This window comes from Zea mays, chromosome 9 (assembly GCF_902167145.1).
Source record: "Zea mays cultivar B73 chromosome 9, Zm-B73-REFERENCE-NAM-5.0, whole genome shotgun sequence".
In the NCBI taxonomy this organism is placed as follows: Eukaryota; Viridiplantae; Streptophyta; class Magnoliopsida; order Poales; family Poaceae; genus Zea; species Zea mays.
In genome coordinates this window covers 37,472,135-37,544,223 of record NC_050104.1, presented here as the reverse complement: position 1 = coordinate 37,544,223, position 72,089 = coordinate 37,472,135, and the positions used below count along the sequence as shown (strand labels likewise).

The window sequence follows — 72,089 nt, the reverse complement described above, 5'->3', positions numbered from 1 at the left end:
GTTGAGTGGCCGACAGGGTGGTCCCACCTGTCGGACTAGATCCTATTCCAGGCCGCGTATGGGGTAGTTGGGCCGGCTGGGTGGCTTTAGGCCCAAACGATGATTTCTTTTTTTTTATTTCCTGTTTTCTATTTCCTTTTCTCTATTCTTTTTTTTCAGATTTGCAAATTTTCAAATGCAGTCCTGAGTTGGGTTTTTGAATTCAAATTAAATTCACAATTCAAAATCTATCATGATATGTAATATATTTTATTTGGTTATTTATAATAGGTGTTTCTCAACATATAGTGGATGGAGATGCAATTCATTTATCAGATGAAATTCTTTATTTAATTATCCTAGAATTTAGATTCAAAAGTTTAATTATCCAAATATAAATTTGTAACAACCAAAATCTCCAGCATGAATGCAGAAATATAATTTATGTGTATTTATTCCTTTCTCTTACTTTGCTCATGTATTTATTTTCATTTATGACATCCAATAAGCGAGAAATTAAAAAGGTTTCGAAAATCCCTAAAGCTTAATCTTTAAATTTATTTATTTACTTCATTATTTTATTTTTATTTTCTTCTACCAATCTTTGGCCTTTACATCTTTGACCATGTACTTCTTGATCATCTTCCTTGTCTTGATTATTGTCATCTCCCCCTTGATCATTGTCCTCCTTTTGAGGTGGCTCATCCTCTTGATTTTCATTTTCATCATCTTGAGCTTGATCCTCGTCTTGGGTTCGTGGAGATGCTTGCATGGAATATGATGGTTGATCTTGTGCTTGTGTAGGCTCTTCGGATTCCTTAGGACACACATCCCCAATGGACATGTTCTTTAGTGCGACGCATGGAGCCTCTTCATCATCTAGCTCATCAAGATCAACTTGCTCCACTTGGGAGCCATTAGTCTCATCAAACACAATGTCACAAGAAACTTCAACTAATCCAGTGGACTTGTTGAAGACTCTATATGCCCTTGTGTTTGAATCATATCCTAGTAAAAAGCCTTCTACAGTCTTAGGAGCAAATTTAGATTTTCTACCTCTTTTAACAAGAATAAAACATTTGCTACCAAATACTCTAAAATATGAAACATTGGGCTTTTTACCAGTGAGGAGTTCATATGATGTCTTCTTCAGGATTCGGTGAAGGTAGAGCAGATTGATGGAGTAGCACGCGGTGTTAATCGCCTCAGCCCAAAACTGGTTCGGAGTATTGTACTCATCAAGCATGGTCCTCGCCATGTCAAGTATAGTTCTATTCTTCCTCTCCACTACACCATTTTGTTGAGGTGTGTAGGGAGAAGAGAACTCATGCTCGATGCCTTCCTCCTCAAGAAAGCCTTCAATTTGAGAGTTCTTGAACTCTGTCCCGTTGCCGCATCTTATCTTCTTGATCCTCAATCCGAACTCATTTTGAGCCCGTCTCAAGAATCCCTTTAAAGTCTCTTGGGTTTGAGATTTTTCCTGTAAAAAGAATACCCAAGTGAAGCGAGAATAATCATCCACAATAACTAGACAGTACTTACTCCCGCCAATGCTTATGTAAGCTATCGGGCCGAATAGATCCATGTGGAGTAACTCTAGTGGCCTGTCCGTTGTCATGATGTTCTTGTGTGGATGGTGGGAGCCAACTTGCTTTCCTGCTTGACATGCGCTACAAACCCTGTCTTTCTCAAAATGAACATTGGTTAGTCCCAAAATGTGTTCTCCCTTTAGGAGCTTGTGAAGATTCTTCTTCCCAACATGGGCTAGTCGGCGATGCCAGAGCCAACCCATGTTAGTCTTAGCAATTAAGCAAGTATCGAGTTCAGCTCTATTAAAATCAACTAAGTATAGCTGACCCTCTAATACTCCCTTAAATGCTACTGAATCATCACTTCTTCTAAAGACAGTAACACCTATATCCGTAAAAAGACAGTTGTAGCCCATCTTACATAATTGAGAAACAGAAAGCAAATTGTAATCTAAAGAATCTACAAGAAAAACATTGGAAATGGAGTGATAAGGTGATATAGCAATTTTACCAAGTCCTTTGACAAAACCTTGATTTCCATCCCCGAATGTGATAGCTCTTTGGGGATCTTCATTTTTCTCGTAGGAGGAGAACATCCTTTTCTCCCCTGTCATGTGGTTTGTGCACCCGCTATCAATTATCCAACTTGAGCTCCCGGATGCATAAACCTACAAAACAAGTTTAGGCCTTGTTCTTAGGTACCCAAACGGTCTTGGGTCCTTTCACATTAGAAACAAGCACCTTGGGTACCCAAACACAAGTCTTGGAGACCTTGTGTTTGCCCCCAACATATTTGGTAACTACTTTGCCTGATTTGTTAGTTAAAACATAAGATGCATCAAAAGTTTTAAATGAAACATTAGGTTCATTTGATGTAGTAGGAGATTTCTTTTTAGGCATTTTAATGTGAGTGAAATGCCTAGAGCTAGATGCCTCATTCTTGTACATAAAAGCATGATGGGAAATAGAATGAGTCTTTCTAGCATGAATTCTCCTAATCTTATGCTCAGGATAACCAGCAGGATATAAAATGTAACCCTCGTTATCTTGAGCCATGGGAGCTTTGCCCTTAACAAAATTAGACAATCTTTTAGGGGCATTAAGCTTGACATTGCCTCCCTGTTGGAAGCCAATGCCATCCTTAATGCCTGGGCGTCTCCCATTATAGAGCATGCTTCTAGCAAATTTAAAATTTTCATTTTCAATTTCATGCTCATTGATTTTAGTAGTTAGTTGAGTTATGTGATCATTTTGTTGTTTAATTAAAGCTAGGTGATCATGAATAGCATCAACATAAATATCTCTACATCTAGTACAAATAGAGATATGATCAACACTAGATGTAGAGGGTTTGCAAGTATTTAATTCATCTATCTTAGAATTTAGCATGGAATTTTCATCTCTAAGATAGGAGATAGAATCATTGCAAACATTTAAATCTTTAGCCTTAGAAATTAAACTAGCATTTTCAATTTTGAGGCTAGAAATTGATCCATTCAATTTATCAATCTTAGCAATTAGACTAGCATTTTCATTTCTAAGATTGGTAATTGAATCATTGCAAACATTTGATTTCTAAACCTTAGCAATTAAACTAACATTCTCAGTTCTAAGGTTGGAAATAGTGTCATGCCAAATGCTAAGCTCTTTAGTCAAATTTTCACATTTCTTTATCTCCTGAGCATAAGCATTTTTTACTTTAACATGCTTTTTATTTTCCTTAATAAGGAATTCCTCTTGGCTACACAAGAGTTCATCCTTCTCATGAATAACACCTATTAATTCATTTAATTTTTCCTTTTGTTGCATGTTAAGATTGGCAAAAAGACTAAGCAAGTTATCTTCATCATCACTAGAACTACCCTCATCACTAGATGTAGTATACTTGGGGGTGGTTCTAGTTTGTACCTTCTTTTTCTTGCTGTCCTTTGCCATGAAGCATTTGTGGCCGACGTTGGGGAAGAGAAGTCCCTTGTTGACGGCGATGTTGGTGGCATCCTCGTCGGAGGAGGAGTCGGTGGAGCTCTAATCGGAGTCCCATTCCCGATACACATGGGCATCGCCGCCCTTCTTCTTGTAATATTTCTTCTTTTCCTTCCTCTTTCCCTTCTTGTAGTCGCCCCTGTCACTATCACTAGACACAGGACATTTAGCGATAAAATGACCGGGCTTACCATATTTGTAGCATACTTTCTTGGAGCGGGGTTTGTAATCATTCCCCCTCCTTTGCTTGAGGATTTGGCGGAATCTCTTGATGATGAGCGTCATTTCCTCGGAGGCGTCGAGCTTGGAGGCGTCGATGGGGAACCTACTTGATGTAGACTCTTCTTTCTTTTCTTCCGTCGCTTTGAATGCGACAGGTTGCACCTCGGGCGTGGAGGTGCCGCCTTGCTCGACGATTTGTTTAGAGCCTTTGATCATCAACTCAAAGCTCACAAACTTTCCTATCACTTTCTCAGGAGACATTAGCTTATATCTAGGATCACCACGTATTAATTGAACTTGAGTAGGATTACAAAATATGAGTGATCTAAGAATAACCTTGACCATTTCATGGTCATCCCATTTGGTGCTTTCGAGGTTGCGCACTTGGTTGACCAATATCTTGAGCCGGTTGTACATCGCTTGTGGCTCCTCTCATTGGTTGAGGATGAATCGACCGAGCTCCCCCTCAATCGTCTTCCACTTGGTGATCTTGGTCACCTCATCCCCTTCGTGCGTGGTCTTAAGCACGTCCAAAATCTCCTTGGCGCTCTTCAACCCTTGCACCTTATTATACTCCTCTCGACATAGAGAGGCGATGAGTATAGTAGTGGCTTAGGAGTAGAAGTGCTAGACTTGGGCGACCTTGTTCGAATCATATCCTTCATCCCCTACAGATGGTACCTGCGCTCCAAACTCAACAATGTCCCAAATGCTAGCGTGGAGTGAGGTTAGATGATGCCTCATTTTATCACTGCACATGCAATAATCTTCACCGTAAAAAACCGGTGGTTTGCCTAGTGGGACGGAAAGTAAAGGATTGCATTTGGAAATGCGGGGATAGCGTAGGGGATCTTACTAAACTTCTTGCGCTCATAGCGCTTAGAAGTGACAGACGTCGCGTCGGAGCCGGAGGTGGAGGGCGACGAAGAATCGGTCTCGTAGTAGACCACTTTCTTCATCTTTTTCTTCTTGTCGCCACTCCGATGCGACTTGACGCAGGGAGGTGAGTCCTCCCTTCCTTTGGCGCCGGACTCCCTTGATGGAGCCTTCTCGCGGCTTGTGTGATGGAACCTCCCAAGTAATTAGGCCCACCTACAGTTGTCCTTGTCCAACGGACCTCAGACAACCCTGTAGGTGCCCCTGAATCACTTGACAAGTTCGGTATATGCTTTTCTTACCTTTCCCAAGAGCGTTTCACCCATCACGCAGACATTACAAGCATCGGAGTTACGAGAATGCGGAAGCAATTACATAAACTTATGTTTATTTTAAAGTAAGATCAAGTTGAATATGTACAGACCAGATTATATCCTAGGAGTGTAGAGTAATATTATTACACATACCAAGGGAGGCAAAAACTCCTCCCGATAAGTTTTTACATAAAAGTTCTAAATGGAGGATCCTTTCCTCCCGCACTTCATTCCTTGCGTTCATCCTTTGGTACCACCTTAGAACAGAAGCAACAAAAGTTTGTCGCTTCCTCACCTAAAAACAACGGGGAATAAAACCTTGAGTATGGAATTACTCAGCAAGTCTTACCCGACTAAAGAAAAGACTCTCAAGGGTATGCTGGTTAAGGGAGTCAAGGTAAGGCTTCTCAATAATCAAAGACTCTGTTTTGCAGAAATGCTTACTAAAGTGGATCCTTAAAAATCCAGTTTTATTTGTCAAGTTAAGTAAAATTACCTGTAACTAGAGTTCTTTCTACCCTAGTTCAATCACTTGACCTGCACTAGCCAATTTCTTAACAAAACCTTTCATCTTTACTGGAGTTCTACGTATAGGGCAGTGACCAAGTCTTCATGACCGCGAAGGTACGGCGATCCGAATCGATTATACTCAGCTGAGGATCTCCAATCACACGACATATGTAGCACTTAACCCTTGCATATGTCAACCCGCCACCGGGGTTCTTAAGACCAGATCAGGTTCACGCGAACCGAAAGCACAAATACACCACCGTCCAGCCTCTTGCCACGGAGGGTACACGCTACTCTCGCCACCGCTCCACGCCCATTCTGTGTTATCTAATTATGGCCTTAGTCTGCCCGAGGCAAGGCTTACCCATGACGAGCATGTGACCAGTTAAAGGGTCCTCGGTCATCAAGCCTACATCGACTCGTTCCTTAATCGACTCAGACAGAGACACTACACCGAGACTCCATTATCGTGCAAGTCACCTGCCCGGTCTCAGTTTAATCATTTCAAACCCAAAGTTTGGTACCTGGCAGAGGTACATCTTTTCCGATGTTGAACCCATCAAGGCCTTTGACAGATCCACCATCAAGTTTTATTTTCGAAAACATCCCACCCACTTTTGCCACATCATATTTTGTAAAAACAAAACATTTTGTTTTTCTAAAGCAAGGCTAAGCATCAAAATCTTTTGTAAAACGGGTGATCAAGGAAGGTAATCAAATTCAAGGAAGGTAATGCAGGAATTGTTTTATCAATCAACTCCTATCACCTAATGCATCAAACAAGTGAGAGATTTTAAAAACATCAAGGAAGGTGGCAAATGCACCGGGGCTTGCCTTCGTTGATAGGTGAGTCAGGCTCAGACCCGCAGATACCAAAGTAGAAACAATTTCCGGCCTGAGATTCCGAAGGTGGTGGTGTCTTCTCTTCGGTTACTTCGATCTCTTCTTCGTTTTCTAATCATAACCATATATATACATATATGAGAATGAATGCCATGTAATGCTCATGAGAGTGCAAAGATAATAAGAATTTATTATCTAAGTCTTGAATATAACTTTCCTTCACGGAACTCCGAGAACTTAGGGTTTCCGGAGTCAGTAAAGGATTTCAAAGGGCAGGGGGTAGGGTTTTGGGTTCTAATTATCAAACAAGGTCCAAATCAAACCAAACTCTACCCAAGGCTTCTAACCAATGTGTAGAGCTCATATAAAAAGTTTGGGATTTTTTGGAATTACCATTTATTTTCTAAAATCCAGAACTAATGTTTTAAGCTACTTTAAATACTCCAAAATTCCTTATTTAATCCAAAAATAATGAAACTATTTTTAGTAAATACTATAAAAATAAGAAGCCTAGCAAAATTGGTTTGACAATTTTAGGATTTTTCTACAATTTCCTAGAATTTATTTGGCTCTAGAAGAAAAAGAAAAGGAAAAACCAGCAACAGTACTGGGCCGGTTTCAGCCCAGGCAGCCCAACTACACAGGAAACAGGGTCGCGCGCCCGCGCGCTCTGGCAACTTTGCACAGAGGCCCTCGGATTATCAGCTAAATCGAAGTAGGTTTATTTACTATTGCACTCAGTCGCTGGCACATTGCCGTGATGACCCTAGACTTCTATTTCTTCTCCAAACACCTCCCTGGTCACGGCACGCTCGCCGTTCATCCCTGGCATGGCCCGTACCGGCCATGGCCGGCGACGATTGCTACGGATAACGACCGGGGAGGCATCACTGGCTTAAGGCAACCTAGGAACATCCATTTAATCGACACAAACCCCACTGGAAACTATTTGTCCACGATCAGGGCGGAACCCGTGGTGTCGATCCTGTGTTCCCAATAATCTACGCTCGGATTGGTCAAACGGCCACTACGAGGAGCTTCATGAATACACAGAGCTGCTAAAACAAAGCTTGAATCGGACAGGGCCTTACCAGAGAGGGCTGGCCACGGAGCGCAGAGCTTTACGTTCACCGGAGACAGAGAAAGGGGAAAACGGTGTCGCGGCGGTTCTAGGCGAAATTGGGAGATGGGATCGAGGCTATAGGACCGTAAGAGGCTGTGCTTTCACTGTGCGCAATCGATTTGGGAGAAGGTGGAGAGGGCAGTGCGAATTCCTGGTTGTACTCAAGCTTGCTTGAAGAACATCGAGCACCTCGTGGTGGCTCCCTGTCCTATATATAGGCACGGCGGTCCGGTGATCGATCCACGGCTACGAGGTGGGCTATTAACGCATGGCAACCATGTAAGGAAGAGGCACAGTGAGGCGAATCAAAGCATGTGCGACAGCGCGGCGAGAGCTCACTGAGTCACGGTGACCGCCGGTGAATAACTCCGGCCGAGCTCAGGAGATGGTGCCACGTATGAGTTACCCTTTCCCCGGCGTTATCCATCCAATACCGTGCACGAATCCGGACGGCGGCGACGCGAATCTTCGCGCAGGGAGGTCGCCGGCGGTGAGCACGTAGCGCTGGCAATCTGATCCACAGCAGAGCACTGTACCATGGCGAACTGCATTCAGAGCGCCTGACAGTCAGTATTTAGGCTCGATTTTCTCACAACTCTATATGGTAACATACTCCATGCTCTGCAGCAAAGTTGGAGAGCTATAAATCAGCTACAAGTTTGTCATAGCAGCCATGGGCAGATTCTTGCTGGATCATAGTTGAATTTATGCTCAAAGTCTCAGTGGTTGCACTGTTTGTCTGAAAATTCAGACCCAGTAACCTGACAGTCCAACTTCAGTCTTAATTATCTCTAAATTCTTCTTAACAACTATGCTTACATTCTTAAGCAAAGTTGTTCTCCTATGTTAGGTCTATAATTTTGATGTGGTGACCTAGGGCAAAAACCCTAGAATTTGAAAGATAGAAAGCTCAAAAGTTGAGCCCATAACTCTAAAATTCAGACTTAGGCTATATAGGGCTTAAGAGGTGATTTTTGCAAATAGACCCAAAACTTAGGGTTTAACTTGCAAATTCACATATTTGTGAGCCAAAGGACTTAATATGCTTTTAACATTATAGTTTTTACACTTTAGTCCAAATGTGCACAGGTTTTGCACATAGGCCCCTAGGGTTTGGACTTAGGGTTTTCCAGGGTTCCAATGGGGTTTTTGGTGTCTCAGGGGTATAAATGTGATTCAAGTTCATTCTTGGGAACATTTTATGACTATTCCCCTAAAGCTTTTAGGTTTTCTCAATTTGGGTTATGTTTTACCCCTTTAATCCCTATTTAGGACCAATTCCCCTATTCCAGGGTTCTATTTGCAAAACACTAAAACAATACAACTTGTTTGAAATTTTTACCTAATGAATGCACTCTAGGTGTGTCAAACATATGCAATGCCAATGTTTATGATGTCATGCTCAAGTTTTAGTTACAGTAACACTAGGGGTGTTACATCCTTCCCCCCATAAAAGAATCTCGTCCCGAGATTAAAAGTCCTAGGGTAAGTAATGGTAAAGGAAACGCATCACGTCTTTATTTCCTTATTCTTGGTACAAGGCATGGGTGGTTTGGGAATTTACTCCTTTATTACAGCAGCTATACATGCTTTATAAATTACAAGAGGCTAGAAAGCCTGGGAAATTCTTATCTAAAAAGTCTTGAGTTTCCCATGTAGCCTCATCTTCGGAATGTTGGTTCCACTGTATCTTATAAAACTTGAGAGTTTTTCTCCGGGTAATCCTGTCCTTCTGATCCAAGACTCGAATGGGATGCTTGGAATATGTCAAGTCTGGTTCAAGGACTACATCTGTCACTTCAATGGTTCGATCGGGAACCCGAAGACACTTCTTCAATTGTGACACGTGGAACACATTATGCACAACAGACAAGGTTTCGGGTAATTGGAGTCGGTATGCCACTGGTCCACATTGCTCAAGTATAGGGAAAGGACCAATGTACCGGGGTGCAAGCTTTCCTTTAACGCCGAAACGTGATACCCCCTTCATTGGCGAAACTTTTAGGTAGACATAGTCTCCCTCAAGGAAATATAAGGGCATTCGCCGTTTGTCCGCATAACTCTTTTGACGAGCTTGAGCTTTCTTCAAATTATGAATTATTCTTTGAACTCTTTCTTCGGTCTCTTTCACCATATCAGGCCTGAAGAAGTACCTTTCACCAGGTTCAGACCAATTTAGCGGAGTATGACATCGTCGTCCATATAAAGCTTCAAAGGGTGCCATCTTGATGCTTTCTTGATAGCTATTATTATATGAGAATTCTGCTAACGGCAAACATTCATCCCATTTTTGTGGGAATTCCAGAACACATGCCCGCAGCATATCTTAAAGTATTTGGTTCACTCTCTCAGTCTGTCCACTGGTTTGAGGATGATAGGCTGAACTGTGGAGCAATTTGGTACCCAGGGATTTATGAAGCTCTTCCCAGAATTTGGATACGAATTGAGGTCCACGATCCGACACTATAGTCTTCGGAACACCATGCAAACTGAGAATGCGAGCAATGTACAACTCCGCATAGGTGATGACGGGATATTTTACTTTTACTGGAAGGAAGTGGGCGATCTTTGTAAGTCGATCTATGATAACCCAAATGGAGTCAAAGCCTTTTGCTGTTCTGGGTAATCCCACAACGAAGTCCATGCTAATATCTTCCTATTTCCATGTTAGGATCGGCAAAGATTGTAATGGACCAGCAGTCTTCATGTGTATGGCCTTGACACGTCTGCAAGTGTCACACCTAGCCACATAGCGTGCAATTTCGATCTTCATTTTCGTCCACCAGTAGTGCTGCTTTAGATCATGATACATCTTAGTGCTTCCCGGATGAATAGAATAGCGACTAAGATGTGCTTCATCTAAAATTTGCTGGCGGATCTCTTCATTCTTCGGCACCACTATGCGATTGTTAAACCATACCACACCTTGATCGTCTTCTTTGAAACATTTGGCTGTTCCAGTCCTTATCTTCTCACGTATGTGTTTCATACCCTCATCATCTTTCTGTGCGTCAATTATCCTTTGTAAGATGACTGACTCCAGCTTCAAATGATTTGAAGTCCCATGTTGAATCATTCCCAGGTTTAATTTCTCCATCTCCTGGCATAATGTAATGTCAGAAGTCCTCATTGTTAGACAATGGCAGGAAGCCTTACGACTGAGTGCATCTGCCACTACATTTGCTTTTCCTGGGTGATAATGGATTTCTAATTCATAATCCTTGATTAGCTCGAGCCATCGCCTTTGTCTCATATTAAATTCTGACTGGGTGAAGATATACTTCAAGATTTTATGGTCTGTATAAATATGACAGACATTACCCAGCAAATAATGACGCCAGATCTTTAGGGCATGAACCACCGCAGCTAGCTCCAGATCATGAGTAGGATAATGTTCCTCATGCTGGCGCAACTGCCTTGAAGCATATGCAATTACTCGGCCTTCTTGCATTTTTGTAAATCATGTTTTGATACTTCACCAGAAGTACCTATATAGGTGTGGATAGCAAGGAAGGCAATGCATCAAAAGGTTCCAAGCAACTCCTATAAACCGAATGCACATTTCACTAGACTTAAAGTGTGCAGAAATTATTTGAAAACACAAGGAAGGGGTTGCATGTATAATTACAGAATCAACCTTAGTTGATTCACACCTTCTATATGTTGCACTCTTACTATCTGGTCTTTAAGATAAACTCTTCAGAATACTTAGGTAAGAAGGGAAGAGATTTTCTAGGTAAGTCTTTAGAAAATCCTTTTGAAGATGCCTCATAATATCTGCAGAGAAGGGCTTCGCTCTGATACCAGCTGTGACGGAACCTCCCAAGTAATTAGGCCCACCTACAGTTGTCCTTGTCCAACGGACCTCAGACAACCCTATAGGTGCCCCTGAATCACTTGACAAGTTCGGTATCTGCTTTTCTTACCTTTCCCAAGAGCGTTTCACCCGTCACGCAGACATTACAAGCATCGGAGTTACCAGAATGCGGAAGCAATTACATAAACTTATCTTTATTTTAAAGTAAGATCAAGTTGAATATGTACAGACCAGATTATATCCTAGGAGTGTAGAGTAATATTATTACACATACCAAGGGAGGCAAAAACTCCTCCCGATAAGTTTTTACATAAAAGTTCTAAATGGAGGATCCTTTCCTCCCGCACTTCATTCCTTGCGTTCATCCTTTGGTACCACCTTAGAACAGAAGCAACAAAAGTTTGTCGCTTCCTCACCTAAAAACAACAGGGAATAAAACCCTGAGTATGGAATTACTCAACAAGTCTTACCCTACTAAAGAAAAGACTCTCAAGGGTATGCTGGTTAAGGGAGTCAAGGTAAGGCTTCTCAATAATAAAAGACTCTGTTTTGCATAAATGCTTACTAAAGTGGATCCTTAAAAAACTAGTTTTATTTGTCAAGTTAAGTAAAATTACCTGTAACTAGAGTTCTTTCTACCCTAGTTCAATCACTTGACCTGCACTAGCCAATTTCTTAACAAAACCTTTCATCTTTACTGGAGTTCTACGTATAGGGCAGTGACCAAGTCTTCATGACCGCGAAGGTACGGCGATCCGAATCGATTATACTCAGCTGAGGATCTCCAATCACACGACATATGTAGCACTTAACCCTTGCATATGTCAACCCGCCACCGGGGTTCTTAAGACCAGATCAGGTTCACACGAACCGAGAGAACAGATACACCACCGTCCAGCCTTTTGCCACGGAGGGTACACGCTACTCTCGCCACCGCTCCACGCCCATTCCGTGTTATCTTATTCTGGCCTTAGTCTGCCCGAGGCAAGGCTTACCCATGACGAGGCATGTGACTAGTTAAAGGGTCCTCGGTCATCAAGCCTACATCGACACGGTCCTTAATCGACTCAGACGGAGACACTACACCGAGACTCCTTTCTCGTGCAAGTCACCCACCCGGTCTCAGTTTAATCATTTCAAACCCAAAGTTTGGTACCTGGCAGAGGTACATCTTTTTCGATGTTGAACCCATCAAGGCCTTTGATAGATCCACCATCAAGTTTTATTTTCGAAAACATCCCACCCACTTTTGCCACATCATATTTTGTAAAAACAAAACATTTTGTTTTTCTAAACCAAGGCTAAGCATCAAAATCTTTTGTAAAACGGGTGATCAAGGAAGGTAATCAAAATCAAGGAAGGTAATGCAGGAATTGTTTTATCAATCAATTCCTATCACCTAATGCATCAAACAAGTGAGAAAGATTTTAAAAACATCAAGGAAGGTGGCAAATGCACCGGGGCTTGCCTTCGTTGATAGGTTAGTTAGGCTCAGACCCGCAGATATCAAAGTAGAAACAATTTCTGGCCTGAGATTCCGAAGGTGGTGGTGTCTTCTCTTCGGTTACTTCGATCTCTTCTTCGTTTTCTAATCATAACCATATATATACATATATGAGAATGAATGCCATGTAATGCTCATGAGAGTGCAAAGATAATAAGAATTTATTATCTAAGTCTTGAATACAACTTTCCTTCACGGAACTCCGAGAACTTAGGGTTTCCGGAGTCAGTAAAGGATTTCAAAGGGCAGGGGGTAGGGTTTTGGGTTCTAATTATCAAAAAATGTCCAAATCAAACCAAACTCTACCCAAGGCTTCTAACTAATGTGTAAAGCTCATATAAAAAGTTTGGGCATTTTTGGAATTACCATTTATTTTCTAAAAATCCAGAACTAATGTTTTAAGCTACTTTAAATACTCCAAAATTCCTTATTTAATCTAAAAATAATGAAACTATTTTTAGTAAATACTATGAAAAATAAGAAGCCTAGGAAAATTGGTTTGACAATTTTAGGATTTTTCTACAATTTCCTAGAATTTATTTCGCTCTAGAAGAAAAAGAAAAGGAAAAACCAGCAACAGTACTGGGCCGATTTCAGCCCAGGCAGCCCAACTACACAGGAAACAGGGTCGCGCGCCCGCGCGCTCTGGCAACTTTGCATAGAGGCCCTCGGTTTATCAGCTAAATCGAAGTAGGTTTATTTACTATTGCACTCAGTCGCTGACACATTGCTGAGATGACCCTAGACTTCTATTTCTTCTCCAAACACCTCCCTGGTCACGGCACGCTCGCCGTTCAAGCCTGGCATGGCCCGTACCGGCCACGGCCGGTGACGACTGCTACGGATAACGACCGGGGAGGCATCTCTGGCTTAAGGCGACCTAGGAACATCCATTTAATCGACACAAACCCCACTGGAAACTATCTGTCCACGATCAGGGCGGAACCCGTGGTGTCGATCCTGTGTTCCCAATAATCTACGCTCGGATTGGTCAAACGGCCACTACGAGGAGCTTCATGAATACACAGAGCTGCTAAAACAAAGCTTGAATCGGACAGGGCCTTACCAGAGAGGGCTGGCCACGGAGCGCAAAGCTTTACGTTCGCCGGAGACAGAGAAAGGGGAAAACGGTGTCGCGACGGCTCTGGGCGAAATTGGGAGATGGGATCGGGGCTATAGGACCGTAAGAGGCTGTGCTTTCACCGTGCGCAATCGATTTAGGAGAAGGTGGAGAGGGCAGTGCGAATTCCTGGTTGTACTCAAGCTTACTTGAAGAACAGCGAGCACCTCGTCGTGGCTCCCTGTCCTATATATAGGCACGGCGGTCCGGTGATCGATCCACGGCTACGAGGTGGGCTATTAACGCATGGCAACCACGTAAGGAAGAGGCACAGTGAGGCGAATCAAAGCATGTGCGACAGCGAGGCGAGAGCTCACTGAGTCACGGTGGCCGCCGGTGAATAACTCCGGTCGAGCTCAGGAGATGGTGCCACGTATGAGTTACCCTTTCCCCGGCGTTATCCATCCAATACCGTGCACAAATCCGAACGGCGGCGACGCGAATCTTCGCGCAGGGAGGTCGCCGGCGGTGAGCACGCAGCGCTGGCAATCTGATCCACAGCAGAGCACTGTACCATGGCGAACTGCATTCAGAGCGCCTGACAGTCAGCATTTAGGCTCGATTTTCTCACAACTCTATATGGTAACATACTCCATGCTCTGCAGCAAAGATGGAGAGCTATAAATCAGCTACAAGTTTGTCATAGCAGCCATGGGCAGATTCTTGCTGGATCATAGTTGAATTTATGCTCAAAGTCTCAGTGGTTGCACTGTTTGTCTGAAAATTCAGACCCAGTAACCTGACAGTCCAACTTCAGTCTTAATTATCTCTAAACTCTTCTTAACAACTATGCTTACATTCTTAAGCAAAGTTGTTCTCCTATGTTAGGTCTATAATTTTGATGTGTTGACCTAGGGCAAAAACCCTAGAATTTGAAAGATAGAAAGCTCAAAAGTTGAGCCCATAACTCTAAAATTCAGACTTAGGCTATATAGGGCTTAAGAGGTGATTTTTGCAAATAGACCCAAAACTTAGGGTTTAACTTGCAAATTCACATATTGTGAGCCAAAGGACTTAATATGCTTTAACATTATAGTTTTTACACTTTAGTCCAAATGTGCACAGTTTTTGCACATAGGCCCCTAGGGTTTGGACTTAGGGTTTTCCAGGGTTCCAATGGGGGTTTTTGGTGTCTCAGGGGTATAAATGTGATTCAAGTTCATTCTTGGGAACATTTTATGACTATTCCCCTAAAGCTTTTAGGTTTTCTCAATTTGGGTTATGTTTTACCCCTTTTATTCCTATTTAGGACTAATTCCCCTATTCCAGGGTTCTATTTGCAAAACACTAAAACAATACAATTTGTTTGAAATTTTTACCTAGTGAATGCACTCCAGGTGTGTCAAACATATGCAATGCCAATGTTTATGATGTCATGCTCAAGTTTTAGTTACAGTAACACCAGGGGTGTTACAGCTTGTGGCCGTTTCCATCTCCCTCTTGGCGGATCCTCCCGACATCACTTCGAGTGGTTAAAATCTAAATGAAGTACCGGACTTTGATACCAATTGAAAGTCACCTAGAGGGGGTGGATAGGCGAAATCTGAAATTTACAAACTTAAGCGCACACTACAAGCCGGGGTTAGCGTTAGAATTAAATCTGAGTCCGAACGAGAGGGAAAACAAATCAACCAAGAGACAAAGCAGATGAACACGGTGATTTGTTTTACCGAGGTTCAGTTCCAAAAAACCTAGTCCCCGTTGAGGTGGTCACAAAGACTGAGTCTCTTTCAACCCTTTCCTTCTCTCAATCGGTCACTTAGACCGAGTGAGTTTTCTCCTTAATCAAACGGGTCACTTAGACCCCACAAGGACCACCACACACTTGGTGTCTCTTGCTTTGATTACAAGTCACTTGAGAATAAGAATGGGGAAAGAAGAAAGCACGATTGCAAAAGCCAAGCGACAAGAGCGACAAATAACACACATATCACTCTCTCTCTCAAGTCACTAATCACTAATGATCACTTGTCTCAATTGTGGAACTTGGAGAGATTGGAAGCTTTGATTGTGTCTTTGAATAGATTGCTAGCTCTTGTATTGAATGTGAAGGATTGGAGTGCTTGGTTGTAGTGAATGGAGGTGGTTGGGGTTGTATTTATAGCTCCCAACCACTTCCTAGCCGTTGCTCCCTTTCTGTCGACCGCGGACGGTCCGCGCCCCTGGTCCGGACGGTCCGCCCCTGCACATCAACGGCTAAAATCGCAACGATCAGTAGTAACGGCTATATCAACAGCTATAAAGCATTTAATTCGTCGTCAGATGTCAGATAAAGCAGTCGCGGACGGTCCGGTCGTGCACCCCGGACGGTCCGCGCGGACGCTTAAAACTCATTTTACTGAACCCGGCACCTTCGGGTTTTTCTAGTTCTTCACGACCAGACGTTCCGCGCCTGAGGCCGAACGGTCCGCGCTTGGTCTCGGACGGTGCTCGCTTCTCCATCGAACGGTCCGTAGTGTAGACTTGTGTTTTTGCAGTGTTCCTGTCCGAGGGTCACTTTGGTGTCGCGGACGGTCCGCCGCAAGGGCCCAGACGGTCCATGCTTAGGTGTTTTCCAAAAATCTTCTCCTGTCCGGAATAATCTACGGTATTCCGGACAGTCGATTTAGAATAGTTGTAGATGAACTTATGCACCTGTGAAATGATCAGCTGGGCAAACTGGTTAGTCCACAAGGTTTGTGATGGTCGTCAAACACCAAAATCGATTATAGGAAATATTGAGACTATTTCCCTTTCATTAAGCAGTGTTTGTTTCTTCTTGTTTGTTTGTATGATGTTTAGAGATTGATCCAATAGGAGAATAAAGATCTATTCCGTGGAAGAATCTCAAGTTTTCGTGAAGCAATGCAAGTGGACTTCTTCCCCTGCATATTCTGTTTGAACCTAATCAACACATGATAACTAAGATTTATATTTATTCTATGCATAATTTGATGGGTTATCTATTCAAATACACCTAACCTTTCTAACCCTACTCCTTGATCAAACATGGGTGTTGTACTCTACTTTAGTAGCTATGCTATGGCTACAACTTTAACTTTATGCAGTCACTCCTATTTATGATATTATTGTTCCAAAGATCTTGTTACCATTATCATTGCTATTATGTATGCCTCATTGATTAAACAATATTATATGATTTAATTGGAACATGGACTGACCACCGAGGAAAATAGTGCTACCATGAGACTATCACGACTTTGGTCTTGGCTAAATAACTAGGGAAGTCTTATGTTGGGTGCTAGTCTTGGTCGATTAGAACGGGGCATCTACCATGCTCCTATATTCCAGCTCAAGTAGATTAGATGCGGGCATAGTTCCCTTGCTTTACCCTGAGACTGGACTATAAGTTTAGGTTACGTTAGATGACTCTATGCAAAGAACCCTAGAACTCGCCTCGGGAGAGATCCCGTCGAGGGCAAGAGTTCCAAGGCGTTGCTCAGGGTCAGCATGCCGCCCGATGTGTCTCTAATCGAAGAGAGATTGTTGTACAAGACTAAACTAGATCTAAACCTAAGGCTAGATTACTCCTACTCCTAGGAATTGAAAGAACGATGCAAATAAGGTAAAATTGATAAGTAGATTTGATTGGATCGATTATGGGGTTCAATTGGCCGTAACCTTTCATCTATATAAAGGGGGAGGTCTAGACCCGTTACAAGTCGGTTCCCGAGTTAATCCCGCAGGTTTTGCTAACAAATTCCACTAGAAATCCGGAACCCTAACTAACACTAAGTACATGCGGAACCGTCCGGCCTACAGGGCCGGATAGGGCGCCCATTTTGGGACTCAACATATGCCCCTGCCTTTTGGTGGAGGTTTACGAACCAAAAGCATATGTATTGCCAGCATTCTTCAGTAAACAAGAGACCTCACAAGTCATCTTCTTCCCAAGTAAGAACTAAACCTGATGCAAGTCACCAGCTTTTCAATCCAATAGAGTGATCATTCAATATAGCTCTAATGCAAAAAGGTCATTTCAGATTGCATATTTCTCGGCCATGGCCATCTGATCAATGGATCAAAAGGCATATAATGGAGGTGCCCCCAGCCTGAATAGGCAAAGGGGTTATACATGTACCACGGGTTTATCATCGTATCATTCCACATTTGAATAGGACAATATAACAACGACACGTAGGTGGGCAGAAATTATCCTGGCGTCTATGGATGAATAGGTGATGTTTGTTGTGTTGCCTTTCGGACCGTTTTATTCTGCCATTTTGTTTTAGCGGGTGACCGGGGTTTCTTTGTTTGCCGATCACGTAGAACGACCTTCTTGCTAGCATATTTGCAGAGCAACTAGTCAAAAGTAGGGTCGGCTTTCACTAGCCGACCATGTGTGTTATATGTGTTTCTTCCCTATGTCCCCTTTTTTGCTTTTTGTGGAGGCTGACGCCTCTGGCCAAGTGCAGATTGTTTGCCTGTTCGAGCACCGATCATCAGCTCGCAGGTGTCGGACCGTCCGCGATGCTCAAGTCAAGGAGTTTTGCCCAGCTGCTCGATTGAGCCTGTCCCGGGTGCCTTCGAACTTATTAGTCTTCCTATCCGGAGCTTTCCGAGCAATCCCTCCTTGTGATATATTTGACGTGCAAGGACTAACAATTACGATGTTTTTCCTTTGCCTTTATTGGCCACATCCGGCCAAACCAAGATTTTTTGCTTGCTAGTTCTATTACATTGACATGAAATTGTTGTGTGCACTTGCATCTTCTGAAAACTCAATGGGCCCTCATTTATGGCCAATTATATCTGTCGACGAAAAACATTACAATCATTAGGGGCATGGTAAAAAGAATTATGCCACTTGCAGTAAGCACGTCTCTTTAATTCATCTAGAAGAGGAAGAGTATCAGTTACTTTAATGTTGTCACTTTTTACTAGTTCGTCAAATATTTTATCACACTTAGCAACATTAAAAGTAAATTTAACTTCTTCTTGCCAATTCTTTTGAATCGGCTGTAAAGAAGAACGAGATGAAGGTTTGGCCTTTGTTGGCCAAACAAGTTCAACAGTACAAATATCTTTGGATTCGTCACCCGAATTATCGCGCTCCACTAGATGTATAGTACGACCGACCAATTTTGATGTCTCTTTACATTGACTTTCACAGGCCAAAGCCCATTGATGTAGCCGAGCTATTGAAAAGAACTGAGTGCCATCCAATTTGCCTTTCAAGTAGGATAGCAACCCATGAAAAGTCAGCCCTGCTAGCTCTTTGTCTGCGACATGGATTTGAAAGCATCGGTTTCTAGTGTCCTAGAACCTTCGAATATAATCATTAACCAGTTCTTTGTGTCCCTGTTGGACTAAGGCTAAATCAGTCAACCCTAATTCAAATTCCCCAAAAAAGAAATGCTCATGAAATTTACTTTCTAAATCATTCCAGGAATTAATGGAATTAGGAAGCAGGGCGGCATACCATGCAAAAGCGGTACCAGTGAGGGATAAAGAAAATAAACGAACACGAAAGCCTTCCCCATCAGCCTATTCGTCTAAGTGTGTGCTAGGAACTAGCCTACATGTTCGTGTATGCTTCTACCTCTTTCACTAGAAAACTTGGAAAACTCTGGTATCCTTTCCCCTTGTGGGTACGGGACAATGTCAAACATGTGATCATATGACTTTTGAGACGGTTGCCCTACTCTGGCTACACTAACTCTGAGCCTATCTGAAATAGTTCAACCATCTCTTCCCTAATTTCTCCAATGAGCCCGGTGGAAGACCACCAGATCCTGTGTTGTAGGGCTCATTTGGCCAAGCATTGTTATGTTGACCTTCCTGTCGTGGCCGATCGAGAACGGTGACCAACCTGTGATCATATGGTGCGCTATGATTTAAATATGTATGTGGTAACATACTGCTGTTGTGGTGTGTAATAAATTGGGGTATGGCGTGCAACAGTAGGTTCTGCGTATGAGTACCCGGACGGTCCGGTGTAAGGGGCCGGATGGTCCACGATGAAGCCGAATGGTTCGAGGGTATACCCAGACGGTCTAGCCGTATATGGCGCTGCTGGTATTTTCGTATCCGAACGGTATGGTGTAAGGGGTCGAACAGTTCGCGATCGGGCCAAATTGTCTGGTGTTGTACCCGGATTAATCCGGCCATGTGTGGCGTGACTTGGGTGGTTTGCACGCGGACCCGCGTAAGGTCGGGTGGTCTGACGAAATACGCCAGATGGTTCGCGCTATAGCCGGACGGTCTGAACTGAGACTCAAACGGTTTAACTGTGTCCAGAATCGGTCGCACGCTAGGCGATGGTTGCTGCGGTGGCGCTACGATCGTGTTCATCATCCTACCATACAATGGTTGGGTACAAGATGACCCATTTGCAGCTAATATGTTCGGTGCGGGTGCCTCCGTATTAGGTTCGTGCGAGGGAAAACTAGGGGAAATAGATTTTTCATATGAACGTGTCCAACCTTTAATAGATTCATCTATATAATCCTTTAACAGTTCCCCTCGCAGTTCCATGAAAAGCCCTAAAAGATGGATCTGGAGTACTTACAATGGGAGCCTGAGGCGGAGGTAGGAGGGATTCCATACCGATCTCACCTTGACGGATGATCTTCTGGTGACAATCCACCGTGAAGTATGAGAGGTACTCTTCCTTCGCTTTCTTGCGTCGTTCGGTGAGTTATCGCATTATTTCTTCTTCCTCGCGCCTCATGCGATCGTCAAAGCGCTGCTGATTATTAGCCGGGAGTGCCTCTAGGACTGGCTTGATGATGTTGGTGGTGGAGACGTCAGTGTGATCCTTAGAATCGACCATCTAGGGGCCGATTTAGTGGATCTAGACACCCTTGGTCTCCAGCGGAGTCGCCAAAAAGTATGTTGGCGCCGATCTGGGTGCCAAACACTGGAACGAACCACCTGGCGGTGCTCTCCGCGGATACACGGATGGTCTGCGGCCTGGGCGCAGGAGCGGATCCTCCTCTGCACGCTTCCAGACGGTCCGCGCCTAGGACTCGGACGGTCCACGCTTAGGGCTCGGACGGTCTGCGATGTCGTAGAGGTCTTCTTCTCCGCGAAGAACCCTAGAACTCTTCTTAGAAGAGATCCTATGGAGGGGGAGAGTTTTGAGGCGTTGCTCTGGGGTCGTCAAGCCACCCCGTGCATCTCTAATCGATGTAGAGACGAAGAGATATTGTTGTGGAAGACTAAACTAGATCTATATCTAAGGCTAGATTATTCCTACTCATAGGAATTGAAAGAACGATGCAATTAAGGTAAAATTGATAAGTAGATTTGATTGGATCGATTGTGGGAGTTCAATCGACCGTAACCCTTCATCTATATAAAGAGTAGAGGTTTGGACTCTTTACAAGTCGGTTCCCGAGTTAATCCGCAGGTTTTGCTAACAAATCATACTAGAAATTTGGAACTCTAACTGATTCTGTGCACGCGCGGACCGTCTATGCCGCCACCGCAGACCGTCCGAACCGTGGACCGTCCGACCTACAGGCCTGGACAGTCTGGCTGTCCATTTTGGTACTCAACGGGTGCACATAACAAATAGGTTGAAATATAATTTTCTCCACTACCGGTCAATAACAGTAAGGCAAGAGAAACTTGATTGCTTTTTTGGTTCACGTGCATTTAATGGTTACCATGGAACACAACTATACAAGCCTCATGACTTCTGTAGACAAGAACTATAACGACAAGAGCTTTTTCTACTCCAAGTAGAATTCGGTGGCCGAAATCAACTCTAGCTCTCAGTTACAACTTCACCACCAACTGACGGCGGTATGAAAATTGACTCCGTCTCGAGAATGCCGAATAGTAGATCTAAACACACGCAACGACACGATAAATTTACAGATTGATTGAAACACTAGTTTTTAAAATCTCATGCCTGGTTCGTATACCGCTTGCTAGCAAATAGCAAATAAACATCAAACACGAGACAAATAATTTTACGTGGAAAACTCTTCTAGAAAAAAAAAACTACGGACATCAACTAGCAATCATCATTATAAGAGAAGAGTTTATAGAACACAACGATGGGTCGTCTGTGTTTCCATGCGACTTACAAAATGTATATATAGAATGGACGAACTGCAGTATAATAAAAAATAAATCCGCTAATTGACATAACTCAAACATCAGGCCTTCTAGTCGTTTCCGCAAGACTCACGTTATAATTCGAATCATATTTCAACACTCTTCAATGCTCACTGTCAGATTTCTGTGATGCTCACTTCCAGAAATAGAAGAACTATGCCTCGTTCAGTTGTCTGATGGACATGCGGAAAGCCGGTTGCTTCGCCAAAATAAGTTTGGGACTGGGACAAATGCAATTGCATACTTCGATTCTATGCGGTTGGAGTCTGATGAAACACTCAACTGAGGTTTAGCAATTCCCTTCTTTGAAATGCAGCTCACATCTTACAAAAAAAAAATTAAATTTCAAGGCTTCCCACATTTTTAATTTATATCCAAATAAACTAAAGACTGTAAGACCCCGTTTATTTCCTTTCATTTTGAGGAATTAGAATCTTACTAATGGAATAGACTATTTTTTTAGAATGTGACATTCCACCACTTTCCAAAGTTATCATATAAGTCTATCTCAAATTCATGGGGTGAGAGATGTAAATTGATTTTATAGATTTACATGCTATTTTTCGATGTACAACATATATCACACTCTTCTACTTACTTCTCTATAACATAAATGTAGTATATAACTATCTCTCTCATATGATTTAAGATAATATACAAATATATTGTATATATAAATATATGAACTTAATTAGTTTTGTCTAAATTATAATTATTAAAATGAAATTCAATTCTAACAAAACAAACGGTGACTAACAAAAATTCAGAACCTGTTGTACTCTGAGAAAATACAGCAAGGAAAAGTATAAAGAGGGAAGGGTCAACAGAATCTGATAACCCAAGCAAAAGCTTTCCGGTTCAATAAAGAGCTCTTTTACTCGTTCTATTTGCCTCAACTACTAAAATTCTATAAATATCTAAATCAGTACAAACCTTACGCTCTTATTTTGTACAGTTCATCTATCTAATACACAACGATAGTTATTCTAGCATGGCTCATTTTATTTAATCTGGAAATCTACATGTGATCACGACATAAAAATTGACTTCGTTTTGAAGATGGTGAATAGTAGATATAAACACACGATGATGGAATAAGTCATGTGGTCTTCGTGTGGATGACATCATCTCTAATTTTGCGGTGTGGAGGAAAGTCCTACGACATCTCTATTGTAGGACAGCAGTAACAGCAGTCTTTTGACTGCAAGGACAGCGTGCTGCACAGTAGAAGTCTTTTGACTGCAAGTACATCGTGCTGAAGGCATCTCCTTTTCCTTCTTTTAGCTTTTGGAGGACAACAACTTGTTGCAGTTTTTCTTTTGACTAGAATACAACAGAACCTAGTGGTTAGTGCAGTTTGTAGGACAACATATTCACATCTCTAGGAAGCATATGTTGCAGCCCATTGGGCTATAAATATGTATCTCAACCCTTAGACAAGTATGATATTGTGTAGTGTTTGAGAAAATAAACAGAAAATCGCTCCAACCCATAGTGTTATCCTCTCGATGAGAGTAAGAGTCCCGTTGCTTACAATTGGTATCAGAGCCAGGTTGTCTTGTAGCCTAAACATCTCTTGTCAATCTCCTTTCGCGCCTCTCCCTATACTCAGTCGGCAGCAAGAGCTCCAACTATTCCTTCCTCTCTTGCTTAGGCAAGCAACCTTTCATCTGAGGGAGCCTCTTCCACACGCAGCGATCCCTCGCTAGCACACCATGTCTCTACGCTCGATCACTTCGAGTGCGCGGCGCCAGCAGGAGGCCGAGGTCGCCGCGACACAACAACGCGAGCGAGCAGCAGTGGCGAGGGTAGCACGACTGGTGGCTGCGGAACTGGCAGCAGCGAGAGCAGAAGTAGAAGCAGCGGAGCGACGGATGTTGCCCATGCGGCGGCGGCAGAGCTCAAAGCTCTGCGCGGCAGTAGCGCCGGTAGCTCCGTTTCCAGCTATGGCAGCACCAACGAAGAGCTTAGTCTGGCAAGGAAGACAGCGCAAGAGCAGGCGGCTCAATGGGCAGCCGCGCCCCCGGCGGCAGCCTAGATAGGCGCAGACGCACTGACGACGCTCCGGGCGAGAACGCACGAGGCGACAGCCTAGATGGGCGCGGACGCGCCGACGATGCACCCGGTAGCGGCGGACGGGTCGACGGAGATCACGGCTTCTACAGGTGGCGCGGCTCTCCCTCTCTGGATCGGTACCATGGTCACCGTGGGGTCTAGGCCGTGGTCAGGGACATCGGTCCCTGAAAGGGAAATAGGGTCAAACCTTTTCCTATATGAATTTTGGTGGTTGAATTGCCCAACACAAATAATTGAACTAACTAGTTTGCTCTAGATTATAAGTCTTACAGGTGCCAAAGGTTTAACACAAATCAATAAAAAGTCCAAGAAAGGGTTCAAATAAAAAGAGCAAAAGACAACCCAAAGGCAGCCCTGGTCTGGCGCACCGGACTGTCCGGTGTGCCACCGGACAGTGTCCGGTGCACCACAGGACAGTGTCCGGTGCACCAGGGAACCCAACTCCAAACTTGCCACTTTCGGGAATTCGGGGAAGCCGCTCCGCTATAATTCACCGGACTGTCCGGTGTGCCAAGCGGAGCAACGGTCGTCCACGCCAACGGTCGTCTGCAAATGAACAGTGAAAGCAAATAGTGCGCGACTGCGCGTGCAGAAGTCAGAGCAGGTGCAGATGGCGCACCGGACAGTGAACAGGACCTGTCCGGTGCACCACCGGACTGCCCGGTGGCCCATTTGTCAGAAGCTCCAACGGTCGAACCCTAACGGCCTGGTGACGTGGCTGGCGCACCGGACTGTCCGGTGTGCCATACGACAGAAGCCTTCACCAACAGTCAACTTGGTGGTTGGGGCTATAAATACCCTCCAACCACCACACTTCAATGCATCCAAGTTTTCAGCCATCAAACCTCATACAAGAGCTCTAGACTTCATTCCAAGACACAAACAAAGAGATCAAATCCTCTCTCAAGTCCAAAGATCATTCCAATCAAATAGTGACTAGCGAGAGAGATAATTGTGTTCATTTGAGTTCTTGCGCTTGGATTGCTTTTCTTCTTCCTTCTTTCTTGTTTCCAACTCAATTGTAATCAAGGCAAGAGACACCAATTGTGTGGTGGTCCTTGTGGGGACTTAGTGTCCCGATTGATTGAGAAGAGAAGCTCACTCGGTCTAGGTGGCCGTTTGAGAGAGGGAAAGGGTTGAAAGAGACCCGGTCTTTGTGACCACCTCAACGGGGAGTAGGTTTGCAAGAACCGAACCTCGGTAAAACAAATCACTGTTTCATCCGCCTTATTTGCTTGTGATTTGTTTTTTCCCTCTCTTTCGGACTCAATTATATTTCTAACGCTAACCCCGGCTTGTAGTTGTGCTTAAACTTTATAAATTTCAGATTTTCCTATTCACCCCCCCTCTAGGTGACTTTCAATTGGTATCAAAGCCCGGCACTTCATTAGAGCCTAACCGCTCGAAGTGATGTCGGGAGATCACGCCAAGAAGGAGATGGTGACTCGCGAGAAGCCCGCCACAAGCCATGGGAAGACTCCATCCGGGGAGTCCGGCAACAAGGTGAAGGGATCCTCTTCACACGACAAGTCGCATCGGAGCGGCGAGAAGAAAAAGAAGATGAAGAAAGTGGTCTACTACGGGACCGACTCTTCATCGCCATCCACCTCCGGCTCCGACACGCCGTCCGTCACTTCTAAGCGCCATGAGCGCAAGAAGTTTAGTAAGATTCCCCTACGCTATCCTCGCATTTCCAAACGTACTCCTTTACTTTCTGTCCCATTAGGCAAACCACCCATGTTTGATGGCGAAGATTATAATATGTGGAGTGACAAAATGAGGCACCATCTAACCTCACTCTACACTAGTATTTGGGATGTTGTTGAGATTGGAGTACAGGTACCATCGCCAGGGGATGAAGACTATGACTCGGACGAAGTTGCCCAAATCCGGCACTTCAACTCCCAAGCCACCACTATACTCCTCGCCTCTCTAAGTCGAGAGGAGAGTAATAAGGTGCAAGGGTTGAAGAGCGCCAAAGAGATTTGGGACGTGCTCAAAACCGCGCACGAAGGAGACGAGGTGACCAAGATCACCAAGAGGGAAACGATCAAGGGGGAGCTCGGAAGCTTCATGCTTCACCAAGGGGAGGAGCCACAAGCAATGTACAACCGGCTCAAGACATTGGTGAACCAAGTGCGCAACCTCGGGAGCACCAAGTGGGATGACCATGAAATGGTCAAGGTTATTCTTAGATCACTCGTTTTTCTTAATCCCACTCAAGTTCAATTAATTCGTGGTGATCCAAGATATAAACTAATGTCTCCTTAGGAAGTGATAGGAAAATTTGTGAGCTTTGAATTGATGATCAAAGGCTCCAAGAAGATCATCGAGCAAGGCGCTTCCTCCTCCATAGCCGAGGCACAACCCGTTGCATTCAAGGCAACGGAGGAGAAGAAAGAAGACTCTACACCAAGTAGGGTCCCCATCGACGCCTCCAAGCTCGATAATGAGGAGATGGCGCTCATCATCAAGAGCTTCCGCCAAATCCACAAGCAAAGGAGGGGGAAAGACTACAAGTCCCGCTCCAAGAAGGTTTGCTACAAATGTGGTAAGCCTGGTCATTTTATCGCTAAATGTCCTTTGTCTAGTGATAGTGACAGGGATAACGACAAGAGGGGGGAGAAGAAGGAGAAGAAGAGATATTACAAGAAGAAGGGCGGCGATGCCCATGTTTGCCGGGAGTGGGACTCCGACGAGAGCTCCACTGACTCCTCCTCCGACGAGGACGCCGCCAACATCGCCGTCAACAAGGGACTTCTCTTCCCCAACGTCGGCCACAAGTGCCTCATGGCAAAGGACGGCAAGAAGAAGAAGGTAAGTATGCAACCTCTAGTGATGAGGAAAATTCTAGTGATGATGAGGATAACTTGCTTACTCTTTTTGCCAATCTTAACATGCAACAAAAAGAGAAATTGAATGAATTGATTAGTGCTATTCATGAGAAGGATGAACTCTTGGATAGCCAAGAGGACTTCCTTATTAAGGAAAACAAAAAGCATGTTAAGGTTAAAAATGCTTATGCTCTAGAGGTAGAAAAATGAGAAAAATTAACCAGTGAGCTAAGCACTTGCCATGACACTATTTCCAACCTTAGAATTGAGAATGCTAATTTGATTGCTAAGGTTGAGAAGTCAAATGTTTGTGATGATTCAATTGTTAATCTTAGAAATGATAATGCTAGTTTAATTGCTAAGATTGAGAAGTTGAATGAACCTCTTGCTAGACTTAAGTATGAGAATGATAAATTAATTGCTAAGGCTAAAGAATTAGATGTTTGCAATGTTTCTATTTCCAATCTTAGAGATGAGAATGCTATTTTACATGCTAAGATTGTTGAATTAAATGATTGCAAACCCTCTACATCAAGCGTAGATCATGTTTCTATTTGTACTAGATGTAGAGATATTAACATTAATGCTATTCATGATCACCTTGCTATGATTAAACAAAAAAATGATCATATAGCTAAATTAGATGCTAAAATTGTCGAGCATGAACTAGAAAATGAGAAATTTAAATTTGCTCGTAGTATGCTTTATAATGGGAGACGCCCTGGCATTAAGGATGGCATTGGCTTCAAACAGGGAGACAATGTCAAGCTTAATGCCCCTCCTAAAAGATTGTCTAATTTTGTTAAGGGCAAAGCTCCCATGCCTCAGGATAACGAGGGCTATATTTTATATCCTGCTGGTTATCCTGAGGATAAGATTAGGAGAATTCATGCTAAGAAGACTCATTATGTTTCTCACCATGCTTTTATTTATAAGAATGAGGCTTCTAGCTCTAGGCGTTCTACACATGTTAAAATGCCTAAGAAGAAAACTCCTATTGTATCAAATGAACCTAACATTTCATTTAAGATTGTTGATGCTTCCTATGTGCTAACTAACAAATCAGGCAAAGTGGTTGCCAAATATGTTGGGGGCAAACACAAGGGCTCCAAGACTTGTGTTTGGGTACCCAAGGTGCTTGTTTCTAATGTAAAAGGACCCAAAACCATTTGGGTACCTAAGAACAAGGCCTAAATTTGTTTTGTAGGTTTATGCATCCGGGGGCTCAAGTTGGATCATCGACAGCGGGTGCACAAACCACATGACTGGGGAGAAAAAGATGTTCTCCTCCTATGAGAAAAACCAAGATCCCCAAAGAGCTATCACATTCGGGGATGGAAATCAAGGTTTGGTCAAAGGATTGGGTAAAATTGCTATATCACCTGACCATTCTATTTCCAATGTTTTTCTTGTAGATTCATTAGATTACAACTTGCTTTCTGTTTCTCAATTATGCAAAATGGGTTACAACTGTCTTTTTACGGATACATGTGTTAATGTATTTAGAAGAAGTGATGATTCAGTAGCTTTTAAGGGAGTATTAGAGGGTCAGCTATACTTTGTTGATTTCAATAGAGCTGAACTCGATACTTGCTTAATTGCTAAGACTAACATGGGTTGGCTCTGGCACCGCCGACTAGCCCATGTTGGAATGAAGAATCTTCACAAGCTTCTAAAGGGAGAGCACATTTTGGGACTAATCAATGTTCATTTTGAGAAAGACAGAATTTGTAGCGCATACCAAGCAGGGAAGCAAGTTGGTGTTCATCATCCACACAAGAACATCATGACGACTAACAGGCCACTGGAGCTGCTCCACATGGACTTATTTGGCCCGATAGCTTACATAAGCATCGGCGGGAGTAAGTACTGTCTAGTTATTGTGGATGATTATTCTTGCTTCACTTGGGTATTCTTTTTGCAGGAAAAATCTCAAACCCAAGAGACTTTGAAAGGATTCTTGAGACGGGCTCAAAATGAGTTCGGCTTAAGGATCAAAAAGATAAGAAGCGACAATGGAACGGAGTTCAAGAACTCTCAAATTGAAGGTTTCCTTGAGGAGGAGGGCATCAAGCATGAGTTCTCTTCTCCCTACACGCCACAACAAAATGGTGTAGTGGAGAGGAAGAATAGAACTCTATTGGACATGGCAAGGACCATGCTTGATGAGTACAAGACTTCGGATCGGTTTTGGGCCAAGGCGGTCAACACCGCTTGCTACGCTATCAACCAGTTATATATACACCGAATCCTCAAGAAGACATCATATGAACTCCTCACCGGTAAAAAGCTCAATGTTTCATATTTTAGAGTCTTTTGGTAGAAAATGCTTTATTCTTGTTAAAAGAGGTAGAAAATCTAAATTTGCTCCTAAGGCTGTAGAAGGCTTTTTACTTGGTTATGATTCAAACACAAGGGCATATAGAGTCTTTAACAAGTCCAATGGACTAGTTGAAGTTTCTTGTGACATTGTGTTTGATGAGACTAACGGCTCTCAAGTAGAGCAAGTTGATCTTGATGAATTAGATGATGAAGAGGCTCCATGCGTCGCGCTAAGGAACATGTCCATTGGGGATATATGTCCTAAGGAATCCGAAGAGCCTCCACAAGCACAAGATCAACCATCTTCTTCCACACAAGCATCTCCACCAACCCAAGATGAGGATCAAGCTCAAGAGGATGAAAATAAAGATCAAGAAGATGAGCCACCTCAAGATGAGGGAAATGATCAAGGGGGAGATGACAATGATCAAGACAAGGAAGATGAACAAGATCCAAGACCGCCACACCCAAGAGTCCACCAAGCAATCCAACGAGATCACCCCGTGAACACCATCCTCAGCGACATTCATAAGGGGGTAACCACTCGATCTCGTGTTGCTCATTTTTGTGAACATTACTCGTTTGTTTCCTCTATTGAGCCACACAGGGTAGAGGAAGCACTTCAAGATTTGGATTGGGTGTTGGCGATGCAAGAGGAGCTCAACAACTTCACGAGAAATGAGGTATGACATTTAGTTCCACGTCCTAACCAAAATGTTGTAGGAACCAAGTGGGTCTTCCGCAACAAGCAAGATGAGCATGGTGTGGTGACAAGGAACAAAGCCCGACTTGTGGCCAAGGGATATTCACAAGTTGAAGGTTTGGATTTCGGTGAAACCTATGCACCCGTAGCTAGGATTGAGTCAATTCATATATTACTTGCCTATGCTACTTACCATGGCTTTAAGCTTTACCAAATGGACGTGAAGAGTGCCTTCCTCAATGGACCAATCAAGGAAGAGGTCTATGTTGAGCAACCTCCCGGCTTTGAAAATAGTGAGTATCCTAACCATGTCTATAAACTCTCTAAGGCGCTTTATGGGCTCAAGCAAGCCCCAAGAGCATGGTATGAATGCCTAAGAGATTTTCTTATCGCTAATGGCTTCAAAGTCGGAAAAGTCGATCCCACTCTCTTTACTAAAACTATTGCAAATGATTTGTTTGTATGCCAAATTTATGTTGATGATATTATATTTGGGTCTACTAACAAATCTACATGTGAAGAGTTTAGTAGGATCATGGTACAAAAATTCGAGATGTCAATGATGGGGGAGTTGAAGTATTTCTTAAGATTCCAAGTCAAGCAACTCCAAGAAGGCACCTTCATTAGCCAAATGAAGTACATTCAAGATATTCTTACCAAGTTTGGGATGAAGGACGCCAAGCCCATAAAGACACCCATGGGAACCAATGGGCATCTCGACCTCAACACGGGAGGTAAATCCGTAGATCAAAAAGTATATCGGTCGATGATAGGTTCTTTACTCTATTTATGTGCTTCACAACCGGATATTATGCTTTCCATATGCATGTGTGCAAGATTCCAAGCCGATCCTAAGGAAGTTCACCTTAGGGCCGTGAAACGAATCTTGAGATATTTAGTTTATACTCCTATGTTCGGACTTTGGTACCCCGAGGGATCCACATTTGATTTAATTGGATATTCAGATGTCGATTGGGCGGGGTGTAAGATTGGTAGAAAGAGCACATCAGGGACTTGCCAGTTCTTGGGAAGATCTCTGGTGTCTTGGGCTTCAAAGAAACAAAATTTTGTAGCTCTTTCTACCGTCGAAGCCGAGTACATTGCCGCAGGCCATTGTTGCGCGCAATTGCTTTAGATGAGGCAAACACTTAGGGACTATGGTTACAAATTAACCAAAGTTCCTCTCCTATGTGATAATGAGAGTGCAATCCGCATGGCGGATAATCCCGTTGAGCACAGCCGCACTAAGCACATAGCCATTCGGTATCACTTTTTGAGGGATCACCAACAACGGGGAGATATCGAGATTGCTTACATTAACACCAAAGATCAATTAGCCGATATCTTTACCAAGCCATTAGATGAGAAATCTTTCACCAAACTTAGGCATGAGCTAAATATTCTTGATTCCAAGAATTTTGATTGATATTTGCACACATAGCTCATTTATATACCTTTGATTATATCTCTTTCATGTGCTATGACTAATGTGTTTTCAAGTGATTATTATGCTAAGTCATAGATTGAAAGGGAAATGGAGTCCTCGGCGAAGACAAAAGGCTTCCACTCCACTCCTTCGAATTATTCATCCTTCGCCGTCGCTCCACAACGCTCTCCAATTTGGTATAATCTTCACTCCTATATTATTTACCAAAGGGGGAGAAAGTTTGAAAAATGGCTTATATTTCACTCACACGTATCCGTTTTTGGTGATTCATGCCAAAGGGGGAGAAAGTATTAGCCCAAAGCAAAAGGACCGCACCACCACCAATTTCAAAAATTTGTAGTCTTTCAATTTGTATTAAAGAAGTGTTTTTAAAGATTTTCAAATTGGTATCTTATTTTTGATATAATCTCAAATTGGTATAACCTCTTCAAAATTAATATCTAAAACCCTCTTGAACACTAAGAGGATAATTTCTTTGAGGGGGAGTTTTGTTTAGTCAAAGGAAAAGCATTTGAAACAGGGGGAGAAAATTTCATATCTTGAAAATGCTTCTCAAAATCTTATTCATATACCTTTGACTATTTACAAAAGACTTTGAAAAGAACTTCCAAAATATTTGCAAAACAAAACAAGTGGTGCAAGCGTAGTCCAAAATTTTAAATAAGAAGAAAACCATCCATGCATATCTTATGAAATGAATATTGGTTTAATTCCAAGTAACCTTTGCACTTACATTATGCAAACTAGTTCAATTCTGCACTTTTATATTTGCTTTGGTTTGTGTTGGCATCAATCACCAAAAATGGGGAGATTGAAAGGGAAATAGGGTCAAACCTTTTCCTATATGAATTTTGGTGGTTGAATTGCCCAACACAAATAATTGAACTAACTAGTTTGCTCTAGATTATAAGTCATACAGGTGCCAAATGTTCAACACAAACCAATAAAAAGTCCAAGAAAGGGTTCAAATAAAAAGAGCAAAAGACAACCCAAAGGCAGCCCTGGTCTGGTGCACCGGACTGTCCGGTGTGCCACCGGACAGTGTCCGGTGCACCACAGGACAGTGTTCGGTGCACCAGGGAACCCAACTCCAAACTTGCCACCTTCGGGAATTCGGGGAAGCCGCTCCGCTATAATTCACCGGACTGTCCAGTGTGCCAAGCGGAGCAACGGTCGTCCACGCCAACGGTCGTCTGCAAATGAACAGTGAAAGCAAACAGTGCGCGACTGCGCGTGCAGAAGTCAGAGCAGGCGCAGATGGCGCACCGGACAGTGAACAGGACCTGTCCGGTGCACCACCGGACTGTCCGGTGGCCCACTTGTCAGAAGCTCCAATGGTCGAACCCTAACAGCCTGGTGACGTGGCTGGCGCACCGGACAGTGTCCGGTGGCGCACCCGACTGTCCGGTGCGCCATACGACAGAAGCCTTCACCAACGGTCAACTTGGTGGTTGGGGCTATAAATACCCCCCAACTACCACACTTCAATGCATCCAAGTTTTCAGCCATCAAACCTCATACAAGAGCTCTAGACTTCATTCCAAGACACAAACAAAGAGATCAAATCCTCTCTCAAGTCCAAAGATCATTCCAATCAAATAGTGACTAGCGAGAGAGATAATTGTGTTCATTTGAGTTCTTGCGCTTGGATTGCTTTTCTTCTTCCTTCTTTCTTGTTTCCAACTCAATTGTAATCAAGGCAAGAGACACCAATTGTGTGGTGGTCCTTGTGGGGACTTAGTGTCCCGATTGATTGAGAAGAGAAGCTCACTCGGTCTAGGTGACCGTTTGAGAGAGCGAAAGGGTGGAAAGAGACCCGGTCTTTGTGACCACCTCAATGGGGAGTAGGTTTGCAAGAACCAAACCTTGGTAAAACAAATCACTGTGTCATCCGCCTTATTTGCTTGTGATTTGTTTTCGCCCTCTCTTTCGGACTCAATTATATTTCTAACGCTAACCCCGGCTTGTAGTTGTGCTTAAACTTTATAAATTTCAGATTTGCCTATTCACCCCCCCCTCTAGGCGACTTTCAGTCCCGACAGTGGGTGGCCTACCCTCACCAAGACCAACTATGTCGAGTGGGCCGCGATGATGAGGATACGACTCTAGGTTCGCCAAATGTGGGAAGCGGTTCGTTACGGCGACGTCGACTACTACGAGGATCGACGGGCGCTAGATGCCCTCATTGTTGCAGTCCCGCCCGAGATGCAATTTTAGATTTCCCAGAAGCGGGCTGCCAATGAAGCCTAGGACGCCATCGCTACGACCCGCATCGGCAGCGACCGTGCCCGCAAGACCACACTGTCGGCACTTTGCAAGGAGTGGGAGAACCTGACCTTCAAGCCAAGTGAGGATGTTGATGACTTTGCTCTTCGCCTCAACACTTTGTTGCAGAAGATGGTGCAGTTCGGCGACGACACCTACGATGAGGAAAGAGCCGTCGAGAAGCTCTTCCATTGCATCCTAGAGAAGTACAAGCAAATCGCTCGCTCAATCGAGTCTCTGCTAGACCTCTTCACGATGGCGATCAAAGAAGCGATTGGTCGTCTCAAGGTCGTCGACGGCGACGAACCACATGCCCTCTCTGGGCCTATCACCATCGGCAAGAAGCTAAATCTCGCTCGGGAGCATTGGGAGGCCTTCCAGGGTGACAAAAAATAAGGGGGAGTCCTCCTTGACACGGGGCTGCAAACGCGGCAAGCCGCGCAAGGCGCGCGGAGGCGCCTAGGACGGGGCGCAAGAACAAGCTGAGGGTGGTGCCCGCGGAGGTGCCAAGGCAGCACTGTCGGCAACAATAAGCTGACACGAGATGACGGCTATCACAACTGTGGCAAGCTTTGCCACCGGCCTAGGGAATGTCGACAGTCATGACGCAGCCAGGCCAACGTCGCATAGGCGGAGGCAGAGGAGGAAGCTCTGCTCCTAGCACACGCAAGCATCGAGCTACCTCCAGCGGCACCGGCTGCAACGTCACTCCTCCACCTTGATGAGTCGAAAGCACGCGCTTTCCTCAGCGATGGCTCCAACAACGACATGATCGAAGGATGGTGCCTCGACACCAGCGCCACTCATCACATGACCAGCCGACGGGAGTTCTTCACCGAGATCGACTCTAGCATCAGAGGCTCTATCAAGTTTGGGGACGCCTCCGACCTAGAGATCAAGGGTGCCGACTCAGTTGTATTCACCGCCGCGTCTGGTGAGCACAGGCTGCTACCAGAGTCTACTACATCCCTGCGTTGAGGAACTTTATCATCAGTTTGGGACAGCTAGATGAGAATGGTTCGCGCGTGGAGGTCGAGCAAGGAGTCATGAGGATCTAGGACCCCTCTCGTCGCCTTCTTGCCAAGATACGAAGGAGTCCAAATTGGCTTTACATCCTCAACGTGAAGGTGGCATAACCTTGCTGCTCGTCAGGACGATGGGGCATGGCAGTGGCACGAGTGCTTTGGGCATCTTAACTTCGAGGCCCTGAAGCGACTCAGTGCCAAGGAGATGGTATGAGGCCTGTCGTGCCTTGACCATGTGGAGAAATTCTGCGATGTCTGCGTATTGACAAAGCATAGACGGCTCCTCTTTCCCCAGCAGTCGAGCTTCCGAGCCAAGGAGAGGCTCGAGCTCGTGCATGGGGACTTGTGCGGCCCGGTGACACTAGCCACACCCGGAGGACGACACTACTTCTTGCTGCTCGTCGATGACCTCTCCCTCTACATGTGGGTGATGGTCCTTGGCAGCAAGGGAGAGGCTACGAACGCCATCAAGTGTGTGCAGGTCACTATGAAGGTAGAGTGCTGCCGCAAGCTACGTGTGTTGCGCACCTTCAACAGCGGTGAATTCACAGCGGCTGAGTTCGCGTCATACTGCGTGGATGAGAGCGTTCAATGCCACTACTTCGTTGTATAGTCCGCAGCAGAACGACATCGTCTAGCGATGCAACCAGACGGTTGTGGGGATGGCTTAGGCTCTCCTCAAACAGAGGGGAATGTAGGCTATCTTCTGGGGAGAGGCGGTGGTGACAGCTGTCTACATCCTCAACCTCTCGCCCACCAAGGCACTCAACGGGATGACACCGTATGAGGCTTGGCATGGGCAAAGCGGGCAGTCTCTCACCTAAGGATCTTCGACTGCCTCACGTTCACCAAGGAGCTTGGCCACATCGGCAAGCTCGACGACAGGAGCACCCCAGGGGTGTTCATTGGCTACGCGTAGGGCTCGAAGGCCTACCGCATCCTTCACCTAGGAACACTGCGTGTGCGCACAGCGCGCGACGTAGTGTTCGACGAAGGGCGAGGATGGGCCTAGGATAAGGCGGTGGACGACAGCACGACTTCGACGTACGATGACTTCACCATCGAGTACGTCCACTTTGAGGGAGCCGGAGGAGTAGGCGACCTTTTTCCAAGTAGGCCTACCCCAGCACCCAAGTCTCCACCAACTCCAGCGCCACGCTCTCCAGTTCCGGCTACAACGAGCTCTTCGCCACCATGCAATCCAGCCACGACTCTGGCTCCAGCGAGCTCTCCGTCACCACGTACTCTAGCACCGATGGTACACTCCCCGGACGTCCTCTTCGATGCCATCTTGTGTCGAGCACGACCCAGTGGAGCTCGTGATCCCACTCTCCCACGACGAGGAGCGCGTCGACGCGTGCTACGATGGCGAGTCGTTGCGATATAGAAAGGTGGAGGGCCTTCTCATCGACCCGTCGGTGTCGAGCCCGGCGTCTCGCATTTTGACAGGAGAGTGGCATCTTGCATGCGACGATGGTGAGCCTCGGTCTTTCGCGGAGGCCGAGAAACATGCGGCTTGGCATGCGGAGATGCAGTCGGAGATGGACGTGGTTGAGATGAACTGCACTTGGGAGCTCGCTGATCTCTCTCATGGTCATCGCGCGATCACCCTTAGGTGGGTGTTCAAACTGAAGGGGGATGAAGCCGGTGCCATCGTTAAGCACAAGGCTCGCTTGGTGGCATGGGGTTTCTTATAGCAGGAGGGGATCGACTTCAATGATGCTTTCGCCCCCGTGGCACGGATGGAATCCGTGCGACTCCTCCTTCCGCTGTCAGCCCAGGAGGGCTAGCACGTTCATCACATGGACGTCAAGTCGGTGTTTCTTAACGACGACTTAAAGGAGGAGGTCTACGTACACCAGCCGCTAGGTTTTGCTATCCCTGGCAAGGAGGGCAAGGTGTTGCGTCTGCGCAAGGCCCTCTACGGCTTGCGACAGGCACCGAGGGCAAGGAATGCCAAGCTGGACTCCACGCTCAAGAGGATGGGCTTCATGCCAAGCACGCACGGGGCGGCCATCTATCGGCGGGCCAATGGAGAAAATGTACTGCTGGTGGGTGTCTACGTCGACGATTTGGTGATCACCGACGCCAAGGATGCAGAGGTGGCAGCGTTTAAGAAAGAGATGAATGCCACCTTCCAGATGAGTGACTTGGGACATCTCTCCTTTTACCTAGGGATTGAGGTGCACCAGAGTGACTCTGGGATCAAACTTCGCCCGACCGCCTACGCCAAGCACATTGTTGAGCTGACTGGGCTCACTAATTGCAACCCAACTCTCACTCCGATGGAGGAGAGGCTGAAGCTGAGCCGTGACAGTACGATAGAGGAGGTGGACGCTACTCAGTATCAGAATCTTGTGGGGAGTCTTCGCTACCTCATCCACACGACCGGATCTGGCATACTCTGTTGGCTACGTTAGTCGGTTCCTGCAGCGATCGACGATGGAGCACGAGCAGGCTGTGAAGAGGATCATCCGCTATGTTGCGGGGACTCTTGACCACCGTCTCTACTACCCAAGGTGCCATGGGGAGGCACACCTTTTCGGGTATAGCGACCACGCCGACGACATTGACACCAGCAAGAGCACAAGCGGGATCCTCTTCTTCCTCGGCAAGTGCCCCATCAGCTGCCCATCGGTCAAGCAGCAGATGGTGGCCATGTCTAGCTGCGAGGCCGAGTACATAAACGACCTCCACCGCTTCAACTCAGGTGCTCTGGCTCGCTCGTCTGCTCGGTGATCTCCTCAGGAGAGATGTTGGAGCAGTGGAACTCCGGATGGACAGCCAGCCGAGAACCCCGTGTTCCATGAACGGAGCAAGCACAGTCGGATGAGGTGCCACTTCATCCGCGACTGTTTGACAGAAGGGAGCATCAAGGCGCGCTACATCAACACCAAGGATTAGCTTACGGACCTGCTCACCAAGCCCCTTGGGAGGATCATGGTCTTTGATCTTTGTTCTAGGTCCGGGATGGCTCAACTTTCCCACAAGGCGACACACAAGACTTATAAGGAGAATGATAGAATAAGTTATGTGGTCTTCGTGTGTAGTAAAACATCTCTAATTTTGTGGTGTGGAGGACAGTCCTACAGCTGTAGGACAGCAGCAACATCAGTCTTTTGACTGTAAGGACAGCCTGCTGCATAGCAGAAGCCTTTTAACTGCAAGAACAACATGCTGCTGGCATCTCCTTTTCCTTCTTTCAGCTTTTGGAGGATAGCAGCTTGCTGCATTTTTTCTTTTGACTAGAGTACAACAGTACCTAGTGGTTAGTGCAGTTTGTAGGACAGCATATTCACATCTCTAGAAAGCATATGTTGTAGTCCCTTGAGCTATAAATATGTATTCCAACCCTTAGACGGGTACGACACTGTGTAGTATTTGAGAAAATAAACAGAAAATCACCCTAACCTATAGTGACTCCTCTCGATGAGAGTAAGAGCCCCGTTGCTTACACACGCAACGTCACAGCGAATTTACAGATAGATTGAAATGCTAGATTTTTTTTCAATCTCGTGTCTGACTCTTATACCACTTGTTAGAAAATAAACACTCTAGGAAAAACCATTTGCGCCAACTCCTGGCAATTTTCACTATATGAAGAGAGTTTAAATAATATAATGCGACTTACAAAATGTATATATAGGACAGGACAGACTACAGTACAATATAAAAATAAATTAGCTAATTGACATAATCCCAACCGGCAGTTCCTCTAGACGTCTTCGCAAGACTCACGTTAGAATTCAGATCATATCCTAACATTCTTCGATGCTCACTGCTGAATTCCTGTGATGCTCACCTCCAGAAATAGAAGAACTATTGGGTCCTTCAGTTGTCTGATGGACATGTGAAAGCCGGTAATGCTTTGCCAAAATATGTCTGGGGCAAACGCAATTGCATACTATGATTCTATGCGGTTGGAGTCTGATGAAACATTCAGCTGAGATTTAGCAATTCCCTTCTTTGAAATGCAGCTCATATCTTACAAAAATTAATTAAATTTCAGAATTCCCACAATTTAGCAATTCCCTTCTTTGAAATGCAGCTCATATCAACTAAGGACTTTATAAGATTTCAGAACCTTTTGCACTCTGGAAATATACAGCAAGGAAACGGATATAGAGGGAAGGGTCAACAGAACCTGACAACACAAGCAAAAGCTTTCCGGTTCAGTAAAAAGCTCGTCTACTTGGTATTACTGTCTCAACTGCTAGAAATATGTAAATATCCAAACCTGTACAAACCTTACGCTCTTCTTTTGTACAGTTCATCTATCTAATACACACTATAGTTATTCTAACATGGCTCATTTTATTCTCCAATATGGCAATATACACATGATTCTCGGTCCTTATGCTGTACAAGTGCAAACTGACGGTGGTGGTGGTTGGTGTCATCTTGGGCCGGACAGCTCGACGGCCTGCACCAGCAATGACGAGTCGTCGGTAAGGTCGGAGTAGCAGCGGCTGAAAGTGAAGTCGGGCACTTTGAAGGACTTGTGCGAGTCCGCGCGCTGCGAAGCCTGCCACCGCTCTGCGAGCCCGTCACCTTCCAGCATCCGGACCACCTCCGACATCTTCGGCCGGTGGCCGGGGAGGTACTGCGTGCACAGCAACGCCACCTGCACCATCTCCTCCATCTCGATCCCGTCGTACCTGCTCCTCAGCCCCTTGTCCACCAGAACGTCCAGCTTCTTCTCCTGGTGCATCTTCTTCACCTGACCAACAACAACAACAACAATGCTTTGCTGATTCATTACAGACGTTGCCGTTGCCTAATCAATCAAGAACACCCAACAATTAAACCATCGCTTGCAGATTTCTTACCCAATCAAGCATGGCTCCCTTCTTCTGGTTTGCTGCCTTCCCGAACTCCAGCGCGGTCTGACCAGTGACCAGCTCCAGCAGCAGGATGCCAAACCCGAAGACGTCGGTCTTGTCAGACGACTGGCCAGTGGAGAGGTACTCGGGCGCGATGTGACCGACGGTGCCTCGCACCGCAGTGGTGACATGCGAGTCCCGGTGGTCCAGGAGCTTCGCGAGCCCAAAGTCACCAACGATGGCCTCGCAGCAGTCATCTAGCAGGACGTTGGCTGCTTTGACGTCCCTGTGTATGATCTTGGGGTCACACTGCTCGTGCAGGTACAGCAGCCCCCTCCCTGCGCCAAGAGCTATCCTCCTCCTGGTCGCCCAGTCCAAAGGCGGCTTCCCTGCAGTGATAATTATTGCGGAATAAAGTGAAGGTCTGCCTTGACAAGAATCGTATGCTTGCTTTTGTGCCGTCCCAGCATTTGTCCAATGAACCAAAAAAAATAAGGGAGTACTAGAATCCAATTCGAGTTGTTTTCCAAGTTCGGCTTGTCGGGTTACGACTTCCAATTTGACACCGTTCTTTTTAGGCATGGAAAAAGAAGAAGAAGAAGACAGAATTTGTTCTGCACTACCGCAAGTGGGTTTGATATTATTGAGCACATTGGAATCTTGAGAAAAAAGCTTGCCTTTCAGGCGCGACGCGACGCTTCCGTTAGACATGTATGGGTAGACCAGCAGCCTCTCGGTGGCGGTCGTGCAAAACCCATAGAGCCTGAGAAGGTTTCTGTGCAGCGCCAAGCTGATCATCTCAACCTCAGTCTGGAACTGCGCCTCGCCTCCCGCGACATTGCCGTCCTTCAGTCGCTTCACAGCCACGAGAGTCCCGTCAGGGAGCTGCCCTCTGTAAACGAACCCAAAGCCACCTTTCCCTAGCAGGTTCTTGCCGCTGAACTTGTCTGTCGCGGCCTGGAGCTCCCTGAACTGGAACCTCTTCACGTTTCCAAGGCCAACGTTCTCCATGTGTTGGTCTACGTGTGGCCAGTCCGTTCCAAGAACAGGTTCAGCATAAACTGTTAATCTCTCAGGCTACAGAATGATGTGTGGAGTGAAAGTAAACGTGGAGGTCCGCTTACCGTCGACGTCGAAAAGGATCTGCCGGTTTCTACGGTGCCTCCACCAGAACAGGAATCCGGCAGCGAGGGAGAGGATGCTGATGCAACCAATTGCTGCACCGAATGCAACTGCAACAAACTTGTGGCTTTTGGATTTTGCCAGTGGCGGAGCACCCTGCGAGCTATTGAGCTTGTAGGACATCGGCATTGGGGCAGTCCCGTAGCAATCTTCCTCGGTGTTGGTGCCGCAGATGAGAGGATTCCCAACTATGCTGCAAGAACATCAATAGCCCAGAATAGTTCTTAATCTTGCATTTCCTGTCCTACTGTCATATATTAGCACTTGGGATAGGGAAAGACACAAAGTTTAAGCCTTACTTGAATGTTCTTGCCAAAGATCCCGGTATTGGACCACTCAGGTTATTATATGACAAGTCTCTGAAAACATAGTATAGAGCGAACACAAAGTTAAGTAAAAATAATACCTAAACATGAGCACAAACAGTGAGAAACTACTCACAGGAAAACGAGCTGGGACAAGTTAGCTGATGCTGAAGGGAATGGACCAGAAAGGGTGTTGTTGTTGAGCCTCCTGGACATGGCAACAAAATCCAGCATATCATGGCAAGAGGACAGGAACTATTTAATGCGAAAACCTGAAGAACAGCATTAATGAGAAGCTTGTATGTACTAGTACTACTGTAGAGTTGGCGCTCACAAGTACTGCAGGCTCTCAAGGTGGCCTACAGAAGCGGGGATTCCACCGTACAGGTGGTTGCTGGAGAGATCAAGTGTCTTGAGCTTTGTAAGCTTGCCAATCTCTGCTGGGATTGGGCCGGTGATGTTGTTGTTCTGCATGAGACTGCAACAGGGAAAGGAAAGCAAAAGACCAACCTCCAGTCAAAAAGGCACCAGGCAATGACAAGGTTATCCATCATCCGTGAGAAGAAGTAATACTCACACAGTCTCAAGGTTGGTCAGGTTCCCTATGCTCGGGGAGAGCAAGCCAGAGAGGTTCTGTCCTGGGACCTCCCTGCCAAACATTCGAATTGCCACAGTCCACAGAACATTGGGTAAGAACACATGGATGTACATAGGGGGGGGGGTGGGGAAGAAGAACTCTGCAGCGAAATGTGATCTGGGACTGGGAGCAGCGCAAGGGAGAGGAAGTGGAACGCTTACAGTCCGGTGACGAAATTCTCTGGCGAGCAGCTGACGGTGGTCCAGCTGCAGGGATCCACGGAGTCCTGGTCCCAGTTCTTGAGGACGCCACGGGGGTCCTTGAGCATGCTCTTGATCGTCATCAGAGCTTGCACTGCACAGCATTATAGTACATATATATACCAGAGAAATCACTTTGATTTCATTTCCTTAGGAGAAAGAACCGTCAAAAACCGCCGGTTCGATTCGAGGCAAACGGAACAGAGATGGAAACCAGTGGTACTACTGTAGAAACAGATTATGTGACGAAATAAATGAAGTAAGGGAGAAAGGATGGAACCTTCAGGGTTGACGCCCTTGGGGGAGAGGAAAGCGCTGGAAGGGGGAGAGATGATGAGCAGCAGCAGCAGCAAGAGTAGCACCAGGGAGGGTGGAGAAGTTGGAGGCGCCGCCTCCATTGCCGAAGGGAGGCAGAGCCGCAGAGGTGGGCGGAGCCAAGGGAAGAGAAGAGAAGAGAACGAGGTGGAAGGGTGGCGGTTCCAAGGGCAAGGGAGGAGATGGTGTGCGCCTGCGTCCTGCCTGCGTGCAATGTGTCCTCAAACATGGAACAAGCATGAGGCCAAGAAAGACATGCAAACGCAGAGCAGGTGTAGTCTGCAGCGCAGCGCAGCGCAGTCCAGCGTTCTCTCTCTCTCCGGCAGGACGCAACAGCACAAAAGCAGGGGGGAGGGTGAGGGAAGGAACAAACACGCCTGCCATCTGACCTTAGTGACCTGCCATGAAAAAACGCGATAGAAACAATGGACGAATTCTTTTTCACTTCTCCGATTTTTTGCTTTTTGTTTGTTCTTGTGTTTTTTAGTTATTCATTTCAGATTAAAGTCAGCTATTTAGACTGTTGTAGCTATAACTTATAAATAAAAAATATTATATAAGCATCAGAACATCTCCATGAGACTAGGTAAATAGCTTATCAAGAAAAATTTTGGCTAATCAACAGCAAAATAACTCTCCAACAGACTAGCGATCCGACTCGCCAAGCTATCCGACTCTCCAAATTAGCTCCCTGACTAACTAAACTTGGTTAGCCACCTGACTAGCTGAAATAGATAGATAGCCTGTTGGAGTGAAATGCTTTATATAAAGTATAATCTTTATTAAAAGATAAATAAAAGTTAAATAGAGAGTCAAAAATAAAGAATCTTTTGAAAATGCTCTTAGACATGATACGAATTAAAGCTAAATGAACATGTTGTTTGATTGGTGAGAAAGACGAGAGAAAAGGAGGAATTGTGGATAATACTACTCTACCCATGTTCAATAGCCCTCATTGAGCTCTTTCAAGGGCTGTCTCAACTACTACTTCACACAATCTACCAAATGGCGAGCTTCTCCACTAACTTCTCCATGAAAAAAAGAAAAAGCATCCATAAAAACGAACAAGGCCAGGAGCTCTAAAAACAGACTTTTTTGGCTCTCTTTCATTCACTCTTCCATAAAATTAGGAGGAACTACGTTTTTAATTAAATAGGGTGCTCCTACATAAGCTCCCCGTGAATATAAGGAAGAAGTTATTTTTCTAGATAAACCAGAGCTGAGTCGATGATATGAGAGTCCTACCAAATGGAGTCTAAAACTCTAAATATACTTCATATTTGTAGCAAATGGAAGGACATGCCAAGACAAAGAAGAGAAAAACATTGTAGGATTGTGCTTTCCTTTTTTTAGGGGAGACGCTCCAGAAAGGAGAATAGTGTGAATCGATCGTTATTATTGTTTGAAAAGATAAACAACGCCTACGGTGAAAAATGCACACATGATATCACTGAAGTATCACTGTGATCAAGGTGAAAACGAATGCATAGTTGGATATCAATTTCTTTTGTATTTTTCTTTAATTGTGAAATAAAATATAGAATTTGTTATGCAAAATTGTGTTCTTGTTTTTAGCATTGAGCTTGTTAAGATTCATGAAAGGTGAAGCTCAAAATTTATCAAATATCTTCTCGAATGTTAGATATAAAATTCGAGTATAGACATAGATACATATTGGATTGTTTTCACCATTTTTGTTGCGCTGAGCAAATAATGCATAAAACAATTTATGCAAAATTTTATTCTTATTTGTAATAATATGCTTGATAATATGTTTTAAAATATTAAATTTATCCTAACAATTTGGATATCCACTTTCATCCTTAATTGTGACTACCATTTTCTACTAGAATATTAAGTATAATATCTAATAAATGTATCACAATTAGCACCTTTTTGTGATAAATCAACATAAGAATTTTTAAGTCTTATAAACTATATAAAAGGCAAAGTGTCAAAATTTTTAATATATTTAAGTCAAAAGCACCAAGTTCTAAGCGACTAGTGTAAGTGCGTTGATCGAGAAGACAAAAACTACTAATTAGACTTTGTTTGGATGTTGATTTGATCCTGAGGAATTGAATCGATTGTCAATACCAAATCATCTTTACAATAGAAATAGCTTCAACACCAAATATATTGGTTGGTTGTAAGTAAAATTGGCGACTAAAATAAAAAGGTTATAATGCCAATTCATGTTCAGTTATCCATACATTAAAATAGTCATATCTCTTTCTTCTTCTCTTATTGCGCTTGAGAGTTTCTTAGTTTGAGCTTGCTAGCTACAAGATCTCCTTAGCCTAGGTGTCACACCCGGATTTATGGACAAATCCAGATGCATCTCACATATATGCCAAGATCAAGTTTCACACATATAATGACTCAGTGTACAGAAAGCAATGTCATATCTTTATTACCTAATCCAAGTTCCATACAAAATAACTAAACAAAATACACCATGGCGACAACGATCATCCACCATCATATTTGACTGGGAGACGATGACCTAGACCTCTCCGAACTCATCTTCATAATCCTCCTCCGGTGGTACCAGTTTTTACCTGGTGTGATTATAGCAAGGGTGAGCTCTCATACGGTCATCGCTCACCAAGTGTGAGAAAAAGTGTAGTGTAAGGCTTACCAAGAATAATGGTTAAGGTTAAGCATTGCTTTTAACTTTGTTGGTCAAAATTTTATCAGCAATTACTAAGAATAAGTAAATACCATCTCAATTAAATAAGAGATCATAAATAATAATTCCCACAATGTGTGACATGTTAAGATTAAATTCCATAATTTACTCATGTGAGAGGCTCGAGCTGCTCACGACTGATATACCTGTTTTACACTCTGTACAGGTTGCACATCTTTACCCACAAGTCGTGTTCCTTTTTTTCTCAGGCTGATTGTACCCTTAAGCACTTCCAAGGTGAGTTGGCGAGAGCACACTATAAGGCCTTTAGAAAGTTCCAGTAACTCGAGAAGACCCGCTACGGTTTTAGGCAAAAGGAAGCATAGGTATTTTTTCATGGTTTGTAACCCCATGGTAATAATTATAGTCAACACTATGCTTGAATCGATTTACTCCCCGCATGCCCTTTTGGGTAAGGTCATCCATCACTAGGTTTCCTAGTTAATTGGCCAATGGTGTCTCATTTCACTCTTATGGTAGCACTATTATCTCAGGTTAGCGCTCCATGTTCCAATTAACAAAATGTCCAAATTAACAAAATGTCCCAGACGACGTAGAGTCGTCTAGGGAGAGAGAATTTGGATCAATGATGAATACCTAAATATGTTCACCCTCCTAGCAGATAACTAGAAAGGTAGGTATCTCGTTAGGGTGAGATCATAAGGTCGTCTTGAGATCAATAGCCACTCAAGACGGATCTAGACGACGTATAGTGGAATATGTGGAGGTGGATATATAGAAAACTGCAACTAAAGATACGTTACATCTACTCCTATGACATGAAATGTAAATAAAATGGATTGATTAGATTAGAACGTGTTCGAGGTTTTTAATTGGTTGTACTCCTTTATATTCATAGAAGATAAGTTTTGATCTGTTCTTATATGAGGTTCAACAGATCCCCACATGAATAGGTTATGATAACCATACATAATAAATAATCCCGTTCGTGCTTATAGGGCGCGAACCGTCATCCCGGAGACGGACCGAAATAGGGTGTCCAACGCATTCACGTCACAAAGCAAATATACACAGCTTTATTGGAATCTGTGACGTGTTGGCCGCAGTACAAATTTTCCTCACAGCAAAGCCACCTTTGAGGGATTCTTTTGGAATCAAAGACTCGGCAAAGTTGGTGCGGGGGCAGCTAGACACTGGCTTGGGAAGTGTGTCCGAATTCCATGTGAGATTGGAGGTGGCCAAACCGTCAAAGGCGAATGAAAAGAGGAGCAAAGCGATGCAGCAAAAGCGTCTTTGGCGCGAGAGGATCGATGAGGAGGCAGGGATGATGACAGCCGGTGGTAAGTGGAGACACGGTAGGAATACGGACAAGGGAATTTTTGCCGGTCTATGTGCTTTGCATTATAATGGAGTTAGAGATGTGTTTGAACACTATAAAAAAATTAGTACCAGTGGATCGAAATATATCTGGTAAAACTAGCACCGAGAATGGAAACAGGGTAAGGAATGGCTAACTATTAGTTTCATTAGCAGGTCTAGAATTACTAATAGTTGTTAATAGTGTTAAGAAATTGGGCATTCTCGGTTGTATTTTAATCCAGAAAAATGATATACATAAGTTGGTGATAATATGTAGAAGCGTATACTCAGTATATTTGAAAGGAGGAACCATATTGAGGAGCAAACATACTACCGGTTGAAGTAGTCGTCCAGCGTCCAGCTCTAGCTCGATGCAGTGCAAAAAAAATATAGCCAGGACGACAAGCACACAAAAAGGAGACAACTCCTTAAAAGCGTGATTGTTCGTCCCTCCCTAAGCAGGTGAGCACCTGGATGTGAGCGTTTCAGAAGCCTGCTCTTCCAGAACCTATACGTGCAAGTGCTGGAATAGAGGCGCTGACTACAGCTGAACAATGATAGAGAAGCTTTTCGAGACCAGATGAGAAGGTGGAGTTTTTATAGGTGGAGTCAGAACCTGAACAACCATAGGAGATTAAAGGTCAAGAGAACCAAGAGAACGCGTGAGACCTGGATTAGAAATTGTTCAATCATCAAACACATATAACTTCTGAAACAATTTCTGTAGTGTTTTGTCTTTATTCCAAAACGGCTTTATTCGTTTGGCTTTATTCCAAAACTGATATGACCACGCCATTAAATAACATGTTACAACCCCCAAGTCAAATCACATCAACTTAAGTACAACCAACGTCATCACCAGCCCAAGTCTTTGGTGGACCAATTACACGTAGCCGAGCTAAGAAGCTACAGCAAAAGGTGCACACGCTACTTTGTGAAATTCATTTTAATGTTAATGATAATTATATACTATCTAAGTGTTCTACTTTGATTGTTTATATATATATATATATATATATATATATATATATATATATATATATATATATATATATATATATATATATATATAGATTGTATATTAGGAGCTCTGGGCGAGCTCTGGGCTTCCAATAACTAAAGGAAGCCCGGGCCAGACAGTGCAATCCGGTCGAGCCGGACCACATCCGGACGTCTATAAAATAGGACCCGGAGTGCTAGGGTTCAATTTTTCATGCCCCATCTCGATTCATTAGCGACGGCGGTTGCCCGATAGCGCGCGCGCGGCGGACCCCGGCCAGTGGCTGCGGTGGCCGTGGCTCCCTGACCTCGACATGCGGTGGCGGCGGTTCCCAGGCCGGCGGTGGCGGCCCCCGATCTAGAGGGCGAGCGGCGGCAGCGCCCTTGTGCGGCGACGACGGATCCCAGGCCGGTGGCCGCAACTCCATTACCTCGACGCGCGGTGGCGGAGGTTCCTCGATCCGCAGCGAGGCCCTTGTGCGGGCAAGCGGCGACGTCCCCGAAGCCCCGAGGAGGCGGCACTTCCAAGGCCGACGAGCAAGCGACGCCCGTCGACGTGCGAGTAGCGACGACGACGCATGAGACGCGATGTTCGAGCGAGCGACGTCACGGAAGGGGCGAGATGCGCGCAGCGATGATCGCGCGTGACATCCTCCGATCCGGCGCATTTTTCTTTTCGTTTATTGTGTTTTATGCCTACCACATGTATTATTTACGCTAAAAACTGTATGATTTTATGCTTTAACACAGAGTTCGTATATCAGTTTACTGTATGCACATTGGAAAGACAATTCCTTAATTTATGCTGTTCTTAATTTTCGCGCATGCAATGGAAACTCCCACGATTTTGCCATAATTTTTGGATTTGTATAAAAATAGAAACCGCATGCATGCGGCTGCCATGTTTTTCGGATCTGTCATAAGAATAGGATCGTAATAACAACCTACTAAAGCTATCAACCTCTAATTGACTCGGTATTTACGCTTATAATTGAGGGATTTTATGCTCAAAACTTAAGGTTTTTACGCTCCACCCGGAGATGCGTCCACCAGTGTATAACATGTCAGATTTTTTACGCAGTGTAAGGAATTGCATAAATACCTACACCGTGTAGTATAATTTGTTTCAGTATACATCATAAACTAGTTCTAATGCGTTTAGTTGCATGGCTGTTGGAGGGATCCTATATTTATGAAGCAAATAAAACATTAAATGTGATTTTTTGTTTCTATGCATGCAATTCATTTCCTTTCATTGCATATTCTTTCCATCATAAATTTGTGTGCATGCAGCCTGTAGCAGATTTTTACGCAGTATACCGAATTGCATAATTATCTACACAGTGTAGCATATTTAGTATCAGTATATAGCATAAAATAGTTATTACGAGTTTTAGTTGCATGTCTGTTGCAGCAATCCTAAATTTATGGAGGAAATAAAGCATTTAAAATAAAAACCGCCACACATATCTTTCCTAAATTTACGCGCATGCAAGCGAACGTGTTTGACTCATGCATGCATTTTGCCATAATTTTAGGATCTGTATAACCGCATGCATGCGACTGCCATATTTTTCGGATCTGCCATAAAAATAGGATCGTAATAACAACCTACTAGAGCTATCAACCTCTCACATTGGCTCGGTATATACGCTTATAATTGAGGGATTTTATGCTCAAAACTTAAGGTTATTACGCTCCAACCCGGAGGTGCATCCACCAGTGAACAACATGCCAGATTTTTTACGCAGTGTAACGAATTGCATAAATACCTACACCATGTAGTATAATTTGTATCAGTATATGTCATAAACTAGATTTAATGTGTTTTAGCTGCATAGCTGTTGGAGGGACCTTATATTTATGAAGGAAATAAAACATTAAATACGATTTTTTGTTTCTATGCGTGTAATTCATTTCCTTTCATTGCACATTTTTATCATAAATTCGTGTGCATGCAGCTGGTAACAGATTTTTACGCAGTATATCGAATTACATAATTATTAACACAGTGTAGCATATTTAGTCTTAGTATATATCATAAAATGGTCCTTACGCGTCTAGCTCCATGGCTGTTGCAGCGATCCTAAATTTATGGAGGAAATAAAGGATTTTAAAAACAGAAACTGCCCCACATATCTTTCCTAAATTTATGCGCATGCATTGGATCGTGTTTGACTCATGCATGCATTCCTTTTTTTGCGCTAACAGACGTGGGGCAGGTGGCGCACCCAACAGCCTGTTTGGGCGCGCTGGTTGAACCAGTTTGCAGAGGTGGTCGGCCTGGGCTTCCTTTAACTATTGGAAGCCCAGGGCTCCCGTTATACCTGCCCTATATACTATATATATATATATATATATATATATATATATATATATATATATATATATATATATATATATATATATATATATATGACAAGGATGAGGCTATGGAGGAATACAAACGGACCAGTTCGATGCCAGAACGGATCAGTTCAAGAAATGATTATAACTTTTGATTCCCAATAGCTATGAAGGTACATGAGGATATTTTGGAAAGCCTATCAAGTCTAGTTTCAAATGCAAGCAGTCCCATATATGTAGGATACTTTAATCTCGAGATATAGTCAAATTTGTGAAGGATGCTCTAAAGGTCCATAGTCTATCGTCACAGAATGTTGGTCCAACTTCCCATATAAAACTGTACCAATCTAGAAGGTTTCGTGGTGCATGCTGCGCATGGTGTGAAAGCTTATCAAGTTAACTTTCAAACCCAACAAATGGCACATCATTTGAAATTTCTTAGGTGGAGTTATTGCCAAAACACTGAAGACTGCGCATAAGACCAACAGCCACACAGGAACTGAAGTCATTTCGAGGAGACCCGTTCACATAGTCTGTCTTAGCTTCTTCATTTCAGGTTTCCACCTATCTAGCAGGGTTGTTGCTAGTATAAATACCCCTAGGCTCTCTCTAATCAGGGACATTTTGGATAATCTAAATATAGAACCCCTTTTGTTCAGCTGTGTGCTAACAAATCTTGAGAGTGATCTCTATCCCTTTGCTCTTGTGATTTCCTTCGCGGGATTACAGAAGCGGTGGCTTCATCCGCTCTCAATTGGTGCTCCTACTCCCTTCAAGGTGTCCTCGATTGATTGTAGGCTGTGTTGGTTGGTTCTTTGAGAGTGTGGTTAGGCGAATCCTCGATTCAGGTTGCCAATTAAAGACGGTGATTGGCTTCGAGTTTTATTTGTCAGGCTGCACTAGTTATCGCTGCTTGCAGCAAGTTATCTTGGCTTCTTCGAAGCTAGTTATTTGAAGGTTGATCCTGCGTCGTGAAGATCGAGACATCTTGACGCATAAAAAACGGCTTCTACTATTTCTGCAGTGTTTTGTCTCTATGAATTACAACTACAGCAATCCGAACAACTAACTTTAATTTGAAGCGAACATGCTAACTTCCTCTGCACCTATCTTTGAATGAATGTCTCTGAATGTCTAAAACTCCCATCCCAGCGTAACAATAGCATGTTTAGCTATTGTTTGTTCAGCTTCTGTCTGGCGTGAGTGACAAAACACAACTATATCGCACTGAGACAGTGACACATGCTGCCTCGCTTCGACAACGACGGTGGTGGTGGCGCGCACACACGTGTGTGCTCGCCTTGACCCTTTCCTCAGCCACTCAAGGTAAATAGATAGGTTCAACCATATAAACGATGTAACCATCCTATCAACTACCCATAAAGTACTATGTCCAAGACAACACTTGTTTAATACAGAGCTTGAAGAATTATTAAATATTTTAAATAGGCCAAGCCCATAAAGTATTAACAATACCACCAAATTCTAAACCATAGATTAAACAATCTCAAAGCTATTGTTCTTTGATATACTAGGATTTTAGTGGAAATTGTTAAGTTGAACATCCACCTTGAATAGGGTTTACATTCATTCATAACAAAACAATGGACTAAGCTTTGAATTGATAGATTTGTGCAAAGTGAGTTTTACCAAAGTTCTTTTCATATACTAGGCTACTACAAGCATCCCCACCGTTTAAAGTATATAAGTCACAATTCGAGGCCTTTCATGAGTATCTAGAGATTACCCACATCTCATAAAATGTGGCTTATAGTTGAACTCATATAGGTGTGTTTAATTAGCCTACCATATAGCAAAAGATCATATTAGTACTTTAATTAGCCTACCATATAGCAAAATAGAAACATACATCTCAAGTGATTTGGTCTTTATTTCAAGGAGCCTCTCTTAGTCAACCACTAGCATGTTTCACCATTCTAATTCACAAGATCTCAGATCATATAAATGAGACATTATGGATTGACTTCAAGTGGTGTCCTAAGACTGTCTCCCTAATGCATATTTAATCACATTTCATAACGGACCCTTTGTGAACTGATCTGCTAGTGTGACACCCGATTTTAAGGACAAAGCCGAATGCTCACTATACATGTATAATGTCATACATTGGATTATATCAAAACACAATGCTTTATTTAAATTGAAACAGAGTATTTATTACAACCAAATACGATATATCAATCCACCAGTAGACCCTAAACAGTCGACTGGTTTATTGTAGGCCTAAAACTCGTCATAGTCCTAAGTCACTTGAGTCTAGGACACATGTTCTCATCTATCTGAATAAAAGGAATACATAGTGTGGAGTGGAAAATACATGGGTGAGTACTTTTGCACTCAACAAGTATCCCACCTTAGGAAAAAGTGGACTAGCTTGAGCAATGGCCTTTAGTTGGTCAAGCTTTATTTGTACTTGGAAAGCATGCTAATCCCTCTTTGTAAAACATTTGTCTAGTAAAGCATTGTTACAATCCAATAACAAAAACGTTCATTGCATCCCACACTGAACCATTCACCAAATCACATGGTGAACTATTATAGTAAAGTAACCATCAAAAACATGTTCAATTGCATCCCATAATGAAACATTCACCAAGCCTCATGGTGAAACATTTTGAAAATCGTTCATTGCATCTCACAATGAACCATTCACCAACTCTCACGGTGAACCTTTTGAAACCATCTTGTCCATATCACCCTCGATGTCTTGTCTTCATCAAACATGCATCTATAAGGATCCCAAGGCCGCTCTTGACTATGAGCATGACTGGTTAATTAGTTTTAGACACTCTACAGAGGTTGTACAACTTTACTCGCAAGTCATGGTACCCACTTGCTCAGGTTTGCAAGACTCTTCACCTCTTTCGAGGAGGTGTGGCAGGGTTCACTACGAGGCCTTTACAAATGATCTCTCGTGCGTATTAGACTACAACAAAATATTTGGAGCAATCTCTCATAATATCTCTCCACCACAAACCTCGCACATAGGTTTGAGAACCTATTTGGTTTTGGTAATTGATTAGCAACTTAGGTGGACTAATAAGTGTTTATGTTGAGATACACAGGTGACTAGTCCATAGGTACACTAGTGTGAGCTATTTGAGTCATGATAATGATGTGGCTTGGTGATATTGATATGCTCAACTAGTGTGCTGAAGGAGTTCATTGCATATGAAGACATGACATGGTGTCATGTGGCTATATGGAGAAGATCAAGAGACATGGCTTGGCTACAATGGACTGGGTTGCTAGTATGAAGGGCAAGTCAGGGGCTCATGTGTAAGGTACCGTGTGGCAGTGAAGCAAGAACAAGGACTTGGCACCAATGGACATAATGCAATGGTGAAGAGCAAACTAAGTTCAGATTGATGAACTAAGAAGGCCATGTGATGACATGGAGTGGATCATGGAGGAACTTAATGTTATGAACAATGATCAAAGGTAGCATGGTTGGCTACACGATGGATGACCATTGTTCATCATTTGATGAAGGACTCTCCTACTATGTGCAAAAGTCAAAGCGCCATCATTCGAAGAGATGGAATCAAATGAGCAAGGCAAAGGTATGACAATTGGTTTTTGTTTTATCTGTCAAGATGCTTAGAGCTTGAAAATTGACTGGGTTAGTACGCTAGATAGCCGTACTGTCACACCCAGTTTTGGAAGGAAAACCGAATGCGAACCATGTACGTGCCAGGATCAGAATCTCACGTACACAGCGATTACATAATTGGACATCATCACACAATGCTCGAAATAAATAGCGGAAAGGTACTTTAATTACATCAAGATGTCCAAAACATCCATAGAGTCTAATACATAACCATTGTCTTTAACATAAACATCAAAGTGCGGAGAAAACAAAACGTAGATGATAAGCCTACACAGGCAGCTGACTGGGGGTTTGCCACTAAGAATAAACTACAACTCGTCGTAATCTTGGAACTCCTCGAAGTCCTCCATGTTGCCAACATCACCTCCTGAGCACTGAGTACAGTGGGGACAACCTGGGGTGGGGTGGTTTGTAAAGCAACGGTGAGTACACATCAACATACTCAAAAAATGTCCCGTTTGGCTAAAGTGGACTAGCTGTATGTGGGGTTGAGGTTAAGCAGTTGCTTTTAATTGGTCAAGTATTTATTATTATTGGTAGAGCCAAGTTTTAGTAATAAACCCAATTATTACCCAAAAGTACTCCCTCAAAGAGGAAATACCAGAGGTAAGAATTATATCATCATTTGTTAACCATCATCATAAAAGTAACCAGAATTCTTCTAATCAAAGAAGATCCCAAGACTGCTCTTAACCATGAGCACGGCTGATATACCAATTTCTAACACTCTGGAGAGGTTGTACACTTTACCCACGAGTCGTGATCCCTTCCCAGCCTAGGTTGTACAGACCCGATCTTCACTACCGAGGTGAATGGCCAGGGATACACTATGTAGCCTTTACAAAGACTCCCCTGGTGCATAGCTTCTCGTTAGGTTTTGCCAGTCGTACAAACGCAGTACACCTCCCCAAGGTGGGTGACTAACAAAACCAAATCGAATGAACCTCTGCACCCCCCTTCACAGAGCGAGCACTACGCCCCGGCCCCCATTGACGACCCTCCGGCAAAGCCAACTACACCCCCAGGTTCATCTAATTATTCAGCTAAGGACGTCCCATTCCACCCTCATGGTTGCACTGTTATCCCGGGTGGTCACTCCATGAACAGGTCCTTACGGAGAGGTACTCAGAAAAAAGGCCTGAGCCCCCTAGAGTATCACAATATCATCATCAGGATAACATCATCATATCATAAATAATCACATCATGTTCATTGATTAAGTTAAAGCAATAGCAAAATGCTAACCATGATATCCCAAAAGGTAAACAAGGATAAGGTAAATACAAACTAGTAAATCCTTAGGTTTCATAAAGTAATGCGGGACAGTGAATTATAGAGTATGTAGGACATAATAGGTCAGAGGACACTTGCCTTCACCAGGTTGTTGCTCAGGGAGGTCTCCAGTAACACACTCGGGAACCTCGGACTGCTCATTGTCTAAATAAAACGAGCATGCATTCAATACATTTGGAAAGTACAAATGAACAGCACACCAAACATGTACAAACATTGGAATACATCTTAAAAGGCACAATACTAAATAAGAAATAATGAGATCAAAGTATAACATGAACTATAACATAGACTAATTTCATTTAGAACTTATTCTTTAAGTGTTGTCCATAATTACACAACTTAGTTCTATTTATTTTACTATGACCTAAAAGTTAGACTAGGGATAAATTCATGTGGTACATGTTATTAGTCTCACAAAACTAAATATACTTTAATCCCTAGGGGTTTCCTTTTATTTATTTTATTGAATAAACAAATCTACACATATACTAATCCATAGTTAACCATAAAATTGGAATGTTCAGATTGTAAATGGAACTAATTTATTTAAACAGAGAATATCCTATGAATATTTTGCAATTTGAATCACTAAATTTGGAGTTCATATGCAAAAGATATGAAATAATCAAGTTTGGGAATTCAAAATATGAAAATAGGTCTAATTCTATGAATATTTAAAAGCCTAGGGTTCAATCTGCAAGATTACAGGGGCCTACGCGCGAAAACCAGGGATGACGGGTTGATTCTATACAAACCGATGGTCTCTTTAATAAAACTACCGCGCGAAGGGGTATCTGACGATCTCAACCGTTAGATCAGAAACCACGGCCGAGATTAGATCTGCGGTCGAGGGCGCGTGAGTGGGCGGGCGAGCGCTGACAGGCAGGCCAGGGGCGTCAGCGACCGAGGGGGGCGCACTGACCGAGCGGGCTCAGCACCAGGGGATGCGAGCGCTGACAGACGGGCCCGGACGCAGGGCGCGTGTGCGCGAAGCGGTATCCCGTGATCTGGGCCGTGCGATCAAGATCGGACGGGGGAGATTTGACCGGGGGGTGGACGGCTACGGGCACCGCCGCTCCTCTCTGCGATGGTGAAGTCGCCAGAGTTGGGGCGGGTGCGTGCTACGGTGGGTGCGTGCTACGGCGGTTCCGTGGTCGCCGTCGTTGGTCAGAGAGGGGGAAGACGACTCGACGAACTCGATGGCGGGGTTGTGGCCACGAGTGCGAGGTCAGGGAAGGGGAATGACGGGGAAAAGGCCTTGGGCGGGCCGGAGGAACTCCGGTGAGGGATTCCGGCTGCGGGGAGAGGGCTTGAGGCGCGCTAAGGCATGGGATAGCTTCAGCAGGGTGAGGGGAAACTCAAGGACCAACGCAGGGGCGGTAGGCCAGACTAAATCGGCCGGCCACCGCGAGGGCGCGGCGGACCGCCACAGCCAACACCGGCGAAGCCGAAATTGGTCGATGACAAAGCGTAACTGGGGAAATTGAGCATGTGAGAAGATGTCTCACCTCGGGGCGGAGCTCTGGGTCACTGGGCGTGGCCTTCAGCGAGCTGGTTGACCGGGGAGGTGGGCATGAGTCTACGGCAAGGTCGGACGACGTGGGCAGAGCACGAGAGAGGGCAGGGTTGTGCGAAATGAGGCGGGGTAGTGAGTGCGGGCACGGGCGGGGCTCAAAAAGGGAGCTGGGGCGCGTGGGCAGACGTCGTGGCCGAGAATTCCGGCGACGTGCGCGAGTGCACACGCACTGGTCCACGGCGAGCGTGGGGAGGGCAGAGCTGACAAGGGAGGCCCACGACGCAGAAAGAGAGAGGGCGGGCACACGGGGCAACGGCTCGGTGACTGGCGAACCGGGCCCGCGAGGCAGAGAGGGAAGAGGGGCACGCAGGCGAAGGGAACCGGCGCCGACAACTTGGCCCCACTGGGAAGCGAGCGAGAGAGAGAAGGGTGCGGGGCAGACTGGCGCCGACAGGCGGGGTCCGCCTGTCAGGAGCGGAAGGCGCGCGGGCGCGCGGCTAGGCCTCGTGGGCTGGTTTGGGCCAAATTAGCTTTTTCCTTTTTCCTGAATTTCCTAATTGCTTTTCCATTTCTTTTCTCTAGGGTTTTCAATTCAAATTCAAATCAAGTTTCAAATTCAAACTAATTCAAACATGTGCAACAATTCAAAGAATATTCAAACTCAGCATGATGCAACATGTCATGACCCAAAGTGTTTTGACAAAAATAAATAATTAATTCCCCCTTAATTAAGCTATTTATACTCAAAAGGAAAAATGGAGAGAGGGAATCTAGAGATAGATAGAAACTAGAGAGAGAAGAGTAACACCTGAATTTGGTGAGAATTAGAAAGAAATTTTATACCCCCAAATTCAGGGTGTTACACGTACTAAGAAAATGGGTCAATATCTTACTTGACATGTCTCTAGTGCCTCATTGCTCATATAGTTGGTGCATTTGTAAGAGGGCTAACAACGCTTCAGATTGTGAAAGAAAATCATATTCAAAAGTGATTTTTGAATGTGGGCTGAATTGAGGTACTACGGACTATCCGGGACAACATGGCAAACCGTCCGCATGTCTAACATGAGGTGGTGGTCAAAAACTTGTAGTTTATATGTTTCGTGAAGTTTTTGTATTGCAGACTGTTTGGTCCTAGGTGGCATACCATCCGTAGTTGAAGGACTGGTGTTTGGACAGAACATGGGAAGTTCTATTTTGGTTTTCATTTTTGAACTATGGACCGTCCGGGGCATCAGTGTAGACCGTCCTCAGTACAAATATTTTGTATCACAAACCGTTCAGAATCTGGGTGCGGACCGTCCTTAGTTCAAATTTCAGCAAACTTGCACATTGAGCAGAACTTCGATATGCATCAAATTTATGTATTGCGGATCGTCCAGGCTCATGGGGCAGACCGTTCGCAAGTCATTTTTGAATAATCCGACATCAATTCCCTGTATGCCATCATAAATTAAACTCATCCCTTTTGTGTCATTGGCCCCATATTTCATACACACAAAAAATCTCTATATGCCCCTCATTGGCACAGAAGGGGTGAGTTTAATTTCTGATGGCACATAGGGAATTTTCCCATATTTATAGCTGTTGGGATTCTTGTGCGGATGATCTAGGCTTGAAGCTTAGACCGTTCACGAGCTACACAGAAAAGGTGTAGTTGGCCCATAACGACTAGTTTTGGAGAGGGGGCTATATATACCTGTGTGGCCAGGTTGAATAGCAAGGAGAGGGCCATTTAGAGCACTTGTGAGCATATTGGATCCCTTCCTCTCCACTCTCTCACTCATATTGGTCGGTATTGCATTCTAGTGAAATTGAGAGCCATCTAGTGCATTGAATCAAGTTGATCTTTGAGGCACTAGGGAGATCATCAAGTGAGATCGTTGGCTTGTTACTATTGGAGATTGCCTCCTCCTATAGGGCTGGAAAAAAGCTCGAGGCTCGTGAGTGAAAGCTCTCTTGTGGGTTTTGGTGGTTTGGATTACAACCGAATTAAAGGACTAACAAGTGTGCTAAGTGTTGGTGCTTAATGCAAAGCTTACAGGGTTCAACACAAGTGAACAAGTGTGATGGTACAAAGACTGGAATATCTATAGATAATGGACATCACAAGTAAGATGGACATTGGTTAAGTGAGACAAGGTGTGCGTAACTCGGAGACAATTGATCAAGCCAAGGACAGAGGCAAGAAGAGCTTCGAGGTACCAAGGGCACGAGAGAAGGTCAAAGAGGCCGAGGAACCCAAAGCCAGGGGTGAAGTAGAAGACATGCAAAGTCAAGGTTGATCGAGTTAAGAAGAGTTATGGTACATCAAGGATCACTACATAAGGACATGACTTACAACCAATGAGGTAACATCTACAGTTATGTGGTGTAAGTCATAAGGCTCAAGATCAAGCTCGAGAAGTGAACAAGGTCACTAGAAGGAGGAGCAGTGTCAAAACCGGAACTGGAAGCAGCCCAAAAGAGCTAAGTTTACTTTGACCTTTAGTTTGGATATGTTCTATGTGACCTTTGCAAGGTGTTAGAGCTTATGTGTATTAATCTAGATCAAGTCAAGTTGACTTGATGGTTCTGAAACTCTGTCTAAAGTAGATCAGAAATCCTAGAGTAAAGAGGTATGATCCCAAGACTTAGTCAATTGTTTTAGTGGCTAACTGTGTGTGTCTAAGTGCTAGGGATCATCCCAAAAGAAGATAAATTTGAGTAAAGAAGTTGCACCAGTCTAGGAGCACCGGGCAGTGTCTGGTGCCTAGGCTGGCCCCTGGTGAACATGCCGCTCTCAGGAAGCAGTTGAGGGGCGCTGCGGCTATAAATCACCGGACTGTCCGGTGCGCCAGCCGCACGCCTGACCAAGGGTCAGCCGCGCAATCAGCGTCGGCCACGTCAGCCAAGCCAACGGTCATCAAGTCACACCGGACTGTCCAATGCACCACCAGACTATCCGGTGTGCCAAGTGGCTGAAGGGTGGCAACGGTCGGCTTCGCCAGGAAAGGAAGGAAATCAGCTACTGCTCACTGTCTAGTGTGCACCGGACAGTCCGGTGCACACGCAGACAGGGAAGGCTGATTGCTTCCATTTGAAGAACCAACGGCTAGGGGCTCCCTTTGGGCTATAAAAGGACCCCCTAGGCATCCATCTACATGTGTGGAACACTTCCAAGTGCAGCAACACTTTGTAGACTCATTGCAAATCATATTGCTCTCCCTCTATTGTGTATTTCTCTCTAGTTTGTGTAGAGGCGCACTTATAAGCCTTTAGAGAGAGGGGAGGTGCTGCTGAGAGCAAGATTAAGATCTTGAGCACTGTTACTCCGCCGGAGTGGTGTCAAGAAAGTTGTAAGCAGCCGCGGCAACATTGTAACAACCATCAACATATTGGAAGGCTCTATTTGTCACATTGACATATTTGAGCACATCGGAGGACGGAGTAAGTTACTCCAAGCCAAGGTGTGGTTAACTCCAACGAGGACTAGGCAAGCATTTCAGGCTTGGCCGAACCTCGGTATAAATTCTTGTGTCCTGCGTGCTCTGTGCTGTGACTCTTGTCTTGTCTCTATTTTTGTTCTTTGTCTCTTTCCTTATTACTATGTGCACTTCATATACTCTTATCTGTGGTATAAGTTACTTGTGAAGTGCAGGACTCTTTGAGACAGGAGTTTCATTTCCGCTGCCACCTACTCGAAGCAATCTTCATTCCGTCGTGATCCAGTCTTCGAGTAGAGTAAGGTTTTAAGTTTTACAGTGATAAATATTATTCGCCTATTCACCCCCTCTAGGAGACATATAGATCTTGTGCTCGGGCATAGGGAACTTTCAGCGAGCCGGCTCGACCTCGCTTAGGCTCAGCCTGAGGCTCGCGAGCCCGAGCCGAGCCTGCTTTTGTGGCTCGCTCAAACAGTGAGCCGAGACGAGCTTGTTAGGCTCACGAGCCGACCTAATGACATGATATTATGTCGTTACACTGTTATAATATAATGTTATTAATTTATTTCTTTTTATGGACTTAATGCTATATATAGTTTAAAATATGTTGCTAGACTTTTGGTACATTTTTAATTTTTTATGTAATGAAAATATATAATTTATGCTTAAATAGGTCTTAGTGCGGTGGCTCACGAGCCGGCTCAAGTCGGCTCGCGAACCTAAATGATCCTGAGCTGAGCCACATTTTCAACTTGCAAAGCGACCGAGCCGAGCTTGTTGGTTCACTGAGCCGCACCGAGCCGAGCTCATTTCTAGCTCGCCTCCTAGACTGCTTGGTGGTGGTTCCCTGGGCTTGTTTGGTTCAGCTTTTTTCTGACCAGCTTTTTCGAGAATCTAGCTGTGGGGAGAATCTGGCTGTATAGATAATCTGAGTATCATTAGGATTACGTGCGGAGAAAGATAAAGTTGTCCATGGGGCTCAGGATTTATAAATTGATGGATTACTACAATTGTGACGACTCAACCGATTATATGTTTATGTTGATTTTGAATGGTTTTAGCCAAACGAATTTTATAAAAGCTTGCTGAAAAGCTAAGTGTTTGGCAGTCTAGAGCAGCTTTTGGTGGCCAGAAGCTGCGAAAAGCCGAAACAAACAGGGGCATGATCTCTTCAACGAAGTTGGTGAAGAGGTCGTGGTGGTGATTGTGAGAGTCATTGTGCTTGCCTCGCTAGAGCGGTGAAAAGCAACTATAGTGGAATCAAGGTTTGAGAGATCCAATGACCAATCGGCCTCAAGAGATCAAGCGAGGTCTTGATAGAGGAGCGGTTTGATGCTTTGAATCCATCTCAACGTGGACAAGGGGTGACCGGTAACGGTAAGTCATCGACACTACGTGAAAACATCATTCTTTCAAGTGTCATCATCTCCCCGTACAGTTATTTGCGACTTTCCTCACTAGCTTGTATTTAATTGTTCATATACTTATGTTACTGAGTATTTGTTGCTCTTGTATGCTCTTGTATATCTAGTCATACTTGTTGTAAAATAGTTGTTCACTTGTTGTTATCTTCTGTAGCTAATTCATTTTGCTTAGCTTGTGTAGCTAAGTAGTTGTTTCTCTTTAGTTATGCTTGTGTAGTGCGACTAGTGAGTGGTGCTAGTAGTGCTTGTGCTTTGTGCGCTTGGCTTACTAGTATGTGTAAGAGCTCTCGGTGTGCTTACAATTATAGTTGCATAGATTCGTGTGACCATGCTAACTAGAATGGTGTAGGAGAGCTCTCTCACTAGCTCGACACCTTATTTGCTTCCACTAGGATCTTTTATAAGGTGCTTGTTATAGTTAGAGGGGTGTAGTCTTGGCTAGACCAAATATTATTATTTCTGCATTTATTTGTGATAGCCAATATAATTAGTTTTAGAATGGACAATTCATCCCCTCTAGTCTGCCATCTTGATCCTACAATTGGTATCAGAGCCTAGTTCTCTCATTTGGTAGTTTAACTGACCTGAGAGTAAGTTGGATGGTGACTAAAGGTTTAGAGGTTACTTGTGATCCACACATTTTTATGGCACACACTTTGCACAGTGGAAAGTTTGTATGAGTTATTATTGTTGTGCTATTTATGCAAAATTATGGTGGATCTTGAGTGTTGGCTTCTCTAGACCCTTGGATGAGAAAAGAAAAGATCTCACTCAAGCTGAAGAGAAATTATTGCATCCTGAACACCAAGCTACTAACATTTTATATCAACGACTAAGTGATAAGATGTTCAAGGAAATTATGTATAAGGAGACTGTCCATGATATTTGGACATACCTTGATGATGTATATGGGAGGATCCCTAATGAGGATGTTGAGCACATTCACAACATGATGGTTTTGTAAGATTGCTCCACCTCATGGTCAAGTGATGGTGATAAAAGATGCACCACAAGTTCATTTGATAATCATGATTGTGATGGCTCAAACTCAAGTTATTCAAATGATTGTTCTATCTCAAGCACACTTGATGATTGTGGTGATTGTTCATGCCTGGGCAATGATAATGCTACTTCAAGCCCATTCATTACACCATAGTGCTTCATGTCACATGGTAATACAAAGGTATATAATGTTAATGTGGTTAATCATACATATTCTTATGATGAGCTTGTAGTAGACTTGTTAGCATGAACATTGCTTTAGAAAATGAGAAAGACAAAACAAGAAACTTAGAAAATAAAAACTCATTTCTAAAGTATTCATGTGAACAAGAAAAACATCTAGTTTATATTATTACTTGTTCACATGGGGAGCTAAAATTGAGTCTTGAGGAACTTATTGTTGCTAATGAAAATTTGGTACAAGATCATGCTTTACTCAATAAAAATATTTCTAACGAAGAAATTAAAACTAGTGAGATCTCATCACATGAATTAAATGATTAATTGCAAAACCTTGCTAATCCATGTGATGTGGGCAAGAAGCATGTATACACCTCTTTTGATGATTTATTAGCTATGACATGTTCTTCAATTATAGATTATTGTTCTTCTTTGTCTTATGAAACTAACATTTTGAAGTAGAAAAATAAACTAAAAAATGAAGTGAAGAATTTGAGCAACAAGTTTGAGAGGTGGAATAAATCAAAAGTCACACATGATCTTATAATGAAAAATCAAATAAGATATAGTAACAAGAGTGGCCTTGGTTTCAACAAGAGCAATATTAAAGACAATCGATGTGCTATCAATGCCATGAGATGGGTCCTCTTGCAAAGGCATGCCCCCAACAAAAAGAAGCTCAAGATGAAGAAGGAAGAAGGGATGCTAAAGCATGATAAGTGCTTCAAGTGCCACATTTGGGTTCACCTCACCTCAATGTGCCCAACCAAGAAATTAGTGAAGCCACAAGTCAAGCCTCAACCAAAGCCACAAGTTGAGAAAAAGAAGAATCCCCAAGAGTAAATCAAGATCAACCATGAATGAGGATGAAAAACAAAACAATAAGAGGAGGAAGAAGAAGGTATCCAATGTATACTCAAGATGCCAAAGTGATGAGCACAAATCAAAAGAAGAAAGATTTGGCTCAATTCAAGTGCTACAAATGTGAATTTATTGGTCACTTTTCCTCATAGTGTCCCAACAAGCTTGAGAATAAGGCTTAAGCAAATTATAAGAGGCAAGGAAATGTGAAGCAAAATTTGAGTAAGGAAGAAAGGCTCAAACAAAGAGAACTTGCTACATATGTCGGGAAAGGGGACACATGGCATATTCATGTCTCCTAGGTAACAATTCTAATCCTATTTCAATTTATAATATTATTGTTCTTATAAAGGATGGCTGTGGTACCTCATTTGTTGCAATTGCAAAACATCTAGCTATTCATGCTAAGGCAATGCCTAAATATGTTGTTCCTAACTTGAGAAGACCCAACTTAGATTGGGTACCATCAAAAAGTGGATAACTGATTGTAGGTAGCATCGACATTGGAGGATTGATTCAATAATATTCATTTCATCATCATATGTTGAATCAAAATATGAATCTTAATCTTGACCCAATGCCATGGCAACAAGTGAAGTCCAAAATGCTATCAAACACAAGTGCAATAATCTATTTGTCGTGAGTTGATAGGAATATTTAGTGGTTTGTAAATGAATTGAGTTGAAGCTTGTTATTGGATGATCATGAGGTACACAAGGTATAAGCTTTGTTGATCAAATTCATTTGGATGCATATGAGTTGATTGAATGAGATGTATGCATATGTTGCTACAAGATGATTGAATGAACTATTTGCTTAGTAATCAAGTTTGGATTGATTTGCATTGAAAAATTCATGAGACTTTATTTAGAAGTGGTTTGAATGGATATATGTCTTTTGGAAGTATTCAAAAAAGTTCATATCAAGTTTGACTCAATTTGAAGAATAGCTCAATGTGCTGAAATCTGTTCAATATTGAAAATCTGAGTAAGCAGTGTTTATAGCCATATCTAAGTGATCAAATCTATTTGTATTGGCCTGAATGTTTTTACATGGTCTACACATATTGTTGGGGACTTGTTCTCAAATGCTATGAATTAAGAACAAGGCAACATAAAATGTTAAATATTAATGTCCTTCGTCCACTGAAGCATTATATCCCTTAGGATATAATGAATTTCGGACGAAGACCATAAGCGAAATATCACGAAGGTCTTACCTTCGTAATCAACTCTATAAAACAATATAAACAATAACAAAACATGAAACATTAAAGAAATTTATATCAAAGATAAATATTATTATACATATATTTTATTATACAAACCTAAATATTAAAACATAATATTTAGGTACATTTATACCTTTGCCTTGGCAAAGAGCAATAATTCCAGTGTAATACGTCGATGATTACAGGTTTGCGTGAACAGTAAAGGAGTACTGTTCATCTATTTATAGGCACAGGACGCAGCCTGTAAGAAATTACAATCATGCCCCTTACAAAATATTACAATTATGACACAGACCCTTATGGACTAAGAAGTCATTTCATCTTTAAGTCGGTTCGAACCTTCGTCTTCATATACGTTATAGTACCGAAGCTTCATGAGTGGCAGGTTCGGCACTGCGTTTAAACGGACTTGCCGAAGGTGTTTGTTCCTACAGGACCTTCGGCGACGAAGCATGGCCCCAACAGTAGCCCCTTCGCGGTGCTAGATCGTTTTTCGTAACGAGCTTGATCTGTGAAAAAGTCTCTTAGGCTTCGGGAAGCCGAAGGTCCGAAAAACACCTTCCCTGAGCTCGTTGCCGGGAAACGATAAAATTTCCGAGTGTAGAATGGTCCCACCATGCAGATTCACCTTCTCGGGTTTTGTGGCCCACCGTTCAGTGGGTGCGGGCGACTGTTCGTCCGGTGTAGGAGACTTGACGATTCACCTTCTTACCTGCAGCACTATATAAACAGACGAGTAGGTGTGAAGTTACCACAGCATTCATTGCTATTGCACTGTTTTGCTGCCAGGAATTTAATCATAGCCGAAGCTTGACCCTTGCACTTCAAACGAAGCACCACTTTCGATTCTGCTTCGTCACAAGAAGAGCTTCAGAAAAAAGGTTGTTAATTTCAAAAAACTTCTAGCAATTCATAATCAAATGGATAGAGTGCGCTCCACTGCCAGGATTGAACGTGAGGGAGATGAGGCCGAAGCCACTGAAACCGTTCCAATTTCCGAAGCAATGAGGCGGTCTGGGCTGGCAACATCAGGGGATACATCTACCGCCGAAGCAAAACAAGCTGACGTTGAAGAAGATGAATTTGAAGATGAGTACGGTGCAACGCCATCTAAACCCAGCCACTTAGAGTTTGGGAAGTCTACTATTACCGAAGGTGATATGGCTAAGTTACTGAAGCTAGGCTATTTTAACGAAGACAAGAGGGAGCTAATTCGCTTCGGGGGAGAGGAAGTTACCCCGAAGCCCGAAAAAGATGAGGTGGTGGTTTTTAAAAGCTTCTTCAAAGCAGGGTTAAGGTTTCCCCTGCATGGGATGATTGCAGATGTTTTAGAGAGATTTGGGATTCACCTTCATCAGTTAACTCCTAACGCCATTGTTAGGCTTAGTGTTTACATCTGGGCACTCCGAAGCCAGGAGGCAGAGCCACTTGCCGAAGGTTTTTGCCGGGCACACGAGCTTCATTACCAGACAAAATCTAGAGAAGATGGGTTGCATGATAATTTCGGTTGCTACAATTTTGCATATCGGAAAGATGCCAAGTATCCAGTTATCAGCTATCGTACAAAATGGCCAGCCGGCTGGAAGAGTGAATGGTTTTATGTCAAAGTGGATGAGAAGAAGGAAAAGCTGATTCAGAGCCCTTTGAGTTTAACCTTCGGAGAAACTAGACCCCAATGCGTCATGTCTCCAGATAGTCCATGTCAGATTGCACTGGGCGAATTTCGGGTTGTTGCAGAGCACATTGGCACCAGGGATCTGGTCCAAGAATTCTTAGCCTTCAGAGTATTCCCAACTTTGAAGGAATGGGACATTCCGAAGCTGAAAGGGGAGAAGAAGAAGAAAGAGCTTGTTCGGCTGCCTTATTATTTCAAGTTTAAAAAACATTTTAAAGCACCTTGCCAAGAATGGTTGGACACAATTGAGGTTATGTGCAACGAGATCCTCGGCGACTATTCTAAGAAAGAAGATCAGCTAATGACCGCGGCCTTCGGTACTCGCCCGAAGCGAAGAATGAATCGGGTGATGGATGCTTTGAATTTTGATTATCCTCACTATGAGCAATTGGGCAAAGTTGCCGAAGGCCAGAAAAGAAAAAGAGTTGCCAGCGCCCTTAACAAAGAAGCTACTACTAAATTGGCTAAAAAGGACAAATAATTTTTTGAGAAAAGAAAACTGAGTCCTGAGCCGAAGATAGCTACTTCAAAGAAAAGGAAAGCTACGGCTCCGAAACCAAAAACGTCGGGCCATGAGGAAGAAGCTCCTGCGACGCCTTCTGCTGCCGATGTGGAAGAAATTATAAAGGTAATGACTGAACCTTTGCCTATCAAGCTAAGTCCGCTGGCGCCACAACTGACGAAGCTTTTTCAGAAGGAAAAGGAGCCTTCGGCAACGGAAAGTCCTGCTAAGCTGAAAAAACGGAGAATTATCCAAGTGGCCGATGTTATTCATCAGACACCACCGCCGACATCAGCGTCAAAAATACCAATTGCTAAAGACGCTGGCGCTGCCGAAGCTGAAGCCACCGGAGTCAAAGGTGCCAGGGCTGAGACCGCCGAAGATCCTGATCTAGAAACCACACTTGATGATATTGATAACATACTTCTAAAAATGGCTAAGGAAGAAGCTGCTGCGGCCGCGGTGGAAACAACAATTGAGAAACGAAAAGAGCAAATTGAAGATACTTTGGAAGAGGAAAACTTCAATTTTCAAGATATACTAGGGCAAGAGTTATCAGAAACTGAAAAAGAAGAACTGAAGAAATATTCTGTATCATGTGGGTACAAACCAGGGGCTTTGCTGTTTGGCGGAGTCAATGAAGGGAAATTGAGGTGCCTTCGGAATCGAACCGAGGCAAAGGTCGTTAGGACTTTCTCGAAGAATGTTGGCCTACCGAAGATTGAGGCGGACCTCTGCAGATACCGGCGACAGCATATCGCCGGTAGCCTGTTCTATGCTAATTTTAAGGTAAAACTCTTAACTTTTTATTATTTTTTAAATTAAGATGTTTTCTGACGAAGATTGTTTTGGCAGAGTATATTACTAAGTAAAGTGTTGAGGATGCAACAAGATCTCGAAGACGAGAAAAACGAAGCTACCATTAAAGATCTAGAAAATAAAGTCAAAGATCACGAAGCTGCTTTGGAGAAAAAGGACTTCGTCATCCACTCTATGGAGGGTTCGCTAGCAGAAGCTCAAGCCGAAATTGACATATTAAACAACGAATTACTCATAAAATCAGAAAAATCTGAGCAAGAAAAGAAAAATCTTGAAACGAATCTCAAAACCGAAATTGAGAAGAGTTCAAGTTTGCAGAAATCATTGAAGGAGCTTCAGGATAAATGTTTAGACTTTGGCAACCGATGCGTGCAACGGCTGAAGGATGTCTTTCACTCAGTTGGAGCCAGTTCTGATAAGTTTACACCTTCAGTTGAAAACCTGCCAAGCACCTTTGAATATATTGAGGGCGAAGTTGATGCACTTGACGAAGTTATCGCTGGACATGCCGATTTCTGCGCCCTGTTAGCTTCTCGAGGCACAACTACTGCTTTCCTGAAGACTGGCTGCACGCACGGAAAAATTGTTAATAGGCCAAACTTTAATTTGTCACCAGCAGATTTGATTGACATCCCCAGCCTAGCTCGAAGCATAGGAAACAGGTTTATGACTCAAATTTGGATAAACGGCGAGCGAAAAATGGCTGGTGACGAAGCTCGAAGCCACCTTAAGCCAGTGAGAAACTTATACTTGTTACTTTTACCTTCTCCTTGAACTCTGCACTTTTCTCATTTTGTTTTGATATGTACAGGATGATGAAGCTAAAGAATAATGAGCTGAAGCCTTATCAGAGAAAGACTTTGCTGCAGAAGACTCTAGAGAAAATTTTGTAATATGATTGTAAAGAATTTTATGTAAATTTGTGCGTACCTCGTAATATATCCTTACCCCTTTGTCTGTGTATGATGTGTTTTGCTGTGGACGAAATTTTCTTTTTGAGCCGAAGGCGAAAAACACTTTCCCTTCTTTTCGTACACAACGAAGCATGAAAATTTCTTCTTTCTGTTTTTCCCGAAGCTTTATCCTTATAGCCGAAGCATCTGCCTTCTCTATTTGATATGATGATAATTATCCTATATATGTCTAAATGAATGTTTATGAATGCAAATGTCATGATGTAATGTATCGTGCAAATGAATGTCCAAATACATATTCGAAGCCATAATCAAAAACCTTCATTCCCTTGGGAATGACTCAAATCTTCTTTGCCGCTTATTTTTCGGCTTCACCGTTTATTTTTCGGTGTATCAACGCTGACTTTTCGCTGTAAGCCTCCCTTAGGAGCTTCTTCGCCTTCTATTTCGGCGGAATCAGCGTTTATTTTTCGCTGTAAGCATCCCTTAGGAGCTTCTTCGCCTTCTATTTCGGCGGAATCAGCGTTTATTTTTCGCTGTAAGCTCTGCATTCCCTTAGGAACGACTTTTGAGCTTCTCCCTGTTTTCTTCTTCTTTTTTGTTTGCACTCGATGGTGCGTTCTCAGCTTTTACATTTACATCTTTGGGGGATAATGCTCTTTATAGAGCTGAAATAAGAAAAAGAGAAATTACATGCTATGGCCCCATTAAAAATCTTTCTCCCCCTTTGGAAAGGAAAAGGGTGCCATAAGAAAGAATAGAAAAAATTACATCAAGCTAGACATAATATCGCCGAAGCTCATCCGCATTCCATGATCTAGGAATATCGTTGCCGTCCATATCCTTCAATCTGTAAGAACCGGGTCTTGACGAAGATACTACCAGAAAAGGTCCTTCCCACTTCAGCTGTAGCTTGCCTACTGTATCTGGGTTGGCCACCCTCCGAAGCACCAAATGTCCTGGCTTAATATTCTTTAGTCGAACCTTTCTATCACACCATTTTATTGTTTCATCTTGGTATTTATTGATGTTTTCCACAGCCTAAAGCCTGATCCCTTCTATAGCATCTTTGTCCACAGAGTAATCAGCTTCGTCTTCTGCCGAAGCCACTGTTCTTATTGATCCTGCTTTTGCTTCTTCCAGAGTTATTACCTCGTCACCGAATAATAACTTGAATGGTGTAAAGCCTGTTGACCTTGATGTCGTTGTATTGTGGCTCCATACTACCTTAATTAATTCATCTGGTTATTTTCCTCTGGGCTGATTGAAGATTAATTTCATTATTCTCATCATTATGATGCCATTAGCTCTTTTGACAAGTCCATTTGACTCTGGATGCCTAACCGATGCAAAATGGATCTTCGTCCCAATTTGTCCACAGAACTCTTTAAAAGCTTCGGCATCAAACTGTGTTCCGTTATCCACAGTAATGGCCTTCGGCACTCCAAAGCGACAAACGATATTTTGCCAAAAAATTTTCTGAATGGTAACCGAAGTTATTGTGGCTAAAGGCTTCGCCTCAATCCACTTGGAAAAATATTCTACTGCTACTACAACATATTTTAAATTTCCTTGTGCTGGTGGTAGCGGTCCTAACAAATCAAGACCCCACCTTTGCAGTGGCCAAGTGGGTTGTATTAACTGAGTCAGAGACGAAGGCTGTTTTTGATCTCTTGCGCATTTCTGACAGCCTTCGCACTTTTGGACTAGTTCCGCTGCATCCGAAGCTGCCTTTGGCCAATAAAATCCTTGACGAAAAACTTTTCCCAGCAAAGGCCTAGATCCAATGTGAGATCCACACATGCCTGCGTGTATTTCCTTCATCAATTCTATACCTTCGGCTCTGGATAAACATTTGAGTAGTGGAGAACAGACTCCATGCTTGTATAGCTCCCCTTCTATTATAACATATGGTCGAGCTCTTGCCTCTATTCTCTTGTTATAAGCTTCGTCATCTGAAAGGAAATTACCCTGAAGAAAAGAAATGATCTCAGTTCTCCAATCTTCACTATGAACAGGAGATATGTTGAGGACTTCTCTTTCAAGAAGCTCAACCGAAGGTGCTTTTATTGTTTCAAAAAATACTTCCGAAGGTATGGGCAGCCCCTGTGCTGCTGACTTGGCTAGCAAATCAGCATGTTCATTTTCTCCTCGAGGAATGTTTTTGACAGAAAACCTCTCAAAGGAAGCTTCAATCCTTCGGACCATGTCTAAATATTTCTTAAGCTTTGGGTCTCTTGCTTTACAACTCTTGTCAATATGACCAGAAATAACCTGGGAATCGGTTTTAAGAACCGCCCTTCTATTCCCCATTGCCTTTAACTTCCGAAGACCCAAAAGCAAGGCTTCGTACCCAGCAATATTATTTGTGCAACTAAAATCAAGTCTTGCTGCGTAGCAAGTTTTAACTTTGGAGGGTGCAACCAACACAATAGCTGCTCCTGCCCTGAAGGTTCCCCAAGAACCGTCACAAAATACCGTCCATACTTCAGTATCTTTAGTTGTTTCTTCTCCTTGAGCCCCTGGCGTCCAATCAGCAATGAAGTCTGCTAACGCCTGGGATTGTATTGAGGATTTGTGCACATAATCAATGCTGAACTCATTGAGCTCCGCAGCCCACTTTCCAATTCTTCCAGTAGCTTCTCTGTTCCTCATGACATCCTTCAAAGGTTGTGACGAAGGAACAATTATATGATATGCTTGAAAATAATGTCGAAGCTTCCTGGATGCCATTAAGACGGCATATAAGACCTTCTCCAATTCTGTATAATTCTTCTTTGATAGACTAAGGACTTCGGAGACGAAATATATTGGGGCTTGCTTTTTGGTTTGTCCCTCAAGTTTTTCTTGAACAAGTGCCGCACTCACTGCTGAATGCGAAGCTGCCACGTACAACAAAAGAGGAGCCCGTGGCGTTGGTGGAGTTAACGTCGTTAGGTCTATCAAATATTGCTTCAGCCCTTCGAAGGCTCTTTGCTGAGCTGATCCCCATTGAAAGACTTCAGCTGACTTCAACACTTCGAAGAATGGTAAATTTCTCTCTGCTGATCTAGATATGAATCGATTGAGAGATGTTAGTCTACCTGTCAGTCGTTGAGCCCCCTTCTTTGTGCTTGGCGGCTCCATCCAAAGAATAGCTTCGATCTTATTTGGATTAGCTTTGATTCCCTTTGTTGAGACCAGACAACCAAGGAATTTCCCCTTCTTTACTCCGAAGACACACTTCTCTGGATTCAGCTTCAGACTAGCCTGTCTGAAATTAGCGCATGTCTCCTGCAGATCAGCAATGTGATTTTTTTTCTTGGTGCTTTTTATTATAATATCATCAACATAGGTTAGCACATTTCCGCCTATCTGAGAATGGAGAACCTTCGCTGTCATTCTGCTGAAGCTTCCTCCAGCGTTCTTGAGCCCCTCAGGCATCCGAAGATAACAATATGTTCCACTAGGGGTTATGAAGCTGGTTTTTGGCTCATCCTCTTTCTTCATCCAAATTTGAAGGTAGCCTGAATAACAATCTAGCAGACTCATAAGCTCTGACGAAGCTGCTGCATCAACTAGGGAATCTATCCTTGGCAATGGGAACTCATCCTTTGGACAAGCCTTGTTGAGATCAGTAAAATCGATACACATCCTCCATTTGCCATTGGCTTTTTTTACCATAACAGTGTTGGCCAGCCATTCTGGATACTTCACTTCTCTGATAACTCCGGCGCCGAGAAGTCTTTTTACTTCATTTCGAGCACCTTCGGCTTTGTCATCAGACATCTTCCGAAGCCTCTGCTTTCTGGGTCTGAAGGATGGATCAATATTGAGCGATTGTTCAATAACATCCCTGTTAACACCACTGAGATCGTTAGCTGACCATGCAAAGACATCTTTGTTCTTGAACAGAAACCTTATCAAATTTTTCTCCTATTCCTCAGACAATTGGGATCCCAGCAGCACCTTCTGCTCTGCGATATCTTCACATAAAAGCATAGGTTTCGGCTGATCGGCCAAAGCAGCTTTCTCCCTCCTGTACTTGTACTGTTCATAAGCTTTGGCTTCATCTATGTTGTGGATTGCCTTTGAATCTGTCCAATTCCCTTCAGCCTTTCTGGCAGCTTCCTGACTCCCATGAATAGCAATAGGTCCTTGATCCGAAGGTATCTTCATACAAAGATATGCTGGATGAAGAATTGCTTCGAATGCATTGAGTGTTCCGCGACCAATGATTGCATTGTAAG

At 43.7% G+C, this 72,089-nt stretch overlaps 1 protein-coding gene across 3 annotated transcripts; it reads right to left on the bottom strand.

Annotated features, from left to right (window-relative positions):
- Positions 1–38,601: 38,601 nt before the first annotated feature.
- Positions 38,602–42,411, bottom strand: LOC100382590 (putative leucine-rich repeat receptor-like protein kinase family protein). Of its 3 annotated transcripts, none has more exons than XM_020543768.3 (10): positions 41,990–42,411; positions 41,671–41,803; positions 41,450–41,521; positions 41,207–41,350; positions 41,009–41,080; positions 40,867–40,926; positions 40,510–40,760; positions 40,063–40,404; positions 39,392–39,774; positions 38,617–39,282 (listed from the first exon to the last, which is right to left on the bottom strand). In XM_020543768.3, exons 1-10 carry the CDS (start codon positions 42,105–42,107, stop codon positions 38,959–38,961), a joined length of 1,899 nt encoding a protein of 632 aa, XP_020399357.1. In that variant the 5' UTR covers positions 42,108–42,411; the 3' UTR covers positions 38,617–38,958. The 3 variants fall into 3 exon arrangements, with proteins under 3 accessions (NP_001168791.1, XP_020399357.1, XP_020399356.1); XM_020543767.3 differs by having other exon boundaries at positions 38,617–39,312; positions 41,990–42,373; NM_001175320.1 differs by having other exon boundaries at positions 38,602–39,282; positions 41,009–41,350; positions 41,990–42,197.
- Positions 42,412–72,089: the final 29,678 nt, after the last annotated feature.

Bases quoted from the DNA above. Each gene is read 5' to 3' on its own strand.
- LOC100382590 (XM_020543767.3), bottom strand. From the start codon at position 42,107: ATGGAGGCGGCGCCTCCAACTTCTCCACCCTCCCTGGTGCTACTCTTG. The intron at 41,351-41,449 runs GTGAGTATTACT...TCCCTGTTGCAG, and splicing joins CTGACCAACCTTGAGACTGT to TCTCATGCAGAACAACAACA. The intron at 40,405-40,509 runs GTAAGCGGACCT...GGCCACACGTAG, and splicing joins GATCCTTTTCGACGTCGACG to ACCAACACATGGAGAACGTT.